This window comes from Vulpes vulpes, chromosome 13 (genome assembly GCF_048418805.1).
Source record: "Vulpes vulpes isolate BD-2025 chromosome 13, VulVul3, whole genome shotgun sequence".
Taxonomy (NCBI): Eukaryota; Metazoa; Chordata; class Mammalia; order Carnivora; family Canidae; genus Vulpes; species Vulpes vulpes.
The window spans coordinates 22,581,194-22,653,282 of record NC_132792.1 but is presented as its reverse complement, the minus strand read 5'-3'; the positions used below and the strand labels follow the sequence as shown (position 1 = coordinate 22,653,282).

General features: G+C 34.6%; 2 pseudogenes; both read left to right on the top strand.

Moving 5' to 3' along the window:
- Positions 1 to 21,399: 21,399 nt before the first annotated feature.
- Positions 21,400 to 22,822, top strand: LOC112916011 (elongation factor 1-alpha 1 pseudogene; annotated as a pseudogene).
- Positions 22,823 to 37,411: 14,589 nt separating this feature from the next.
- LOC112916012 (peptidyl-prolyl cis-trans isomerase A pseudogene) lies at positions 37,412 to 37,904 on the top strand (annotated as a pseudogene).
- The last annotated feature ends 34,185 nt before the right edge of the window (positions 37,905 to 72,089 follow it).

The following is a 72,089-nucleotide window of genomic DNA, read 5'->3' as shown; positions in this document are numbered from 1 at the left end:
TTCATCCCCTCACCTGAAAGATTTCAGAGTCCCAAGTCCTTGGTGGGGGAGCATGATAGAGTAGGCAGTTAGACACAACTTGGAGGCAAGGATGGTGATAAATAGGTTATATTTTAGAAGCCCTAGGGCACAACATACTGACCTTGTGGTTTCTGAGATCCTGGGGCTAACAGACCAAGAGCCACAGGCACAGGGCATGGCCCTCCTCTCTACCTATAACTCATTATAATGCATTCACAGTGCAGTTACCGCCACCCTCCCCAACCCAGCAAAGAGAAAAGGCTCCCGTGACCAGCCTCGTACCAAGCTGGTCAAAACCTCCCCCTTTCAACCTACGGGAGGAGTCCCCTAAGTGATGGAGGCAGCCTTCATTAAAGACCAACCTACTGGACATGACAGCTCCTCCCAGCCTAGAAAGGCCTAATAAAAATCCAATTCCAAAATAACCTAGCAGCAGGTTCCACCTGGGGGAACCTGCCCACTCATCCCTGGAGAGTGTCCTGTTGCCTTAAGCGTACTATCTTCTATTTTCACTTGGGGCACTGATCTCTAATTCTTTATTGCATCACTGACAAGAGCTGGGGCACAATGCTTCTCGCTGTGACATCCACATCTTCATTTTGTTTCAAGTTTTTACAGAGAACATCTGTTTTTACAACAATAAATTACAGCAATAAATGCTATTTAAACATCTGATATTTTTAGTTTTGTGATCTAAAATGGTAACATTCTGGAGCACCTGATAAAGTCTCTTCTAATTACTTTTTTTTCTCTTCTAATTTCTTATTTTAAAAAATTCATAAATGTTTATAATTATAGGAACTTTTTCATCATTGGAAGCAAAATATATCCTTTAAAAAAAAGGAATTTTCCTACAAGTGCATGTCTAATAAAATCAACCAAAGTAGAATATGATGATCTGTTAACACTTCATTTGCTGAAACAGAATACATGACCAACTTGAGCATATTATGTTGACTTTAAAAACACAAAAGTGCCAGCTATTTTACTAGAAAAATGATTTTATTCAGGAAGAGCGGAGAATTATAATTCTGGAAAAGTGAACTACAGTGAACCATAGGCGATTCTGGAGGACAGAGCAGATAGACTTGTTTTAATACAGCTGAGATGGAAGCTGGAGGGGCTGGATCATGAGCTGAAGCTAAGGCAGATGCTGAACCGATTAAGCCACCTAGGCGCTCCTCTAGCTCCATTTAATGAAGTTTCCTTTATTTTCACAGTTAGAGTTGCTATTACTAAATATCATGAGTGGCTTAAACAATACCCACAGCTCTGCAAGGAAGAAGTCCAAGGTCAAGGTATTAGTGGATTGGCACCTGAGAAGCTATGAGGGAGAATCTGTTCCATGACTAATTTTTTGGTTGTTTTGGCAATCTTTGGCATTTCATGGCGAAGGGTGCATCATTCTGGTCTACCTTCAACTTCATATGATATTCTCCTTGTCCAAATTTTCCCTTTCTATAAGTGATGAGGGAGAGCTGGGTTTTGTGTGTGTGTGTGTGTGTGTGTGTGTGTGTGTGTTTAAGATTTTATTTATTTATTCATGATAGTCAGAAAGAGAGAGAGAGAGAGAGCCATAGCCAGAGGGAGAAGCAAGCTCCCCACAAGGAACCCGATGGAGGACTTGATGCCAGACCCTGGGATCGCACCTTGAGCCACCCAGGTGTCCCGAGAGCTAGGTTCTTGTCTCATGGAGTTGAAGAATGAATCCCTGGACAAAGGAAAGTGAGCAAAGTGCTAGAAGTTCATTAAGCAAGGATATAAAAAAAGTACTCAGAAGTGAGAGGGGTCCCGACAGGGTTACCACGGGGGTTTTGTAGTGGCGGTCTTTTATTGAGAACTGATTGGGAAGTTTGTGGCCTTGAGATTCTTGTGCAGTCTTGGATGAATGACTACTTCTCTCTTGGTCTGGTGAGTTTCTGTAATTACATTGTAGCCATCAAAGAAAGATACTCCCTAATACACAAGACGAGTTGGTCTGGTCTCATTTCTTATCTCGGATTTTTATATCACAGCACCGTTGGGATTTCCGTGAGCCTGATTCCATAGCCCCTAACCTATCTCTCCCTGCCTAGCCCTGCCTGTCCCACACTCATAAGGACATATCTGTACTGGATTAGGGCTGCCCTAACAACCTCAGCTGAACTTGGTCAACTGTAAATACCATGTTTCCAATAAAGTGACATTTACAGGAACTGATGGTTAGAATTCAGCATTTTTTTGAGACACAAAATTCAACCCATAATGGGAAGTAAGTCAGAAAGAAATGGCCCACTACTCTGCATCTACATTGGATATATAAAGCCATTCAAATTAGAATCCTGAGCAGCTACTACCACCATTATTCTCCAGTTGCATTAAGTCCTGCTTCCTGAAGAGATGTGCTTTTGTTTTCCTGTTCTTCCAACTCCTGTCACCAATTATAATCATTGAGGACCAGGGCATACCAAGAGCAAAAGGGGAATAGACAGTAGAACTTTGCTCAGAATAAATACGTAATCCCTTTGAGAAGCAAGCCCATTTGAGAGACTGGGGAATTTCCACAGGAGTTCCCAGAGCAGGGAAGATTGACACCAAATTTCAGTAGGTAAAACAGATAAATGAGAGGTAAGAGAGTGTAGGCTATAACATGTGTAGGCTACCATATCAGAAATCTCACCAATAAAAGAATGTGTAATATGGAGGAAGCTGTTAATTTGGTTAGTTTTAAGTAGAAGGGAATTCAGTTGAAGGCAAGGATATAATATAATAAGAGAAATGGAAAAAAATATTTTTTAAAAGAAGAAAATACATGATAGAAGGTCTAGGTAGAATGGGATTTATAAAGTAGAACTATTAGTTTGTGGACATAGGCTAAAAGTCTTTGCCCCATATTATAAAGAGGGCTCCCAGGATTGCAAATGACAGAAAATAAACAAGTTTTTCATTACAGAATTATTATTGCATATTTTTTGTATTATTATACTTTGTACACTTTTTATATCAAGTGCCATTTATCTCACATCTTTGTAATCCCTACAGTAGCAAAATAACATGTGAAAATCCGATCAAAAATGGAAAATCAAGGGCTAAAAAGAATAGTTCTGTTAACTCTGGATTTAGTTGTGATGATGACTCACAGCTCTAAACATTTTAGTAAATAAATGATAATAAATGAAAAAGACCTTAGTGGCCTTATTCAGAAACAAAGAGAGCGACCCTTATTGTTAAACTGTGCTTCTGAAGTTCCATATTCTAAGTGAAATTAATTTGAAGTTACTTTCTAGTATGTGTTGTATCGATCATAAATTATAGAAAACAGGGCTAGTAGACATTTTTTCACATTTATCCAGTTTTATCTCTATCTTTAAATTGCATTTATTTTTTATGAACTTCCTTCTCTACCACAGTACATTTCCCTATGAATTACAATACAAAAATTAGAATGCCCACGCAGCCATTGATTGGAAGGTAATTTGTAGAACACCTATAATTGCTATAGTCTGGTCTCTTAGTCAACGTTGTCATTTAAAGAGTATTTCTGGTTATACTTAAGAGTCAGCTCTGTTCTCCCTGATGACTGACAGTGCAACAGTGCTTGTTTAAATACAGCATTTTGAATTTCACCTCAGGTTTTGAATAATTACTTTATTTAATAGTTGACTAATCAGAACCCAAAAGAGAATTTCTGCAAATGAACTCACTATGAGGCTCCCTAGCTAGCTCTTCCAAAGTGCCTCTGTAAATGTAGCAAGCTTGACATTCATTGGAAAGTTGCTATTATTATAGGTAGCATTAGCCATGAGCCAGAAAATGTGAATTCCATTACTAGAAGAACATATAATACCCTTGCTACTAGAACTCCCCCAGAGGAGTATGAGATAATTCAACATTTTTCTGGCAGCAAGCTATTTTCAATATTAAAATGTAAGATTTTTTTTTGAAATATATTAATCACATTAGTGTTTATCTTAGGGCTTTTTTTTTTCCTGTAAGATAGCCAATATACTCGTTTTATTAATATTTTTCTCTCTATATTGCCTTTGATAATAATTTAACTTTAGTTACTGATTTTTCCTACTTTCATATTTATAAGAAACAAAGAGTCTTGCATATAGTTATTTAGAAATTAACTAACTATAATTAATTAGCTGTCACTTAGTCTGTCACTAGCTTCACAATGTGAAAATAATCCTTGGAGAAAATGTAAAGAAATTAATGTTTTAAAAGATTTTTGTCAAAAATATTTGAAAAAAGTGAAAATAGTCTTTTCAGGAAAACATAAATAACTGCAAATAAATGTTTTAAAGATCTACAGCCAACCAAAATTGAGTTACGCTTGCCACCATTACTGAAAAGAGAACTATTCTTCATTTGCGCCATAAATTCTATAAATGATAGTCTTGATCAAAGGTGAAATTTGAAACTATACATTTTCAAGAACTCTCTAGCAATATTTGAAGTTATCTATACTCTGCACATTTTAAGTGCAACCAAAAGGATTAATTTAGAATGAATAAACCTAAATTTAAAAATGTATTGTTTACTAAATATATAATGTAAACATATATTTCTATTTGTATATTCTTTTATATGTGCATTTATATATAAATATGTACATTATATATATTATATATACGTATTGTGTATATGCATTTTATATTTTATGTAAATATGTATTTGTATACAAATATATATGTAAATAATGTATATAGGATGATTATGTGTATAAGTATACACAATTAATATTATAATATAAATATTTATATATTTAAACTTGATCTGTTGTGCCAGTTAGTTTCTTTTCTTTTTTTTTTAAAGATCTTATTTATTTAGGAGAGAGAGTGAGTGGAAAGGGGCAGAGGAAGAGGAGGAGAAAGAATCTGAAGTCCACTTGCACTGAGCATGGAGCCCTACACTTGATCCTATAACGTCATGATTAGGTAGGACCTGTGCTGAAGTCTAATGCTCAACCCACTGAGCCACCCCGGAGCCCTGTGGCAGTCGCTGCTAAGATGGCTCCCAATGACCCTCACCTTCTAGTATTTTAATATTATACATCATGCATACTCCTTAGTGTGGGCTGAACCTAGTAACTTATTTCTAACGGATAGAATATAGTGAAAAGCCCAAAGATTAGGCAACAGGAAGACCTTGGCTTCTTCCTTGTTCACCTTCTGTTGCTTTCTCACTTGCTTTGATGGAAGCCAGCTTTCATAATGTGAAGTACTCTGTAGAGACACTCACCTGGCAAGTAGCTGAGCCAGGCCTCTGGCCAACAGCCAATGAGTAACTGAGTCCCTCACTTCAACTAACCCTAAGGAAATAAATCCTGTTAATGTTAATGACTGAGCTGGGAAGCAGTCATCCCTGCCTCCAAGCCATCCGGCCTGTTGAGCCTTCAATTAAGATCACGTTCTTGACCATTACTTTGATTGCAGTCTTGCAAAAGACTGGGAACCAGAGAACCTAGCCAAGATGTGGCTGAATTCTTGAGCAACAGAAACTGTGAGATACTAGATTGTTGTTTTAAGCCACTGCATTTGGGGATGATTTGTTATACAACAAAAGCTAATTAATGTATCTATGTATTTATCTACAAATGCACATAAAATGATATAAATATTGTTTATATGAGTATTTACTACTGATGCTACGACTTCAAAGGTAGTGATAACAATCTTGAGTTGTCATAAAACTACTCTGGTTATTTTGATTCCTATTAATTATTGCACAGAAATTTAAATTCTAGATATTAAGAAATGTATGTTTTTCAAATGTGAACTATGGAAAATATTGTCACTAAAGCCTATGGATACCTTGTGGTGACTTCTCTCTGCTGTATCAATAGTAACATAAATATTTTTAACTTTCACTGACTTTGAAGGCTGAGTGCTCTTTCAACATGTCTTTTTTTTCTTAAAATAGGTTTAACTTGTTTCCTCCTGTTTCCCACTATGAAATGACATTCCTACTTCTTTTTTCATACTCTGCTTCTGATGTAGCAGCATGATGCTTTCTTTTTAATTATATCATGTGTTCTTATTTGTGTCTATGCTGACTTTTGAAAATTAATTCCTGGAGTTCATAGCTATATGCTTCAAAGATAACCTTCTCAGAAATTAAATAAAAAAGGAAATGCTGAAATTCATTTCTCAATTCACATAATGATTCAGAGTTTTAAGGAAACTCATTTTATGAACACTTACAAATTTAACTATTTTGCTTTAATTTTGGTTAGTAATAGTCCTAATGGTAAAAGTAATATTTATGAGCTTTGAATAATATTTATGGCTTTCATATATTTTATATTCTCCTAATTACAAATCCCATAGTGGCTAGCAGTGTTGTCATTTTTCATATGAAGAGACTAATGCTCATAAATATTAATTAACTTACATAAGGTCACAAAGATGGTAAACAATTATGTTAGAAGTTGAATTGGCATACTTTGAATTCAAAATTCTGTTTTTTATAGCAATTAAGAATATTTAACCTAAACAACTAATATCCATAATGAAGTTACTATTGGTTCAAAATTACATAACTATGTTTTTTTTCTTCATGTTTTTTTGGTATGCTTAATAATAGAATAATGGATTAGACTAGATAATTTCTAGTGAATAAAAACTCTAATATACCATGATTCTATTCAGGTGACCATTCACACTTAATGACAAAACCTATCGCAGTGTGTTGAAATAGCAACCTAAATATGCTTACTCCACCTTTCACTTGTCAGAATAGCTAAACTAAAGAAAAAGTAACAAGTGTTAAAACAGATGGGGAAAAAATAGAACCTACATACATTATTGGTGGGAATGTAAATTGGTATAGCCAGAGTGGAAAACAATAAAGAGATTCCTCAAAAAATTAAAAATAGAAATAACATATGCCCCAGTACATTCACTGCTGCCTATTTACCCAAAGAAAACAAAATAAAAAAGATACATGTACCCTTATACTTATTGCAGTATTATTTACAACAGCAAGGATATGAGAGAAACCTGTGTCCACTGATAGATGAATGGGTAAGGAAAATGGGATATATATAATGAATGTGATATAATGAAATATTATACAACCATAAAAAGGATGAGGTTGTGCCATTTGTGACAATACAGATGAATCTAGAGGGTATTATGCTAAGTTAAATAAATCAGACTGAGTAAGACAAATATCATGATTTCACTCATATGTGGAATCTAAAAAAACAAAACAAATGAATAAATAAAAAGCAGAAAACAGGGAACAAACTGATGGCTGCCAGAGGGACAGGGTGGGAGGATGGGCAAAGTGGGTGAAGGAGGGTGGGAGATATGGGCTTTCAGTTATGGAGTGAATAAGTCATGGGAGTAAAAGGCATAAAGAATGTAGTAAATGATAGTGTAATAGCATTGCCTGTGACAGATGGATGGTAGCTACACCAGTGGTGAGCAGAGCATAATGTATACAGAAGTCATAGGCTGCCTTTTAGTTTTGTTGATTGTTTCCTTTGCTGTGCAGAAGCTTTTTATCTTGATGAAATCCCAATATCATTTTTCTTGTTTCCGTTGCCTGTGTGACATGTCTGTAAGAAGTTGCTACAGCCAAGGTCAAAGAGGTTTCTGCCTATGTTCTGGCTCTAGGATTTTGATGGTTTCCTGTATCACCTTAAGGTCTTTCATCCATCTCGAATTTATTTTTGTGTATGGTGTTAAGAAAGTTGTCTAATTTCAGTCTTCTGCACTTTGCTGTCCAGTTTTCCCAACACCATTTGTTGAAGAGACTGTCCTTTTTCCATTGGCTATTATTTCCTGCTTTGTCAAAGATTAGTTGACCATATAGCCATAGGTCCATTTCTGGATTATCTATTCTGTCCATTGCGCTATGTGTCTGTTTTTGTGCCAGTACCATACCAGTCTGATGATTATAGCTTTGTAATATAGCTTGAAATCCGGAATCATGATGCCTCAAGTTTTGTTTTTCTTTTTCAAAATTGCTTTGGCTATTTGGGTCTTTTGTGTTTCCTTACAAATTTTAATATTATTTGTTCTAGCTCAGTGAAAAACTTTGGTGGTATTTTGATAGGAATTACATTAAATGTGTAGATTGCTTTGTGTAGTATGGGCATTTAAACAATGTTTGTTCTTTCGATCCATGAGCATGGAATGCTTTCCCATTTCTTTAATTTCTTTCAAAAGTGTTTATAGTTTTCAGAATATAGATCCTTTACTTATTTAGTTAGATTTATTCCTAGGTATTTCTTTCAAAAGTGTTTATAGTTTTCAGAATATAGATCTTTTATTTCTTTAGTCAGATTTATTCCTAGGTATCTTATTGGCAAATGAGATTGATTCCTTAATTTTTAAAAGGATTTTATTTATTTATTTGAGAGAGAACAGGAGAATACAAACAGGGGGAGCAGCAGAGGGAGAGAGAGAGAAGCAGACTCCTTGCTGAGCATTGAGCCCAACATGGGGCTGGATCCCAGGACCCCAGGACCGAACAGAAGGCAGACAACCAACTGAGCCATCCAGGTGCCAAATTCCTTGATTTCTTTTTCTGCCACTTTGTTATTGGTGTATAGAAATGCAACAGACTTCTGCACATTGCTTTTATATCCTATGACTTTGCTGAATCCCTGTATGAGTTCTAGCATTTTTTTAGTGGTACATTTCAAATCACTGCATTGTACACCTACACCTAAATAACATGGTGTGTCAACTATACTCAAATAAATAAGTAAACAAGCCAAATAGTATTACAACAGAAAGAATATTTACTTTATAAAATAGATTCTATTAGAAGGTGAAAGAATATTTTCCAAACTGTAGTTACTAAAGTTTGAATATGCTAAATACCTTACATTTCATATTTTAGCAAGAAATCTACTCATCTCTTTTTTTTAAAAGATTCATGTTATAAATTATGAAATAAAATAATCTAAATGCAATAGAAGATTGACTTTCAGGAAACGAAATCATTGGAGATGTTTTAAAGTTACATACTGAAAAAATAAAAAGAAATAAAAGAGATTTGAGGTTGATTTGCTGGTTATTATGTTGTCTCTTAGCCACATACTCCCTCTTCTGTGCTTCTCTCTTACAAATATTTCATTCTTCATTTGCAAATTGTGATTTTAAATCTTATTGTTGAAGTTTTTTGTTTTATTTTAATGGCAATTTGCTTTGTCTCCACACAAATATTCAAATACCTTGATTGTTCTATAAAACATAATAATAATACAAATAAATAAATAAATAAATAAATAAATCATAATAATAACTTGCATTCATTTTCTTCCTCTGGTGATTCCAATATATGATCCTTTTGAGGATATGACTTTGTTGTCATTTGTTGGGTTTTAACCTTTTAATCATTTGGCTTTCAAGCAATTTGTTTTTTTTCTTGGGTTCAATGAATTTTGGTTTTTTTTGGTTGCCAATTTTCCATGGATTTTTTTTTTCTGTATAAAATTAAGATCTGGAATATAAATGATTCCTTCAGAGAGAATTTTGCTTTTGTTTCAGTGAAGTTCTTTGCTTTACCACCAGACAGGAGCCACCTTAGACAAAAATGTTTTGTTCTTAAAAAAACAAAACAAAACAAAACTTGTCTTTTTTTTCATTAAACCATGCAAGTCTTATGAATTTTGCCTTCAAATAGGCTTGATAATGTATGTATGTATGTATGCATTAATTTATTTTGTATTCATGACAGACTCAGATAGAAAGGCAGAGACATAGGCAGAGGGAGGAGCAGGCTCCCTCTGGAGACCCAGGATCATGCCCTGAGCCTATGGCAGACACTCAACCACTGAGCCACCCAGGCATCTCAAGGCTTGATAATTTACAAATCCTCAGGGGAGTTTTTTTTTCTCCCTTGTGCTCAGCAATAGTGAAGGAGAAATGAATAGAGGTGTGTGCTGGTGTAGTGATGAGTGATGGGTTTATTATTAGCTCATTTTTGCTTTTGTTATGATGCTATAAAGCTTATCCTGATATAGACCCATCCATTAGCCTCCCCTCCATGAGCTGATCTTTCCTTTATCATTGGTTTCCCAAGCTCCACAAGACCATGAACAGTGCTACTTAAATTTATCAAGTTTGATAAATGGCCTCAAGACAACTGGTCTCAATGCTGATTCTAGTCTATTTGTATTCTCTTCTCCATAAAAGCCCAGCACTGACTATCATGTGATCAAATTATGTTACTTACTAATACATCACATTTGTGTTCATTCACCAATTTTCAGGCCATTCTCTTTTACTTCTAAACTCATTTAGTGCCTGGCTCTTTATAATTATCTCCAACATCATTCATATTTTAATGACTGGTTATTTCAATATAGATGAGAGGATTCTGAAATTCTAGCTCTCAGTTACTTAACTTCTCTTTAATGATTCAATCTCAACCATTCACTTTCAAATGCCATGTCCTCCTGGAACTTGTCAGTACCAGGAATGTCAACTCCTCATTTTTTTCCTTTCCCATTTTTTAAAAAGCAGCAAAAACACCTTTATTTTTTGGCTTGCTTCCTCAATTTGTTAGTCCATCTCTGACAAATCCCTAGGACCCTTTAGGATCTTACTCCAGTATACTTTCACTTTTCAATGAGCCTTGCCCCCTTGATGTCTTTCTTCCCTATTTATCCAGCCCAACAATCAATCATTATAGTTTCCTTGAATACATTCTTAACTCGCTTGTTCTTTCTTTCTTTTTTTTTTTTACTTTATTTATTTGAAAGAGAGAATGTGAACATGAGACAGAGAACATGAGCAGGGGTGAGAGACAGAGGGAGAAGTAGACTCCCCACTGAGTAGGGAGCAGATGGAGGACTCTACCCCAGGACCCTGGGATCATGACCTGAACCAAAGGCAGATGCTTAACCATCAGAGCCCCCCAGGTGGCCTCTCTTGTTCTTTCTATGCTTCCTTGAACTCAAATAGAAGAAACAGAATTCCAGTTCCCTGCCTAGGATTGCCTTCCTATCTAGCAGGATAACTTGCACTTACACCTTTAAAATATATTCAGAATCCAATTACTTTTCAACACCTTCACTGCCATCACCCTGTTCAGAGGCACCATCTTTTCTCACCCAGATTACTACAGAAGACTTCAAATTTGTCTCCTTGTTCTCACCCTGGTTTTTCTACCATCTGGGCTCAACACAGTAACAATGGTCACCCCTCTAAAAAATAATTCAGATCATGTCACTCACCTGTGCATGTGCACACACACACACATACACACACAAAAAGGAATATCTCCCCACTTCACTCAAAGTAACATGAAATGTATTAAAATTATGTACAATTATGGTAAACATATGTCTTAAGTTTGCCCAAGAAAATTTCTTTCTTAAAAGGGTCTTAATTTATGCAATTAACTATATTATTATTGCCTATCGTTAAGCCCTTATAAAATTTACCTTTCATTATTTCACCTCTGACTGCAACTCCTACATTCTGCTTGTTTGATTACTTACCTTTGATTTCTCTCTTAATCATTATCCATCCATGCTTACTCTTCTGAACAATGTAGCACGTTGCTATATGGGATCTTTGTGGTGACTGTCCCTTTCCCCTGGAAAACTACACCCACAAAATCAAAGAACTATTTCCTTCATTTAGTTTCATCTCTTTTTTTTTTTTCAAATTTCTCCTTCCCAGGAGAGCCCATCCTAACCAGCCTATTTAAAATTGAAAATTGCCTCTGTAACCTGAGACTTCCAATTTTCCTTTTGCCGTCCTATTTTTTCCTTCATCATTGATCATCTTTTAACATTCTTAAAATAAATCTATTTCCATTAGAATATAAACTACTTAGGGCACAGATTTTCTGTTTTTATTCTCTCTTGTGCTCCAAGTATCCACCCTGCAACAAAGTAGTTTCTTAAACTATGTAATGAAATAAATAATACAAATAAGTTACCATAACCAAAAATCATTATTTTCAAATTGAAAGGATCAACCCATCAATAATCATCCTAGTATGTTAAAAAACCCTCATACCAAGAACAAAATACTCAAAATATTGTGTATAAAGAAACAATTTTACAGCTTACACAGAAGGAAAGAGAGACAATTAGAACCAAAGTTCACAAATAAGGGGTGGCTGGGTGGCACAGTGGTTGTCTGCCTTCAGCTCAGGCCATGATCCTGGAGTCCTGGGATCAAGTACCACATCAGGCTCCCAGTGGGGAGCCTGCTTCTCCCTCTACCTATGTGTCTACTTCTCTCTGTGCATATCTCATGAATAAATAAATAAAATCCTTTTTAAAAAGTTCATAAATGATAGAACAATCTTTTGTAGACACCCCTGAAGTAGAAGAAAATGGAGAAAAACCTTAAATATTTTTGGGTAAATGTCCAATCTAATATTCTATCCCAAGACAAATCTTCCACCAAGCTTTCATATAGAATAAGGACATTGGGAGATATCTAAGGTCTCAAAAATTCATCTTTTATTCATCTTTTCTTCCTTTCTTTAGAAGCAAGTACAGAATGTATGTTACTAAAATAGTAAACCAAGGAAGAAGAACCAAGCAATAGAAGGCCCACAATAGATAAATGAATAGATATCTCATGAGAATAGAGGATGAAAATGCAAAGACAGCAAATTTGAAACAGAGTGGGAGGACAACCAGACCAGGCTGGAGCATCAGGTCTGAGGTTTTGATTGTTATTCAAGAAGAGTTGAGGCAGTAAGCCACATATTTAGAAGGAGCTAGAGTTGGTCTTCCTGAAGAAAATGAGGAGTTTTGAGAGGTTATGCCATCATGAAAAAAGAGCTAGTAAAATTCAATCCACAAACCTGATAGAGAGAGAAAGAGAGAGAGGAAACTTAACAACATATCAAGATAATCGCTCAAAAATAATTAACTGATGAGAAACTGAAACCACGGACCTCAGGTACGTGTAGTGGGGTGCTAATTCTTACAACTGTATGTGAATCTTCAAATGAGGAATTACTATCAAACTGTTCCATAGCCTTAAGGCTTTTATCTGTAGAAACCATGAAAGGAATAGAAATCCGTCTCAAAAATGGAATAGACTGTGACAAAAGGTGGTAACTAAAATAAAATGTTAAGTCAAGGAAGGAGTATGAATACAGAATTGACTTCAACCTATATAAAGACAGAGAAATTGTGTTAAAAATGGGGAACAGCTAAGTAGGTGAGTTAGGATGCAATAATGAGGTGATAGTCCTCTCTGAGTGGAAGGAGAGGGAACCAGAAAACAAGAAAGCAATCTTCCTTTGTGAGAGAAGAGGCAAGAGTATCAATGAATATAATGAGCAATAACATATTTGTGCTACTGAATTATATTTAAAGATATTTAGTCACTCAGACATTGTCATGGAAGGTACTTAGTATAAGACTAATGTCCTTGCAGATTTATTTTACAAAAAGTTCTTAAAATTATCTTTTAAAAAAGAGATTAAACTTTTTCTACTAAAATTAAAGTCAACTGTAAAGAAAAGAAACTACCATATGCAAGATCATATTATTTAATCAGTATTTACAAAGGACCCTACTGTATGCCAGGTATTCAATAAAATGTTAATTGAATAAAGATAAAATGGCTGATAATTTGATTTCTATCTTTTTTTATGCTCTTGTGCTAGTTTTTCTTGAATAATATTTAATTCACTGAGGTGGGGAAATTGTGCAGAGACTTTCTAAGAAAATATATTTAGTTTGAGGATAAGATCAAGACACTTTATTTGGGAAAAATATCAAACTATGTTAATGGAGAATGGCAGTTCGCACTTCTATAATGATATCATTTTAAGCTATATAATCTGAAATTGTAGAAATTACATTCAAATATGTTGACATTTATTTTTTGAAATAAGGTAAAACTCAGTCCTATTTTTCATTTTGTTATTGTTTATTGCAGAAATCAGCCATTGTATAAACAACTGTTTTTTAATATGTTTTCTGATACATTACATGATTATACTGTCACCAATCTCCCTTTAGTAATTATTCTCCCCACAAACATAAGAGAAATCTTACTTATGCACTTTGTGAAAAGCTAACAGCATATTATTAAGAGAAAATACACCCTACAACTTTCTTTAATCTTACAAAAGATACTTCACTTAAATTGTACAAGATACTTTCTTAAGAAAAGGATTATTTCAACAAATCATATTTCAGATAGATTGTGTATATAACTCATGATTACATTTCAAAATACGGTGTTTTAATTCCAAGCCCTTACTGGGTTTGAAGTCATTATTGTACTGTAAAGAACCAAGATTTAAAATAATAATAATAATAACTACACTTATGATGAAAAAATTAAATGGAAAAAACAAAAAATATATGAAAAATAAAAAAGAAACTATCAAATGAATTTTTTAAGATGTTATTTATTCATTTGATGGGAGAGAGAGAGAGCATAAGCAGGGGGACTGGCAGGCAGGGGGAGAGGGGGAAGCAGACTCCCCACAGAGCAAAGAGCTCCACCTGGGGCTTTATCTCAGACCCCAGGATCATGACCTGAGCCCAAGGCAGACACTTAACTTACTGAGCCACCCAGGTGTCCCTCAAATGAAATTTTCAAAGTACTGCATCTGGAAGATGATTATTTATGTGTATTTCAAAGCTGCATTTCAAAGATATCCTTAGTATGAAAGTAAAAACCCAATAGAACCTCCTGTTGAACCACAAAAGACTTAGAAAAATCAAAGCAATGATCTGCACAATATTTATTAGAATTTTGTGTACCATATTTGAGACACTATGGTAGATAGGTACGATAGGAATAGAGATGTCTGTAAAGTATTATCACTTCCCTCACAGAAATTTACTCCTTCATGGTTGCAGAGGCCAGAAGTCCAATGTCTTGGACTGGGCCACACTCTTTCTGAAGGCCCTAAGGAAGCATCCTTTCTTGCCTCTTCCAACTTCTGGTGGTTCCAGGTGTTCTTGGCTTGTGGCTGTGAAAATGTAATCTCTGCCTTTGTCCTTGTGTGGCCTTCTCTATAGCTACCTCCTCTTCTTCTGGCTTTTATAAGGACATTGCCACTGGTTATAGCATCCACCCAGAATAATTTTAAATCAATATTCTTCACTTAAATACATCATTTACAAAGATCCTGCAATGTCACATTCATTGATTTCACAGGGTGGGACATGAATTTTGTTTTCTGGCCATTATTTAACTGGCTAGTCAGAAATTGGTGATGATTCTTGGGGGGATAATGTAAACTGATTTAAAATGAATAACTGATCAATGTAGAAAAGTAATGTAACATATAAATATGTGGAAAGGCAACTGAGACCAGGTCAGAGAAGACTGAATATAAAACCAGGAATATCAGAAGTTATCTGGTAGACAATGAAGAAGTATTGAGATACATTTTGGAAAGAGATCATATGCTTAGAGTTTCACTTTTAAGAAAACTATCAGGTATGAGGAGGAAAGGTTAATGAGACGTAAGAATGAAGACTGAATGCTCCAGCCAGTCAGCCCTAAGAAAGAAGAAAATCCTGTCATTTGCAAGAACATGGAAAGAACTTGAAGGCATTATGCTGAGTGAGACAAATCAGATGGACAAATACTGCATGCTCTCTCTTATGTGTGGCATCTAAAAAAGCCAAACCCATGGAAATAGAATCAAGTTGTACATATCAGGGGCTGAGGGGTGGGGCAATTGGAGAACTTTTGATCAAAGGATTCAAACTTGCAGTCATAAGGTGAAGGAGTTCTAGAGATCTAATGCACAGCATAATGATTGTAATCAACAATACTATATTATATATTTCAAAGTTGCTATGAGACTAAATCTTAAATGTTCTTACCATGAAAAAGAAATGATAATTATATGACTTGATACAGAAGCTAGCTAATGCTAGGTAGTAATCATATTGCAATTTATAAATATATTCAAATTGATATGCTCTAATTTTAATCTTACACAATGTTACATGTCAATTATATCTCAATTTTTTATCTCAACAGAAATTTAAACAAGTAGGAGTAATATTGGAGCTGGCCTTTTCATAGCCATGATATTTCAGCCCATGGATGACTTTCACTAATGACAGTTGAGAGGGAGAAGGGATCTCTTGCCTTCTGTGACACCTTCAACTTCACAGTCCTTTTCTTCAACATCTCTCTAAAGAAACGCCCTCTGGGCAGCACCCACAGTTACCTCTGCTTTCGATAACACCACTACACAGTATAAAAGCAATGAGAACTACACATATCTTTTTAAATTTCCCAACAGCCACATAAGAAATGGAATACACAAAATTAATTTTAATAGTATTTTAAACCAGTATACCTAAAATAGCATTGCAATATGTAATCAATATAAAAAATTATGAATAAAATCTTGCTACAGATTGAACATTTGTGTTCTCCAAAAATTTATATACTGAAACCTATGTAATGATATTTGGAGGTAGGACCTTTGGGACGTGATTGAGTCATAAAGATGAAGCACTCATGAATAGAATTAGGGCCTCTATAACGGAGACCCTAAAACTTTCCCTCACCCCTGCTGCAGTGTGAGGACAGAGCAAGAAGACAGTCTATGAACAGGATTGAGGCTCTCACCAAACACTCTATCAGTGCCTTATCTTCAATTTCCCAGCCTCCAGAATTGTGAGAAAGTAATTTCTGTTGTTTAGAAGTCACCCAAGTCTATAGTATTCTAACAGCCCAACAGACAAGGGCAGACTCTTTACTTTGTTTTCAAAGCTTTGAATTTGGTGTGTATTTCATACTTACACCACATTTCAATTCAGATTAGCCATAGTTCAAGTGTAAAGTGGACATAAGGAGTTAATAGCTATCCTGTTGATCATCACAGTTCTGTAAAGTGTCCTCATCTATGTGTTTGTCTCAATAAGATCATTTGAAATCTGGCAGTCACATCTCCTCATAGAATTAGAGGGTATAGCGTAACAAATAACTTGGTTTTTATGCATGCCAGTATTTCTTTCCTCTGTATATTTTCTTCTCTTTCTCTTTTCTTTCTTTTTTAAGCAGAGAATTGCATCCATCTTGCTTTAGGACTGTTCTTCCTTATTTATGTGTCTGCACCCCTCCATGTAGTATTTTCCATAGTAGTCCCCATGCTCCACCCACAAATGACAACTTGTTTGAGCATGCCTATTTAATGTTGCAGTACAGCAATAATTACGATTTATTTTGTTCACATCATGCTCCAAAAATGCTGAAGAGTTGGCATTAACACTTACATTCTCCAGAGATTCCCAAAGGCAACTGTACTTTGCAATTGGTTGTGCAGTGCAGGTGTTAGAAATAAAAGTGGCCCTGAAAGCAAGAACTGTTGGGCACCACTGTTACTTTGTATCCTTCTTCTGGCTTGAAATGTGCCACTTTGATGGAACTACTATGTTTTAGCCTGAAAAATCTCCCTCTGGGCACATTTAATTGATGAAAAGGCTAAGGCAAGAGTAAAGATTAATTAGCTCATCTGAGGTCACTTAATAATAGAGCGGCAGAGACAATAGAAATATGTACCCAGAAACATGAATTTGTAGGAATTTACACAAAGTACTTGGCAACTTTTCTTTGATGAGAACCATAACTACAGTATGAAGAACAGTAACTTCTGGATACCAACCACTCTAAATGAATTTAGATTCAGTCACATTAATGTCATGTAAATGTGTTTGTATTAATTTCATATTTGTTGTCAATCTTTCTTGCATGAAAACTAATCTGTCCCTTATATTGAGCTACCTAAGGGTTACTATTTGTTATGCAATCTGATAAAAACAGGTCTGTTGCTTAATTTCCCTAAAGGGGCTTACATTTCTACTTCACACAAAATATTTATCTTCAAATCTTTATAAGAAGTTACATCAGGGATGCCTGGGTGGCTCAGAAGTTGAGCATCTGTCTTGGGCTCAGGGAATGATCCCTGGTTCAGGGATTGAGTCTCTCATTGTGCTCCCTGTGAGGAGCCTACTTCTCCCTCTGTCTATGTCTCTTATGAATTAATAAATACAATTTTTTAAAAAAGAATTACATCAAAGAGTTCATAAAGATTTATCCATTAGTTATCAGTTACATACAGATTTTTAAAATTGCATATTTGAAGCCAGAAAGATGGCAGTTTTATCATATAAATGTGATGATAGAGCAGATGATGTATATTACAAATGCGTATTGCATGAGAAAAAATAAACTTAGTTCCCAAATTATAATACTAAAATTCCTAAAGTTTGAAGTGTGAGGGATGGAAGAAAGTAACTGAGCTAGTGATGATGGTGACACAGTACATGAAAATATAAGTTGTATCAGCACAGTCTTGATTTATTGATTTGTTTATTTATATTCCAAGATGGCCTTAATGTTCTCCTCAGCTTGACTAAATTCTGGACAGATTTCTTCCTGATTATAGGCCTCACCTTCTCTTTTCTTAGAACATTTGCTTTAGAAAGCTTGCAATCATAAATTCTTTCTCTTTCTTTTTGAGATATAAATAGTTATATATCATTTTTATATATAATATTATATATACAGTTTTAAATATATATAGTTTTGTCACCAGTTAGACCCCAAAAGCCTGACCTCTACTGCCCACCTGCTTATAGTCACTGACCTTTGTTCCATATTTTTTAAAAGATTTTATTTATTTATTCATGAGAGACACAGAGAGAGAGAGAGAGAGAGAGAAAGAGGCAGAGACACAGGCAAAGGGAGAAGCAGGCTCCATGCAGGGAGCCCAAAGTGGGACTCAATCCTGGGACTCCAGGACCACATACTGGGCTGAAGGCAGCACTAAACTGTTGAGCCACCTGGGCTGCCCTGTCCCACATTTTTCCTTAAGCTCTTCTTTTCAGCTTATCTCTTAATTCAGACAAGTGGGAACAGAAACCACCCCTTAGTGGTAGCAACTGCCCTAACAAGACCCTCCACTGGCCCAGACCACCTATACCACTTTGAGGATTCCCCTAATTCACGACCTTGCAGATGGACCCTGAAGTGACCTCTAGAATGACTGACAACTACCTTTACCTCATTATAATACTAAAATTTTTGCCAAGGAGGAGTACAAGCCTCATCTACAAAACATGCAATGTATGAACAGGCATGTTTTCTTAAGGTGTGTGTGTATGTGTAGCCTTATGCCCACCTACATACACAATGACAAGGCTTCCCTATCTAAATATTCATCCTAATTCTAAATAAAAGGAACCCATTTACCTTTGCTCAGGGAGTCATGGCTTTGGAAGTTATTTCCAGTGATATTCTTATTTGCTGCAAATAAAGTTTACTTTGTGTGACAACTCACCTAGTGTATCTGTGACTCACCAAGGCGTGAAGTCACATTGGTTCAGTTACAATTGTAGGTGTATATAATTGTTGAAATGCATATGATCTTAAGTTTATATCTAATTTAAGTAATATATAGTTTAATTATGTGTACTTTAGAAATGCATTCAAAAGCAATAATCATAGATTTATGAGTAAGGATACTTAAAAAAAGTATTATTTAGAATAATAAAATATTTATAGTAATTAAAAGTTTCAATAATAAGGATTCACAATATGGAATATTGTAAAACCTTAAATTCATGACTTGAGACTCACTGCTTTTAATGTGCAAATGCTCATGTTGTATTTGTTTGTTGTATTTGTATTTGAGACTATAGTACATATATCATTATCCCATTTTTAATTTGACTGCATTTATATAGAATATAATTTTGAATAAGTTTGTATATAGTGAGATCCAAACTTTTAAATAGTAATTGGTGGACTTGAGCAACTTTACTTTTCTTCTTACAAAAATATTGTATCGCTTAACTTGTCTGAAATTAACAAATATGATAGAAGCAAAAACTTCTTATGATATTTTCCTTAAGTTAATAAAAAATATTCAAACCTCCTTGTGTGAATTTATGATTTTTTTATAAACCCAGGTCAACATTCACTGAGTAGAAGATGGTGGGAAAATTGACTTGTGCATGTTTCATTATTCACACAGCTGTCTTAATTACTAGTAAATTTGAAACAGTGAAGTTTTTTTTTTGTCATACACCCTTCAGCTATTTCTTAACTTCTTTATCTTTTATGCCTTAATGATCAACTGAAATTAAAAGAAAGTAGTTTTCATTTAATACAAAAGTTAATTGTTCAGCACATTCTGACTGTTAGTCTGTTTTAGGTCTGCAAATTCTTTGCCTGAAGCAATACAATTGCAGTTACTCAAAATACATATCACTCAGAGGATGTATATATTTTAAGACTCACTTTGCACAGGCTGGCCACAGAGTTACCTTCTGTTACCAGTATGTAATGAGATCATTGAGCTAAGTATTATTTTTAGCAAAGTTAGTCTTCTATAGCCTGTAGCAAAGAAGATAGGGAAAAAAATGACAAAAACACTAGCCTTTCATTCTGTGACATGTGTTACTATCAGGCACTGTACTATATAGACTATACCACCTGGAGAGCACAGGAAGAAATGGGGAGAGAGTAAATTATTTTCCTTGTGCATGTTCTGGGAATGTATTTCTTAAGGTGGTGGGGTGGGGGGTGAGGGAAAAAGATACTCCATCAATAGTATTGTATCCAGTATACAGAACAATTGCCAGGCCATCCTTTCAGAATTAAAGTATCAAAGTTCAGAGGATTGAGGGGTGGGGGGTGGGGGATAAAAATCAATTTGAGACATTTTTCTTCTCTATTTATCTGAGCCAAACTGCATTCCTTTCATAGATTCAGAGTAGCTCTGATTAATACTTCTGATTTTTCTATTCTTCTGATCTCAAATTTTTTTTTTTTTTTTTTGGTGTGGCCTACCAATCCTGAAGATTTTTCAACATTTTTAAGTGCAAAATTTAATTTTAACAGAGAATATGTCCATGCTAGATCACTAATCTTTTCTTTTAATAGCCTATTTCCTAAAAGCTCTTCTTATGATGATTTATCTATTTATTTGAGAGAGAGAGAGAGAGAGAGAGAGAGAGAATGAGAGAGTGCCTGTGTGAATAGAGGGAGAGGCAGAGGGAGAGAATCTTCAAGCCAACTCCTGGCTGAGTGTGGGGCTTGACGCAGGTCTCCATCCCATCACCTGTGAGATCATGACCTGAGCCAAAACCAAGAGTTGGATGCTTAACTGACTGAGCCACCCCGACACCCCTAAAAGCTCTTCTTAGGATTTCTTCTGGTCTTCAACCAATCTCTGTGAAAGATATTAAAAATAAAGTGACATACATAAATAAACATGCTTTTCTTTTTAGGGAAAGAAAAATCTGGTTTAAATTTCATAAATGTGAACAGAATGTAATTGTTATATATGCATGTTTCACAGGGATCTATTTAAATTTTTTAAAATAATAAAATGAGTTTTTTCACAACAGGTTTGTTGCTAAAACCCAGGTATCATGAAAACCACCACTAAACATTAACCAAAATGGGAAAAGAAAAGACTCATATCAACAGTTTTGTCATCGACACATAGATTCAGGCAAGTCTATCACTACTGATCATCTGATCTACAAATGAGGAGGGATCAACATAGGAACTATCAACAAATTTGAGAAGGAGGCTGCTCAGATGAGCAAGGGCTCCTTCAAGGATGCCTGGGTCTTGGATAAACTGAAAGCTGAATGTGAATGTGGTGTCACCACTGATATCTCCCTGTGGAAATTTGAAGCCAGCAAGTATTATGTGACCCATGGACACAGAGACTGATGCCCCAGGACACAGAGACTTTATCAAAAATATGATTACAGGCACATCTCAGGCTGGCCGTGTTGTCCTGATTGTTACTTGCTGGTGTTGATGAATTTGAAGCAGGTATTTTCAAGAATAGGCAGACCAATGAGCATGTCTGCCTGTCTTGCACTCTGGGTATGAAACAACTGATTGTCAGTGTTAACAGAATGGATTCCACCGAGCCACTCTACAGACACAAGAGATATGAGGAAATTGTTAAGGAAGAGTCAGCACCTACATTAAAAAAAAATTGGCTACAACTCTATCACAGTAGCATTTGTGCCAATTTCTGATTGGAATGGTGACAACATAGTGGAGCCAAGTGCAAACATGACTTGGTTCAAGGTAACTACTTAGAAAGATGGCAGTGCCAGTGGAGCCACACTGCTTGAAGGTCTGGATTGCATTATGCCACTACTGCATGCAACTGACAAGCCCTTGTGTTTGCCCCTCCATGGCATCTACAAAATTTGTGGTACTGGTACTGTTCCTATGGGCCCAGTAAAGACTAGGGTTCTCAAACTTGGCATGATGGTTACCTTTGTTCCAGTCAATGTTACAACTGAAGAAAAATCTCTCAAAATGCACCATGAAGCTATGAATGAAGTTCTTCCTGTAGGCGATTTGAGCTTCAATGTCAAGAACATAGCTGTCAAAGATATTTGTCATGACAATGTGGCTGGTGACAGCAAAAATGACCCAACAATGGAAGTAGCTGGCTTGATGGCTAGCTCAGGTGATTATCCTGAACCATCCAAATCAGTGCTGAATATGCACCTGTGCTTGACTGTCACACAGCTCACATTGCTTGCAAGTTTGCTGAGTTGAAGGAAAAGATTGATTGTCATTCTGGGAAAAGGCTGGAAGATGGCCCTAAGTCCTTAAAATCTGGTGATGCTGCTGGCATTGTTGATACAGGTCCTGGCAAGCCTATGTGTGTTGAGAGCTTCTCTCCTCTGGGCCATTTTGCTGTTCATGACATGAGACAGGCATTTGCTGTGATTGTCATCAGAGCAATAGACAAAAAGGCAGATGGAGCTGGCAAGGTCACTAAGTCTGCTCAGAAAGCTCAAGGGCTAAATAAATATTATCCCCAATTCCTGCCATCCCAGTCTTAGTCAGTGTTGAGAGAGTGGTCTCAGGACTGTTTGTGTCAACTGGCCTTTTAAATTTAAGAATAAAAGACTGATTAACTATAATGATGCATCACAAAACCTCAGAAGGAAAGGAGGAGGTTTTGTGGACGGTTGTTTTTTGTGGGTGTGTGTGGTAGTTTTGAGTTATTAGTTTTTTAAATCAGTACTTTTTCATAGAAACAATTTGACAAAAATATGTTACAGAATTTTGAGACCCATTAAAACAAAAGATTAATGAGAAAAAATGAAATTTTTTTTTTGTTAAATGCTGTTTTAGGTAATAACAGCTTAATACCTCATGCTAGTTAGTATCTTGTTTGCTTCCTATATTTTTTCTAGAACATTTAATGCTCTCAGGTTCCCCCACATAGATACATAGCAAATGGAGCTTTCATGACTTGTTCCTAACACTCTTTTGTCGCTAAATAGGCTGTCTAGTCAGAACTCCTAAATAAAATATCACCATGGTTCAGAAGCAGAAGCTCAGAGGAATTTCCAGGGAAGATTCCTTTCACATGTGCTTCTCCAACCGAATTTCACGCCCAACTCAGTTCTTACCTCCTCTTTAGGTTTGCTGCAAGATAACAACTTTGTTTTGGAAACCAAAGATGTAGGTATTAGAAGCCAACTCCTATCAGAGTCAGGAGGCAGCCTTGCTAGGACTCAAGTCACAACATTTCTTCTGAGCTATAAGAAATTCATTCAGTGTGAGTTTCAACTCAACACAAGTGAAGAAAAGAGAGTGTGATATTATTTGGCTAACATACAACACTTACTCCAAGACGGTTTAGGTAGTCACATTAAATATATTAAAACTGTAAAGGTCATGATTTCACCAAATGTGCTTTGGAGAATCTGATGTGTATGCTCTAGGCACCACTCTAGGTGATATGTGAACAGATCTGTATGGTCCTTATGTTCATGAAGCTCATGGGTTGCTGGGGATTACAGGCATCAAATGATAACACAGCGGGATAAGCTGTTCATGGAAGAAAAATTCCTAAGCTAAATTTTGAGTTGTCAGGAAAGGCTGCCAGTATGAAGTACACAGGCTGAATGACCTTCATGTTGAATGGAGCAGGTCAGCTGAATTATGGTCCAATGAACAATACAAAGCAGCATGGCAGTATCTCAGGATATGAGAGGAAGTAAACTGAAGTAATTTTGTCCAACAATGGCTGGAGAGCAACAGAAGACAAAGACTGGAGAGATAAGTGAGACATGATTATGAAGCTCCTCACAAACCATGTGAAAAAAGAGCTTGTACTTTTTTTGGACAATAGGAGCTAATGAGAAGCAGGTGAAGGATAGGTTAAGATTTACAATTTAGGAGACCACTTTAGTGAGAATAGGACCGGAGAGCTAAAGAGGACCGGAGAAGGAAAATAGGTAAGGAATGAAAGAGATTCTCTCTATATAAAAAAGAAAAGAAAAGAAAAGTAAAGAAATATACTATCTCAATTTAAACTAATATGTACCACGACTAGCTAGAATATGCCAGTTGCTCTTCCATCACAGATGTACTTAGCTCCTGGTAATAATCTTTTATGTGCTGCCTTTGAAATTCAAAAGTGCTTCTAAAACATATGCAATATAACTTATTGCAAACATCTCTAAATTAGGTTTTATTATCCTTCTTTTATAGGTAAGATAAATGAATCTCCATAAGGTTACACAGTCTGACTAGCATAACATAGGCCGTGTGTGAATTAAGCCAGGACTAAACTAAATATTTCACTCAAGTCCAGTGATTTTCTTTTTCTGTCTCATAAAGTTTTACTTTTTACCAATGAATCCAGTTGCAAGGTGGATGGCCGACTTTAGGAATGTCACTTATAGAAATGAAATCACAAGTCCCAAAGGTATCAAACTAAAAACTTTGGCAAGATAGTTATTAAATCAAATCAAATTTATGTAATCAATGAAAGGTGTATTTGTCAATTTAACTTGCTTTATATAATATGTACTTTTTTAATTATATATGTACACACACATACCAGGACTCATTGCTGGTTAACAATAAGTCTTTCACAAAGATACACATATACACGTACACACACACACACGAACACATGTATATCAACATTCAATATATGTCAGTTTTAATACTGGTTAACAATAATAATTCTCATTTATTTAGAACGTACATAGACTCTATGTGCAATTTACCAAGATTTATTAGCTTGTTTCAATTTACCAGTAGTTAAACGGCAGAGCTAGAATTCAAGCCCTATACTTCTGGATCTACATAGTTCTTTTTACATCATAAATAATGCCATTATAATATTGGGAGAAAAAAATAAAAGAAAAATTCAGATTTTGTTTGGAAAATTTTAGATGTTTAATTTTGTTTTGTAAAATGCTCCAATAGATGAAAGTTTGCTGGCTTCACACTGCATTAGGAGACTTGTATTAGTTCACACTCTAAAAACTAAACAATTCCTTTTGCTCTTCTTTTAGAGATTGCAAAATAAAAAAAAATGTTTTTTGCTTCATAAATATTAAAGTATCAGAATAAATGCAAGCATTTATATGCAACTCAACCGGATCAACTAGCATATGGTCATTGTATATTTTGAACATTGCATTAGAAGATTGATCACCAACTGTCACCCACATGAACTGATTTGATGATCAAGATGGTCATATGTAAAATGCTTGGTTATAAAATTTAGAAAACGGAAGTGTTTTAGCAATGAGTAAATCAGACATATTGTTTCATAGATCACACAGATAAGTATTAATTCTAGTAAGCTATCTCATTATTCTAAGAGCAAATACATCTAATTCTTTTTTTTTTTAAGATTTTATTTATTTATTCCTGAGAGACACAGAGAGAGAGGCAGAGACAGGCAGAGTGAGGAGAAGCAGGCTCCATATAGTGAGCCGGATGTGGGACTCCATCCCTGTACTCCAGAATCAGGCCCTGAGCCGAAGGCAGATGCTCAACCACTGAGCCACCCAGGCATTCCCCATCCTCTTATTTCTTTATCCTGTATTGTGATGCTTGTATGCTCTCTCTTGCTCTCTCTCTTCTCTCTCTATTGACCTATCTACCTATCTATATGTTACTTAGAATATGGATCAGAGCCAATAAAGAAAATTCACTTCATTTGAATAATAAAGGGACTTTATTGGCTCACAAGCTGAAAAGTCTAGAGCAGAGTACTCTGCCTAATTCACAGATTGATATCTTTAAGGGTGCATATCCATTTGTTTGTAATTCTTTCAATTCTGTCTTCCTTGTCATGTTGCTTTATCCTCAGCTTGTTTTTCCTCAGGGTTGTCAGATGGCTATCTATTTGGGCTACATGCATGCATTTATTTATGTATTTACATTTAAAATGAGAGCATCATATCAAGTTTATAATTATTTAAGAGAAGATATGGGCTTCCCTCCAATTGAACTAACTTAGGTCTCCCAAACCGATCACTAAGGCCAGAGGAACACCATGTGTTGGTTTATCTTAGTTTTAAACCTGGCCAATTCTAGAATAATCACCCTGATAAATACCAAAAGCAACAGCAATAATAGAATTACTATGATTAGCTTAAGCCAACCAAGAGTATCCCATGGAATTTAGGATGGGATGACATCTCAATAGCTTTCTGAAACATAGTATGACTTAGTTCTCCAAAGTAAAACCTAGGAGTTGTTGTAATAAGAAAGTGTGGGATATGGATATGTATCAACAAATGTCCATCATTAATTGTAAATCCATTCATTTATTCACTCAATCATCATTCCAATTCTATGTATCTGTTAATAATCTATCTTTTCCTCTATCTACGTATGTAGCATGCTTTACATGTATGTAGTTATATGCACAGAAAAAAAGGAGTATTTAGAAGATGCTAAGCAAAACTAAAGGCTCAAAACAAGCTCACTAACTACTTAGTACTAAATCTTAATTCAAATGAAGAAATGAAATTTGAAATAAGCATGACTTAAATATGCTTGAATTTATTTATTCACATATTTACTACTTATTTTTCCTTAATACATGAGAAATAAAAATTAAAACATTCCATTATGTTTAATAAGTTACTCTTGGAATACTAGAATGATGATATTTATATTATAAGCTCTATTAACTTTTACCATTACATGAACTAACATAGAAGTGCAGGAATTATGGGCATATACTGAGGTATTCATATTTATATTAAATATTCTTACTGGAGAAAAAAGCTGTCAATAGAGGATCACTACTGAAACATAAAGGAGACGCCAAGTCAGTTTTCCAATTCTTATATTTTTGAGGATTCTTTAAAGTCTTAAAAATAATATATATGATTTACAATTATATAATTATTTTCATGATATGAAATTTTACATGTGGAGGATAAGAAGAAACTTAGTGTCATGCTCTAACATTTAAGGAGGTTAAAGATTGAAGTAAAGCCACTTAATTATCAATAAATTTGATGATTTGGCTAGTAGGCTAAAAAAATAGAAAAAAATTACTTAGTTGTTGAGAGAAGAACCAAATAAATACATGGATATTTCAGATTGGAGGAGATTCACATATATCTTGTTTTCACAATATATTAGATGAAAGAAAAGTTTAGTTTTGAAGGATGCACAGTTTGAGAGAGCTTGGTTTGTTTGTTATTTAAGTGGAGAAGTGTGTGTATGTTTGTAGATCAAAGAATAGAAAGGATAACATTAAAGATAGAAAATAAAGTGATTGATGACAGGACGTAGTAGAGGAAGAATTGTTTCGTCAATTGACCTGGTGGAGAAGTAAGCTTTCAAAGCAAAAAGATGTGTCTTTGAAACAGGAGTTGAAAGAGAAAGCTTGGACATAGTAAGCAATTTCAGGTTCAGAAATGAAGAGGGAAAAAATGAAGAAATTCATTGAAATAGCCACAGAATTTCAGAAAGTAAAATGCAAAATTTCCTGCTAATTGTCATAATACTAGAGACTGAAAGTTCCATACAGAGAAGTATTAGAAAGAGTGTTTTGGGTAATAAGGGATCAATTAACGATAAAACTGATAACCATCAGACCCAAATTAAAGGAGGAGTCAATAGGACAGGAGGTTGTTGATAAACTGAAGCAGTTGGAAAAGATGCAAATAGCTTATGGAGGCACTCACAGGAGTAATTTTCTTGTAAAGAGAACAAGAGAAGAGAGAAAAAAAAAAGTAAAGGAAAAATAAAAGATAAAAGAATACATTACACCTCAAAGGGAGTTAAGCCTCTTATAAATTACATAATGAAAACATCATAATTTTCCCATTTGAATCAAATATCTATTTTCAGATATTTATATGTTCTGATAGCCCAAATAATCAATAAATTATTGACTTGTGCAAGTTTTTCTTTTCTATTAAATGGATTCAATGCCATGAGAATAATACAGCTATTTCTACTCCTAACCTGTTTTTCTTCCTTCCTCCAACCTTCCTCCCTTCTTTTTTCCATCTTTCCATGCACAAATATTTTGAGTGCCAAATATATGGCAATTATCAAAGTACATAGTACAGATTTATAATCATCTCCAGGCTAATAGGAAAGAAACAGACACAGATGTTTTGATTACAGACTCAGGGGGTATGATAGTGGTAAGCAGACGGTGTTTTGGTAGAGCATTAAATCTTGAAGGATGATATGACAGACTGTAATATTGTTTACAAATGGCCTTTGTCTCCTCAACTGGCCCTTTCCTGAGACCCCCTCCTTTTACCCATTAGCCTTGGCTATGTGACTTGTTTCTGCAATAACATGTAGATGAAAGTGACAAGCAGAAGTTTTATAAGCCACTACAATCTCGCCTTTCTTTTTTTTTTTTTCTATCACAAGCCCCACAGTGTCCTAGAGAAAAGCCACTTCTCAAGCCTAAATTCCAAAACATAGAGTACATGAAATGACCTCAGCCTACCCACGATGGACATGCCCGTGAGAGAAAAATAAACATTGTTAGGCTACTAAGACCAGCCACTAAGAAGACATGGTTTACTTTAGATCTGAAAGTTCAATGCAAATGTGTGCAAATGGTGAGAAATGGAAGAGGAGGTGAAGATAAGGTGTTTTTGGGTGGGTGGGGGGAACAGAAGGGGGTTGGCAGGGAACTGATTAACTTGTGCCTCAGGTCAAAGAGGCTTTTATTCTAAAAGCTGTAAGTTACTGGGGGCACCTGGTGGCTCAGTCAATTAAGCACCTGACTCTTGATTTCCACTCAGGTCATGATCTCAGGGTCCTGAGATGGAGCCCACTTAGGGCTCCCAGTGCAGCAGAGTCTGCTTGTCCTTCTCTCTCTGCTCCTCCCCCCATTCTCTCTCACATAAATGAACGAACGAATGAATGAATGAATGAATAAATAAATAAATGATAAATGAATAAATAAATAAGTTATAGTATAGTCATTGAAAGAAGGAGTCACATACGGTCAGGTTAGATTTTTATTTTTTATTTTTTTAAAGATTTTGTTTGTTTAGTCTGGAGAGACACACACAGAGAGAAGCAGAGACCTAGGCAGAGGGAGAAGCAGGCTCCCTATGGGAAGCCTGATGTGGGACTCAATCCCGTGAACCCCGGGATCACAAGCAACATGAGCCAAAGGCAAATGCTCAACCCCTGAGACACCCAGGCATCCCTCAGGTTAGATTTTTAGATGTGAAACTCCTGTTGCAGTAAACAGATTGAAGGGGGAAATGAGACTGGAAACAGAAACTAAATAAAAGACTTTGTAACAATTTTATACTGTGAGGGTTTTCCAGGTTCTGGTCCCTTTGACAACCACTGCCCCCTTGCTCTGGACATTTCTTTGTTTATTTGTTAATCACTAATATTCTTCAATCTCCTTTAGGTGGCTAGGGTAACTCAGTCCTGAAATATGGATTCGGAGTTACTTCTGATCCTTAAAAGCTTTTTTCAGTAAATTAGGGAAATGACTGTCCTCCAACAAAACCTCCTGATAAAATACTTTCCTTTAGGTTTTTGCCAGATCAGTTGCCTGGGAATGTCTATGTGATAAAGTCCAGAGAGAGATATAAGAAACATTGTATCAGCATCTACAATGGGGGGCGGGGGGGGGGCAGGAGGTGCAAAGCCTGAGCTCCCAGAGGTCTGTCTCTGCTTCTGCAGCTGCCTTGGCATCACACCGCATGTGTCAGTTTTGCATTTCACTTTCAACAGGAGTCTGCAGTCTGCGCAGGGACCTCTACAAGCAGCTATCAGCATAGCGGAAATTCACACTTTGTTGTTGCCTAAGGGTGATCCAGGGGCTTGGAATCTGGGAACTGCTTATTCTGCTCTAGGATTTGGGCTTTTTAATCTCATTTTTGGTGGTAACCTGCTTGAAGGCAGAGAACACAGGATTCTGTTACCTTCCCGAGGAACTGGGCCTATTCGGGTATTTTCTTATAAACTCAGAAGAGCAGGCAACAAAAAAGATAATGAAATTAAGCCCACTTTGCCTCAAATTTCAAAGATCTTCTGGAACAGAATTTCTTAAACTGTTTGTGGAAAGAGACCAAGTTTATTTCCACCATCATCTATCTATCATGGAGCAATACTTTAGTAAAATTTAACAAAATGAATTGTAGAAAAAATAATAATGAAAAGGACATACAAAATACAAGTGTAGATTTTTTAGATTCTGTAAACATAAAATTACTCTGAAATTTCTATAATAGTTCCTAAGGATTTTTTTTCTAAGATTTTATTTTATTTATTCATGAGAGACACACAGAGAGAGAGGCAGAGACACAGGCAGAGAGAGAAGCAGGCCCCATGCAGGGGGCCCCACGCGGGACTCCAGGACCACGCCCTGGGCCTAAGGCGGCGCTAAACCTCTGAGCCATCCAGGGATCCCCAAGATTTTTTTTTTAATTCATGAGAGACACACACACACAGAGAGAGGCAGAAACACAGGCAGAGGGAGAAGCATCCTTCCTGCAAGGAGCCCGACGTGGGACTCAACTCTGAACCCCAGGATCATGCCCTCCGCCAAAGGCAGACACTCAACCGCTGAGCCACCCAGGTGTCAATACAATTTTGTAGAGACATTATTACAGACTAAAAAAAGATTTGCAAAGACTGCTTTAAAACCACCTTTTGATTAGAATAATAGAATTATATTATTTAACATATTTTATAACAGAAAATTCAGATTAAAATATCAAATAAAGAGGTAAATTATAAAACCAACCATCTAAACAGAGTTGTCCTGGCAGCATTGTTAATTGTCTCTTATTAAAATAAGCTTCCCATACTGAAGTCCCTACTGCCATATGGACATCTAATTTAGAATGACTCACTAGCCGTATTTTATCAAAATTATGTTTCAAAAACAATATTTCAATGTAATTTTCTTAATTTCTGAAAGTTTCATACTCATTCATGTGTATTTTGTTCAGGCTGAACAAATACAACAAAATGAAGAAACACTGAAGTGGTTACAAAAATCCAGTCTATGAAATAGGATCAGAAAACCAAACAACCAGTTTTTCTTTCTTCCCTTTCTCTTTCTTTCTCTTTCTTTCTTTCTTTTTTTCTTTCTTTCTTTCTTTCTTTCTTTCTTTCTTTCTTTCTCTTTTTCTTTCTTTTTTTTCTTTCTTTCTCTCTTTCTTTCTTTCTTCTTTCTCTTTCTTTTCCTTCCTTCCTTCCTTTCTTCTTTCTTTCTCTTTCTTTCTTTCTTTCTTTCTTTCTTTCTTTCTTTTTCTTTCTTTCTTTCTCTTTTTCTTTCTTTCTTTCTTCTTTCTTTCTCTTTTTCTTTCTCTTTTTTCTTTCTTTCTTCTTTCTTTCTTTCTCTTTCTTTCTTTCTTTTTCTTTCTTTCTCTCTCTCTTTCTTTCTTTCTTTCTTTCTTTCTTTCTTTCTTTCTTCTTTCTTTCTTTTTTTTCTTACTTCCTTTTTTTAAAATAAAAGTGCCTGAATTCCTTAAAGCAAAGAACTGAATAGCTAATTGCTCTTGATTAGACAAATAAAATTGCTAAGATTTAAGCTCCTCCCCAAATTCAAAAATTGCTTCTATTTGGATTGGCTACTGCACTTGGAGTATGATCCTGAATAATGAAAAATGTATTACATTGTGCTCCTACTTATTTTTAAAAAGAATCCATAAACCATAGTGATTAACAACATTTCAATTGGTGGCATATAATTGCAACATTAACCAATTGAAACATTAATGATAATAATTGAAACATTATGTTTATTTTTCTCTAGGATTCTGGCAACATCACTAGCAGCAGCAATTAAAGCATAGGAGGAAATATAAGTACATGTCTCCATTGAGAAACCTCCACAGAAATGCTAAGAATGTGTTTCAACATGTTATTTATCCTACGTAATAATTGCTCATGAAGTTGAAGGATAGCTGCCTTTAATAAATAGCATCTGATAACTATGCTTTTAAGATACAATAGAGTTAGGAAGCTGACTACTTGCAAAATGACTGGGGGATGTTAACGTATACTTCAATATTTCCATTTAAAAAGGATGCAATTTGTATGGTCATAGAATAAGAATGGGATGGGATAAGGATAAGCAGTGGTCCTCTGTGTTGTGTTAGGGAGAGATAATCTGCAAACTTTTATCTAGTAATAAACAATGTCATAGTGAGAGAGCATTTGATGTTTAGGGCTGCAGAAAGCTTTTCACTTCACTACAGGAGCTACTACTGAGCGAGGGGACGCTCAATTCTCTCAATTTTATCATAAGAAAATAAATTAAAAATAGATAAGAAAATAACAGCAACATGAACAAGAGAAAACCTGTGGAGTGAAAATTTGTTAACTCCCTAGGAGGAATTCAATAACGGGTAAGTTAGTCTTTTTGTAAAAAGGCTGTTTCACACTGAGCCTCCAGGGGCTGTTTGTTCATATGCCAGAGCACCTGCTATTAATTTCTTACATCCCATTTCAGGAAGAACAATTCCTCTCTATATCTTCCTCACCTCTTACATCATGTTCTAGTAGGAGCATCTAAAAATAAATCAAGACAGATCGCCAAGACACAGGGGTTTTTGAACAAAACCTCTGCATTAGTAACCTCTCAATTTTATATTTGAAAGGGCTCAAAGGTAACTTCGGTAAAATAAAAGTCTATTAATCTGATCAAGCCATAAAGCTAGTAGGTGATTGGGCTGGAAAACAAATTTCAGTCTGTCTGATTTCAAAGCACATTCATGTAACCAGCCCTCTATGACCATATAGAAAATCTGCTTAAAAAGAATCTTAACCAGGCTTCTTTAATTAAGCTATTTGCTAATAGCTGGTTACAACAGTAGACATAATTTTGTTCAGCCCTTCATTTTATCGGCTTTCTTTAGCCTTCGTTTGAAAAATTGTTACCTTGGAAAATGGGTTTGACACTTTATCTCAAACATTTGACAACATCTCGAACATTCATCTCTGGATGGCATTTTCTTCATACGAAAACATATCCTCTGTGAAATATTTTCTCAAAATGTTCATTTCTAATTCTTCTTGTTAGAGGAAAGGTTTCTGACCAGTGCATTTGTTTCCTATATGGAAACACATCAGAATTAATAGTGGGAAAGCGCATGGTTGAAGGGAAAAGCATTTCCCCTCAGGGACTGATTTTACTCGAGTCATTCCTTCCTATTATTACTTATGCCTTTGGCTATTTCATCTATTTACTCAACTTTGACAAAAGTTGAGAGGAAATGGAAGATTTTTTTTTTTCAATCAGATATATTAGAGGGCACCTGGATGGCTCAGTGGTTGGGCATCTGCCTTCAGATCACCCCCATGATCCTGGGTCCTGGGGTCAAGTCCTGCATTAGGCTCCCCACAGGGAGCCTGCTTCTCCCTCTGCCTATGTCTTTGCCTCCTCTCTCTGTGTCTCTCACAAATAAATAAATAAATTGAAAATCTTAAAAAAAAAAAGTCAGATATATTAATAAGAATCTCTTTATTGTCAGGAAATTACAGATAAACTATTTTGCTATAAAACATTTTCCTAACAAGTGGTCAAGTTTGATTTGCTATACTGTTTGATCCTAAGTTTGACTTGCTTTACTGTTTTTCAAAGTAATTTCAGGACAATACTCATAAGCAAGTTTTGCTACGTATTGTGCCCCCTTAAAATCTGAGTTGTAACAGTTTGCTTCTGAAAATTAAGAATGCAATTCTTTTTATTTTGAAAACAACAACAACAACATGTTTTTGGAATTTAACTTAGCTGGAAAATTGCAATTGTCAATTTTACTGTGATTTCTGCCTCCTAGAAAAGCCTAAAAGACTAATGTGCTGTGCGTATTTAACACCTTCAAAAGGTACAGCAACTTTATTATTGATTCCTTCTGATTCAGGGTTAAAGAAATCCTTTAACAAGTCTGCCTTGACCTAGAATTCAAACAGAAGACAAGATGCTACACAGGAGAGAACCAAATATCAGGTTGTGTATAATGTAGTATTCTAACTTGCCCTGGGAAGTTCCTTCCCCTAAAAAAAGGAGGTGGTGCTGGCAGCATGTTGTAGCCATAAGAGAGTAATATCAGAAAAAAATAGTTAACTTCCCATTAGTTTCCCCCATGATAATATATTAAAATGCTTATCTGAATTTATAGCGCCTGCATCCTTTTTATCCATTTTTGCACTTACTTTAGCATCATATGCACTTATCTGTATGATTGTGTATATATTTGTCTGGAAATATATATAAATATTTATATATATAAATATATAAATATAAATAAATATAAATATATAAATTTATATATATGTTTTTAAGGCATCAGGGGATCCTGGGGTTCATTAGCCTAGAGGAAATAGACAACTTTTTATAGTCATAAAAATTAATTTTATTTATCACCACTGCTCATAAATGGAAGTATATCAAATTTATAAAATACAGAAAAAAATAAATATAAGATTAATTATATATGTAGTTAATGCCCATGGCACTATAACTGTCTATAAGAACAGTTTTTTACGTCTTCTATGAGAGTTGCCATTAAATAATATAGAAATTCTTTATAAAACACAGATGACCTATGAATAAATATTCTCTCATCTGATTTAGAGAAAATGGCAATTTTCTATGTCAATAAGAAATACAGGTCTGTCTTGTGCCTTGAGAAACTAGATATTATTTCAAGTCAAATTTTCTTATTAAATTCTGTGCATGATTTTCTTTTCATTATAGAACGTAGCTATGCTAGGATATTATGAAACATGAGAGATTTTGAATTTCTGTGTTGGGACTTGTCCTCAGACAAAATCAGTTGATTGTCTCAAAGGTACAGTCTCCACAGTGGCACAGTGACTACCAGGAAAATCTACTATGTCCCTCCCGCTCTCTCCTCTTTCCCAGACATATGCAGCTATCCACCCATGATGTTCTTCTGTGAGGAAAGACACACCAGAGAGGTACTGGCCTTCTCCATCCCTTACAGGTAGGGAGCTCCTGCTCCATGCTTTGTAAAATGTCTTCTTACTGCATCTGCAACATCCCTGTAGTTCTGAGTCTTCAATACCGTAGTATTTTGAGAACACCAGTACACACTGCCTCTTCCCTGTTACTATGACCCTTACCTACTTCCCTCCAGCCACCCATGCAGAACTCCTCATCCCTCATCGCTTTAGAGAGTGGTCCCTGTTTGTACTCATTTCCTTTCCTTTCCATTGATCTAAAGGGACCACTTGTTTATTGTGTGATGTTCTAGTTCCCCTGCCCCCCATACACTCTGGGGGCAGATTACTCAGGAGTTTAGAGCTGTGACTCACAAACTGGTTTTTTGTTATTTGAACAATCCTAGTACCACATACAGTTGAGTTAATTCCTGCCCTCCCTTCCTTTAAAATACTTAAATACTCATTTTCTGAAAAGCAGGTGGAGGATTCCTTCTAGGCTGTTTATTTATGTATCTACTGCTCGAAGAAGCTACTATCTATGCAGCTTAAAGCATCCAGTGTCTAAAATTAAATACTGATGTATTCGGAGTATACAAGTATATTATTTATCCCCTTTTTAGATGTATTGGGAAATCCATGTGGTCTATGTAATTTTTAATAAAACTAACAGAATTACTGTTTTCCAGAGGTCTCAATTGTGGATGGGTCTTGGATCGTAGCCTCAAATTTGATGTCAACTCTCTCTATGACCCTTAGGTGAGTAGCCTAATCTTCTTAAGAATCATTTCTTTATCTATCATATGAGGGTTTTAGGATTCATATTCCTATGGTTTAAAATTTCATGATGCTATGGTCCCCTGGGAACTACAAGGACTGGAGTGTTGTGTGAGGGCAGGGAGAAGCATCCTGCCACTCACTTCAGTTTGTGTAGGCAAAGAAGAAATTCTCCAATCCTACATTAGTAAACAGATGGGCTTGTAGAAGCTGCTCTAATACATATTTTAACAAGATGTTTGTGGTAGTATGAAGATTTTAAAATAAGGTTCCTGCCATGATGTTGTCTGGCAATGCTGCTACTGTTGTGTTTGTATCTAACATCTGAGGAAGGGAGCATTTTCAGTGACTTCTCAAAGTCCTTGATGTAGCTCAATTATATGTATATAATTCTAGCCACAAAATCTAGCATTCAATGGTGTATATTACACAGTTCTAACAGTTCTTAATTTACATGTATGTGTTGTTCTAAACATTTTTGATTGCTATTTTGGTGAGTAATTCCATGCCCCTAGAGTTCCAATAAAATTTTGGTTTCCTCTTTTTGATACTCAGTTTTTTTCTAAGATAAGTAGTTTTAACATTACTTATACAATTACAGAATATTTTAGACAATAATCTGTTGTAGTCTTATAACAAGGACCACATTCATTAATTTGTGATTACTTAAAATATATCAACGCTGGTACAAAGATGCTTTCAATTTGCATGATTTCTAGAGGATACTATTTTTTTATTTGCACAAACTTTTGCAGACTTTATAAGTACCCAAAATAAGCTTATTAAAATGTTTTGTTTACAGAACCTATGTTTTAGAAAGATGGGAGGAATTTGGCTTGCTTGTCACCTGATTTGTTGGCTCTTGTGTATATCTTTAAGAGGAAAGTAACACATACAGTTTAACCAGAAGGGCTGCCTCTCAGCACATTCTCATGTTGTACTACCACGTCCAACGTGTGGGGAGTCAGGTGCAGCATTCTACATTCACTCTTTGCAATGCACTTCATTGTTTCACATTTTCCTGTCTCACACATGATTGTTTCTTCTGTCTTTGATGCCTTTTACATGAAGGCCATCTAGAAAACTACTACCTTGAAGGTTAATCTTAAATCTAATTTTCATAGTCAAATACTGAAAGCCATCTAAGTAGTTTGGCATATTACGATAAAACATTATGGAATTGTAAAGAATTAGAGGCAGGAACGTATATAAGTAATGATAAGGGAGATAAGCAGATTATGTCATAAAAAGCAAATTATGGGGGCAGCCCAGGTGGCTCATCGGTTTAGTGCCTGCCTTCAGCCCAGGGCGTGATCCTGGAGTCCCAGGATCGAGTCCCACATTGGGCTCCCTGCATGGAGCCTGCTTCTCCCTCTGCCTGTGTCTCTACCTCTCTCTCTCTCTCTTTCTGTGTCTCGCTTGAATAATAAATGAAATCTTTTTTTTTTTTAAAAAAAAAGCAAATTATGGCTTGCAGATACCTGCCCAGCCATGGTCACTCCCCCACCATGTTCCTCCACATCCTGATAGATGGAGAGCCCTTGAGCTGCATCTCCTTTGAGCTATTTGCAGACAATGTTCCCCAGACAACAGAAAATGTTTGGGGTTTGTGCACTGGGGAGAAGGGATTGGTTACAAAGGCTCCTGCTTTCACAGGATTATTCCAGGATTTATGTGCCAGAGTGGTGACTTCACAAGCCATAATGGCACTGCAGCAAGTCCATCTGTGGAGAGAAATTTGATGATGAGAATTTCATCCTGAAGCATATGGGTCCTGGCATATTGTCCATGGCAAATCCTGGACCTAACACAAATGGTTCCCATTTTTTCATCTGCACCGCCAAGCCTGAGTGGTTGGGTGGCAAACATGTGGTCTTTGGCAAGGTGAGGAAAGAGCATATGAATATTGTGGAAGCCATGGAGCACTTTGGGTCCAAAAATGGCAATACCAGCAAGTAGATCACCATTGCTGACTGTGGAAAAATCTAATAAATTTGACTTGTGTTTTATCTTAACTACCAGACCATTCCTTCTGTAGCTCAGGAGAGCACCCCTCCACCTCCATCTGCTGAAAATAGCCTGTAATCTTATGCTCTGGCTGCAGTTCTATGATTTCCATATTTTCCTTGCTCTCCTCCAAGTTTAACTGGATTGCAGAGTTGTTTATGATTATGAAACAAAAAACTGAACAAAAAAATGTAAATTATGCTAATATTTATTTAATCGTTTAATTTGAGAGAAAGAGAGCAGAAGCAAGAGCGGAGGAGGAACAGAGGGAAAGGGAGAAGCAGACCCCCCCCCCCGACCAGTGGAGCAAGAAGCAAGCCTCAATCCCAGGCCACTGAGACCATGACCTGAGCTGAAGGCAGATATTTAATTCATTGAACCTCTCAGGTGCCCCATGTAAATTTTTTTTTAAGTACGTATCTACATTTTTTTAATGTAGAATACTAAAGAAAGCATTAATAGTACTTGAGGTAAGATGGAAACATTTCATATATTATTTTACTGTATTCATATATTACTTTTCAATTAATAATGATTAAAAATATCCTTCGCACAGTTGTTTTCTTTTCCCACTTAAGCAAAATTAATCATGACTTGCTTGTATCCTAAATTATTAGTCTTCAAATCCTTTGTGTCTAGTACTTTAATGAGAATTTCAAGGAACTTTATACCACTTGACATATTTTTAGAGAAACATATAAAATCTCTCATTGAAAATGGAAAAAGTTACACAGATTTTGTGAATTGCTTCTTTCTTTTGGTTGCAAAATTCTCCTTCTGTCTTTGGCTTTAGATAATTTGACTGTATGTCTTGGTGTGAATTTCTTTGAGCATTCCTGCTTGGAGTTTTTTAGCTTCATGAATATGCAGACTAATATTTTTCATCAAATCTAGCAAACTTTGGCCATCATGTCTTCAAATATTGCTCCTGTTTCTCTCCCTTCTCTTCTTCTTCCTCTTTCTCCCCTCTCATCCCCCTCTTCTCCCTCCTCCTCATTCTCCCTCCTCCTCCTCCTCCTCCTCCTCTTCCTCCTCCTCCTCCTCTTCTTCTTCTTCTTCTTCTTCTTCTTCTTCTTCTTCTTCTTCTTCTTCTTCTTTCTTCTTCCTGTATACATATTTTTATGCTTGATAGTGTCCTGCAAGTCTGTAAGTCTTCATGTATATATCCTTTTTTTCTTCTTTTGGATCCTCGGTTGAAGACCATCTCAATTGACCTATGTTCAAGTTTTAAATAATATATATTGGCAGCTCTGGAAACCAGAGTCCTTCCCACCCATCAGGATTTGTTGTTGCTGCTGTTTGTTGGCTTGTTAGTGACTTTCCTGAACTAATTCTGCAAAGCCTAAATTCTCTGTCCTATGTGGGCACTGGATTCCATGCTTGATTATCTTGGTCATCGAATAAGTTCACTGATATATTCTTATATTCTTTGAACTCATAAGTCTCCCAACCTTTGCTGAAGGGCACAGAGTGTTTGTTCATTTAAATTTTAACATTCTACAGGCTGCCTTAGGCGTCATCTTCTGCTTGTACAGAGCCTCAAAATCAGCCAGAGGTAAGAGTTAGGGACTTTTTAAATCTTTCATGGATATGTTCATGTCCTTCTAGGTTTCCAGATATATGTAAGAGTTTTCAAAGGTCTCTATGACCATTTGATTCCTCAATTTGTCTCCTCTTGGAATTTCTTTTTTTAGCCTTTGAAACTCCAGTTGATAATGCCACCTCAGGTAGCTGGGATCTTAAACAGTTGTTATTGATTATTTTTTACAAATGCTCTGTAGGTAAGGCTATTTATACAGAGAAAGTTCTCAATCAGGCTTAATAGAAACAAACCCGAACAATTGAGGTTCCAGGAAATTTTCAGACAATTCAAATAGTGATAATTCTCTGGGACAATGCTTTCGGTGACCCCGAAATATATCTGTCCTGCCTCCTCCAATGGCTACCAGGTTCCTGGTTTTCCTAGTTTCTGTGGTTGTGGAGAATGTTGGCTTTCAAGGTTACCACAGAGCTGGGGGTAGGGGAAGATATGGCCAGGGCAAGGTAAAAGACTTGTTCTTGCAGAGATTTTGCTTTTTCTTTCTTTTTAAAAATAAATACTCATTGCATTTCTTGAAGCTTTCCATTAATTTTAAGATTTAAGAAAAAAGTAAATTTGATGATATGTGCAAGGTTGATTATTTTATAGGGAGCAGATTTTGAGACATCCTTACTCCACCATTCTAGAAGTTGCATCTCTGAATATACTTCAATCAAATTTGTGCTTACATTGGAAATGGTATATAAAGATATTAACCATGAGGCTGATGTAATACTTGTCCTTTAGACTGACTTTCTTGCTCATATCCATGCTGTTTGTGCCTTTTCAACTAGGTTCATGATTTCTTTGAAGTAATGGACCATGCTTTATTTATTTATTACTGCCACAATACAAAACATAGTAACTGTCCTGCAGATATTAAATGAATGATTAAATAAATACACAAAAATTTCACATTCCCTTTATTTTGCCATTCTGTATTTATAAAACCCCCTAAAAGTCTTCTCCAACATCATCCTGCATAATCTCTATCCAAGCTACACTGGTTGTCTCTCATGTTTTTAAATGTACCTCTCCTCTCCAGATCTTTTTTTTTTCTTTTTAAAAAGATTTTATTTATTTATTCATGAGAGACACAGAGAGAAGGCAGAGACATTGGCAGAGGGAGAAGCAGACTCCCCGCAGGAGCCTGATGAGGGACTCAATCCCGGAACTCCAGGATCACGCCCTGAACCAAAGGCAGATGCTCAACCACTGAGCCACCCAAACATTCCTCTCAAGATCTCTACAAATACTCTTTTTTTCCTTCCTTAAATATTTTTACCTTGATTAAGTTCTCTTCACAGTTCAAATTATAATTCATATCCCACTTCTTCAGAAACACTTATACTGTCCCACTCTTCTAACATTAATAAGATTCTCCTTGACATGTGCCCTATGTAAGATATATATATATATATATATATATATATATATATATATATATATATAATCACAAAGTTTTGGGAACAACAAAAAAACTAACAAAGTTTTTGTTTCTAAAGCATTTAAGTACATATGTGTATATATGTATATGTGCTAATTTAAAAGTTTAATATTCACTTCATATCCTATATCCTTCAGTTACATGGATAATAGCCACATACTATTGATTCTTATTTAGCATTTAATGTACATTAACATTTTATAAATAGTAATGTCTCATTACAATTTCGAGTAGCTTGCCATTTATCCACTAATTTGAACCACTGAGGAAAAGAGAATTTATGTGTCAAGGTTATAAGATGCTAAAAGACAGCATTTAATTATCCTATATTTGAATATGGAAGTTGAGAAAGAGCATGATATGAGGCTAATGGACCAGCAAAAATGCAAAGTACCATTCAGCACTAAAGTAATTGGGCAGAACAGTGGAAAAGACTACGATAAAAGATTACTTCATTAATTTTAAAATTAAAGGGCAAGATAAGGTGGTCACTATCATAGGGTTATTAAGGTAAAACAAGCTAATCAGCACACTTCAAATGTAAAGTTGTCAGCTAATCATCTAATGATTACCAATTTCTGAAGAGTACAAAAGAAATCAATTTATTCTCATTTTATCAATCAAATCATGCAATCAAATGTTTTACTGAAGGAAAAAAAAAACCTTCTTAATTTATTTTTATCTTTCCTTAATATAATTTAACTACTATGCATTGGTAGGCAAACTATAAGAAGATGGTAATTTTTATTTCATCTGCATAAGCATCAGAAAAAAATGACTTTCTTATCAAAATAATGTTAAATGTCAAAGCTTTCAAGCTTGACTACACTAACATAGTGATTGTTAATATGAACTGCAGACTCAATTATATCCTCAAATCTCTCTTACAAAAAAGATTTACCAGTAGAAATATTATAAGCATATTATATCATAAACACTTTATTAACAAAAAGTCAGCATGCAGAGTGCTAAATCAAAAAAAATGAGAGGGAAACCATAACGGAGAGCAACTAGCTTTTAAAAAGCACAAAAACAAAACTAAAAACATTCTTAAAATAAATACCTTAAATTAAGTAGCAAAGAAAAAAGCTCAGATAAGGAAAACGTCAGATGATTATACTGAGGATCTATATTTCTTCAGTTTACCTAGCAGAAGGAAAAGAAGAGAGAGAATGTTTAATGAATTCTGATGAACATGTAAGAGAAATAATTGTGTATAAAATTGATAAATATCAGATGATGATGATGATAGATAATGGATGGATAATAGATGCATAGATAGATAAATGGAATTTTGATCCTGGACATGATGATGTATCAGGGAGTAGAAGTCCCCTGTAGCAGAAACAAGCAAACAAACAAAAAACAAAAACAAAAACAAAAAAGGAAGCAAATAAGATGAACTATTCATTTGCTCTAGCTTTCTCTCTGTATTCAGTTTCTGGGCTGTGTAAGCAGAAAGGGGAGAACCAAATAAGGCATAATAATTTTAATGAATCAAGTAACTGAGGCATCTGGGAATTGCATGGTGGGATATGAAAAAGATGGAGTATGCAATAAAAAGTCTCAGGAGTCCTTTCAAGTCTTTGCTGAATACATAAAAGTATATGCATAGGGAGAAAACCACACTCGGAGCAGGAGTGATGGAGAACTGGGAACTAAATGATTTCCGGAGCAACCACAGTTCTGGGAACTGTTTAAATTTCAATCAACCAGAGAGTACAGTTGTCAAAGATCCCTTGGGACTCTTAGAGACCATAGCAACCAAAGGCCTTACCTTAGTGTTTAGGCTAACTCCTCCTACAGTGAAGGCTACTCTACACATAATATCATATAGCTCAAAAACCAGCCTCCAAGAGATAAAATTAAACCAAAGTAACTTAGCTGCTGCCAACACAAACTCCAGTTCTCTTTTAAGAAAGATAACAAAATCCAGACACACAAAAATATAAAATTCAAAATTTCCAAGATCAAAGAAGCAAGAAAATGTAACGAACACCACGGAGAAAAGTTAGTCAACACACACACACACAGAGGACAGAAATAATAGCTAAAGATTAAAGTAACTCTTAAAACAATGGGCTGCTGTTTAAGGAAAAAATACACATGAACAAAATATGCAGAGCATGGAATTATAAATTAACCCTAAAAGAACTTCTAGAGATGAGAAATACAATATCTAGGGCAGCCCCGATGGCCCAGCGGTTTGGCACTGCCTTCAGCCTGGGATATGATCCTGGAGACCCGGGATCGAGTCCCACGTTGGGCTCTCTGCATGGAGCTGCTTCTCCCTCTGCCTGTGTCTCTGCCTCTCTCTTTCTTTCTGTGTCTGTCATGAATAAATAAATAAAATATTAAACAAAAAGAAAAGAAAAATACAATATCTAAAAGGTAAAACTGACTGTATGGAATTATAGGAGTCCAATCACTGTAGGATAATAATCAATGAGCATTTTGGTAGAAACTAATTGAAAAGAAACAGAAAAAAACGCTGAAAAAAATTGAGTCACAGTGACTTACAAATAGTATCTAGTGGTTTAAAGTACATGTATCTGGAGTCCAGAAAGCAGTAGGCGAGGAGGGAGAAGAAGACAAAAACATTTCTGGGTGAGGAAAAAAAAAAGTAGTTGATCCACTGTGGAAAATAATATATCAGTTCCTCAAAACATTAAAAATAGAATTGTGTTATGATACAGCATCCCCTTAATGGGGATATATTCAAAGGAATATATATATATATCTATATATATATTCAAAGGAAATGAAAGCAGAATCTTGAAGAGATACTTGTACTTCTGTGTTTATTTCAGCATTGTTCACAGTAGCCAAGTTATAGGAATAACTCCAGTGCCCATCAGCAGATGAGTGGATAAATCAAATGTGACATATACATACAATGGAATGTATTCAGCCTTAAATATAAGGAAATTGTGCCATGTGTGACAATGTCGATGAACCTGGAGGAGATTGTGCTAAGTGAAATCAGTCAGATGCAGAAAGACAGATATGGCATGATCTCACCTATATTGAAGCAGAGAGTATAACGGCTGCCACCAGCTGAAAGGAAGGGGAAATGAGGGTATGTGGGTCAAAGGGAAACAAGATTTCTGTTATGCAAGATGAGTAAGTTCCAGAGACTTAATATGCAACAATGTGACCTTGGTTAATACTACTTCATTGTGTATCTGAAATTTGCTAGGAAGGTAGATCTTAAGTGTTTTCATCCCTTACTACACACACACACACAAAAAAAAAAAAGCAAAGAGAAGGGAGGGAAGAAGAGGGGAAGGGAAGACAAGGGAGGGGAGGGGAGGGGAGGGGAGGGAAAGAGAGGGAAGGGAAGATGGCAACTATCTGAGGTGAGAGGTATGTTAATTAGGTTGATTGTAGTGACTATTTCACAAAGTGTATCTACATCACATCACCAAATTACACAATTTAAATATATACAATTTTTAAGACTTTACTTTTTCTAGCAGTTGTAGATTCACTGCAAAATTGAAGGGAAGTTCCTGAAAGTTTTCATATCCTCCCTGCCCCCACACATGCATAGACTCCTCCAACAGTCACATTTTTCAGTAGAGTAGTACTCAATTTGTTAAAATTGAGTAACCTACACTGACACATTAAATTCATCCAAAAACCATACTTTGCATTATAGTTCACTCCTGTTGGTGTGCATTCCCTGGGCCTGGTCAAATGCATAATGCCATGTATCATCATTAGAGTATCATACAGAGTATTTCAACTACCCTAAGAATCCCTTCTCCCTGCCCCAACCCCTGGCAACCACTGAAAAAAGATTATATGTATATATATATATATATATATATATATATATATATATATACATATATATATATTTAGTTTAAATACAATTGACACACAATATTTTTGTTTTGTTTTGTTTTTGACACACAATATTAAATTAGTTTCAAGTGGACAACATAGTGATTGGACAAGTTTATACATTATGCTAGGCTCACCACATGTGTGCACCTTCTATCCTGATACATTGTTATTATAATATCATTGACTATATTTCTTATGTTGTGCCTTTTATTGCCTGACTTATTCCTTTTATAACTGGAAGCCTATATTTCCCACTTTTCTTTACCCATTTTGCCCAACCATTAATCTTTTTGCTTTCTCCACACCTTTGCCTTTTCCAGAACGTCATATAGTTGGAATCATACAATATGTAGTATTTTAGTCTTTCCAGGGTGGCTACTTTCACTTAGTAATATGTATTTAAGGTTCCTCCAAGTCTTTTTATGGTTTTATAGCTCATTTCTTTTTAGTGTAGAAGAGTATTCCATTATTTGGACACAGCACAGTTTATTTATCCATTCACCTACTGAAAGAATTCTTGGTTGCTTCCAAGTTTTGGCAATTATAAATGAAGCTGCTATAAACATTCATGGGCTGGTTTCTGTGTGGTCATATTTTTAACTCTTTTGAGAAAATGCCAAGGAGCTTGACTGATATGGTAAGAATATGTTGAATTTTGTAAGAAACCACCAAACCGTCTTCCAAAGTGGCTGTAGCAGTTTGCATTTCCATCAGCAGTGAATGCGAGTTCCTCTTGTTCCACATCCTCAATATTTTGTTTTATTAGGGTTCCAGGTTTTGGGCATTCCAGTAGGTATATAATGGTATCTCATTGTTATTTTAAGTTGCATTTCCCTGAAGACATATGATGTAAAGCATGTCTTCACATGTGCTCATTTGTCGTTTGTATTTCTTCTTTGGTGAAATTTGGATTGCATGTTTTCTTATTGTTGAGTTTAAGAGTTTGTTGTATATTTTGGATAACAGTCTTTTATCAGAGCTGCTTTTTGGAAGTATTATCTCCCAGTCAGTGGCTTGTCTTCTCATTCTCTTGACATGGTATTTCACAGAGCAGGAGTTCTTACTTGTAATGAATCTAACCTTATCAATTCCCTCCTTCATGCATCCTGCCTTTGATGTTATACTAAATGTAACTGCCGTACCCAAGGTCATCTAGATTTCCTCCTATGATATCTTCTAGGAATTTTATGGCTTTACATCTTATATTAGGTCTGCGATCCATTTTGTGTTAATTTTTGTTAAAGATGTAAGGTCTGTGTCTTTTGCCTTTGGATGTCTAGTTCTTCTAGCATCATTTTTTAAAAAGATCATCTTTTGTTCCATTTTGCATTGCCTTTGCTCCTTTGTCAAAGATAAATTGACTATATTTCTGTGGGTCTATATCTAAGCTGTCTGTTCAATTTATCTATTGTCTGTTCTTTCAATAATACCACACTGTTTTGATTACTGTACTTTCCGCCATCTAATTGAATGTAATTTTAATTCTTCCTGATTATTTTTTGTCCATTTGCATTACGATCTTAAACTGCTGATCCTCTTTTCATAACATCTCCAAATGCTTATTCGAGGATGTTTAATTCCCTTTTGGATGTTGTGTGACACTGTTTTGACACTTGGTTGTTTTCTTCATGAGGTGGTTTCACCAGCTGAAATGCTTTAATCTGAATTTTTTAAAAATAGATTTGTATAAGTTGGGTTTTTTTTCTATTTCTAGAAGTTCGTTAACACTGGTTCTAGTTCAAGTACACATTCTTCAGTCAGTACAGTGAAGAGTAATTTTGTGGATTGGTTGAGTGGTGAGGGGTATGTTGTTTCTTTCATTCCTGTAAGAATTTTAATTTTCCCCTCTTACTTTATTCACTGTCACTGCACATGGGGTACCACCACTTCTCTATGTGACTGACCTTCCCTGTGGCAGTGCTTCTCTGAGGTTCCCACCTTTTTCCCCGTATACCTTCAAGCTTCTTATTTATAGTGAATGTTGTGAAGCATCAATTCCCAGAATTAAGGTCTGAAGAACAGTAAATGTTGGGTTGGGCTTTCTTTCTTTTTACCTGTGTTTCATCTATGTTCTCCACATTCCTTTTCTCTTTTCTCATATTCTCCTAAGTCGCCTCTCCCCTGACATGTAGGCATCTGGGGAAGAGTTCTGTTGGAGTTTGGTGTTTGTAATAATATCTGCCTCTAGCTATTTGTTTAAGACAGATTATTTATTTATTTATTTATTTATTTATTTATTTATTTATGAGAGAAAGAGAGAGAGAGAGAAATAAAGGAGGGGCAGAGGGAGAGAGAGAGAGAATTTCAAGCAGTCTCCATCCACGCTCAGATGCATAGCCCAACTCTGATCTTATCTCATGATTCTGAGATCATGACTTGAGTTGAAATCAGGAGTCAGACATTTAACAAACTGAGCCACTAGGCACCCCTGCCTCTAGTTATTTTTAAAAGGTAGGCCATGTGAGTTTGTCTCCTGGATTACACTCCCTTTCTCTCAGTCTCCTTCTCTCTCTATTCTTTCCCTCTTTCTTTCAGAAGATACAAGGGTAGAGATTCTGGCTACCTTCATTATCTCCAGACTCAGAAACTGTAAAAATATATTCTTTATTAAAAAATCCAATTTTGGTATAAAGCTTATGATTTTATTTCTGACATATTTATTATTAATATAAAATAATTTAAAAGTCAGTATATACATTAAACATTTACAATTGCATATAGACATATTTTTCAAAGTTTCTCATAATTTAATTTATTGAATTGTCACAAAATCATATTTTATTAATAAGAAAACCATAATTAGTGACTTGACTAAAGCTCAATGATAGCAGAGATAGACTTAAAGCAAGCCATTTGAACATAAATTTCTCTTCCCACTGTACAGTAGCTTTCTGGGTGCAGACATCTAATTGAACAAATTATTTTTTTCAGTGAATATTAATCTTTAGATAACAAATTCTAACCTCATTAATGGGGCATTCACCCTAGTTCACCTTGGTTATGAAACTGTTTTTACTTCACCAGATGTCTGAGCATCGCTCTTAAATTCTTTATGTGTGTAAACATAAATAACAGAAATTTCTTTTTATTAAGGTTTACTGGAAAAAATGCAAGTGGCCTCAAGGTCCTCTACAAATAAAATTTTATTGGATTTTAGTCAGTAGCTATGATATTATGAAACATAAAATACCTACCATAACTTCACAAACCAAGAGTTATAATGATTTGTTTACTTGAAAAAAAAAAACATTTAATTTGTCTCAAGTTCAAACTAACATGCCGGCCTGACTGTAATTTTTATTGATTCATTCCAAATATAACATTGAAAAGTAGCATCTCTTGTCACTTATTAGCCTTTGGGTCTCTGCTTTTATGTTTAATTTAATATCGACTTGTGACTTCTTTTCCTTTTACAGCTGATAATGAATTAAAATAAATAAAGATTTGCTTTTACCACTAGACAAGATGCTAGATGTCCTATTTGCCAAATTTATAGTTTATAAATAAAAGCATGCCTTTAATAAAAATTTTAATGAAAATACAAAATAAAAACTAAAGTGTCAAAATGCTTACCTTTTACCATAAAATATTAGTTCTTACCACATCAAATCAAAGAACACATCCCTGATATCTACATCATTCAAACAAATATTTTGACAAGCAGTAAATCCATGAAGGAAACATTGTATGTTTTAAAAATGAAACATTCAGTAGAACAGAAAAAAAGTTTCTTGTCCAAATAATGTTCATCATACAGTTGTCCAAAGCAGTCTGATAGCTACTGCTCACTGTTTTATCCATACTGCATTTATTTTTTTATCTATACTGCATTTAGTAAAAAACAAAACAAAAACACTAATTTGATAGTGCTCAATGTGTACTAAAATTGTTTTCAATTAGGTATAAAATCCATATATCCATATATACATATACATATACATATACATATATATATATACACATATATGTGTTTTAATTGGCATAACCTGATGGAAAAGGAAAGAGAAATTACTCTTTTGTCATTTTAGGGCATTGGGTAAATGCCAGAAATAACATGGTCCAGTCGTTATTTTAATCTGAACAACTATTTGAACCATTGGCAAATTGAATATGTAAAAAGAATATTATTTCACACAAGGAACTATAAATGTCATATAGCATGCTTAACAATTTTGATTGGTGGACCTAAGCTCCTAGGATTTCTGACTTATGCTAGAAATCCGTGTTTATTGTTTTCTCTCCCTTTTATTTGTTAGTGTGGCATAAATACAATATCTAAGAATTAATCTTTTGAGAGTTGAATACACTATAAAGTGACCCATGTACATTTGCAAATCTAAAAATTTGCAAGGTTGAAAGATTTTGAATGGAAAACATATATTTTTGTTCCTACATATGCAGGTCTTATCATAGCTATTAGAAATGTACCTTAATTTTTATTGATAGTAGTTATTACCAAAATAAATATTATAAGTTTATTTGTTTAGCATCCACCTCCAAAAATTAGAGTGTTGCTTTATGAGAACATGACCTTTGTGTGTTCACTATAATTATAGTCCTAAAAACAAGGATGGTGCCTGGCACATGATGGAAACTCAACAAATATTTGTTGTATTGGAAAAAATACATGAAAGTCAATACTTCGTTTTTCAATGAAATAACTGATTTAAATTATAGCACATGACTATATCATAAACATCTCATTTATTCAGAATGTTGACATTGCCTTGTGTTATAAAATAGCTTTTCAAACACAGGAAAGTTTTAAAAAGAATTTATTTGGGCATATACTTGACAAATGGCAATCAGAATTGATGGATTTTAGAACAACAGATTGAAATAAATTAGTACCAATCTAAATAACTTTGTACAGATTAACAACTAGAGTATAAAAGGGGTGGTTTTTTGAGCCTGGAGTCCAGTAAGTAAAGATAACCTTCTAGGACATGATGATTTCAGAAAACCTTTAAAACAAAGACTCATAGTAAACTTGTAAGGAGAAAGGCATTTTTGGCTGTTGAAATAGCTATCAAAATACCAGAGTATTAAGTGGGAGAAGTAGAGGTGATCAACTTATCATGTGACCAAGTGTTGGAAATATATACAGAAAATCTAAAACAAATTGTGGTGGTTGTGCCTAATACAGAATTGACCATGAGTAATAGACAGTGTTATCTAAAAAAAAGAAAAAATAATAATAAAATAACTACCTAAGTAAATAAATACTAGAACTGTCTGAAATGAGAACCTAAAACAAGTCAAGGCAAGATTTAAAACCAAAATGTTAAAATAATGATAATAATAATTCTTTTGGCAATTAACCAAAACAGATACATAAATTTCATAATATGTAAAACTTTCATAGCTTTTTATAATTTGCCAAATGATTTCTCATTCAATATCTCATTTACATTTTATGAGCCTTCTGATATAGTAGGTGTACTGAGTGCCCACAAAAATACCAGACCTAATGATAAGATCTAGGGATCCACAGATGAACAAAAGAGTATTCCCTGACCTTCAAGAATTAAGTCTACGTGAAAACACTGTTTCAGAAATGAAATGGATTTTCGTTTATCCCACAACCAAATCTTCTTACTCTAAAGTCAATATTTTAAAAAAAAGTAAATGCTTAATGACATAAGATGGATTAAATAGGTGATAGATAGATGATAGATAATTTATTTTATTAACCCTATGGAAATAATAATGGATTGGTATTATTTATCACAGCAAAGTTTACAATAGCAATGAAAGTTGGGAGCAACCTGAATAATCAGCATTTGGAATAGGTACACAAAATATGATGGATTCTCACTGGGAGTAATAGCTCTTATGGTAGAAAAGCGTGATGGGCTGTGGAGTCAGAAAAGCCTGATATTATAGCCTTGAAGACAGCACACAATGACCCTTACCTAATGTTCATTAGAATCTCTAATCCACTCCCTGTGAACATTCTCTGGTCAGATTGATTTGCTTTTCGTGAATAGAAGTGATGGGATACCACTTCAAAGATTGGGTTACTGAAAGACAGTGGTATCTACTATAGGACCTTCTCATTTTCTCTTGGATCATTCATTCCAAGAGGAGACAGCTGTTGCAATGGTGAACTTGGGAGCAGATCTTCTGAAACCTGACAAATATCTAGTGTGTGAATTTGGAAGTAGAGTCTCATCCATATGAGCCTTGAGAATACTGCAGTCCTGACTGACACCTCGATTGAAGTTTCCTGGAATATTCTGAATGAGAATCATCCATCAAAGCTACTACTAGATTCCTGAGCCACAGAAACTGAAAAATAATAGAAGTCTGTACTTTCTAATCACTAAATTTTATAGTAATTTGTTATAGAGCAACAAGTAGCTACTGTGGACACCTGATTTTAAATCCTAGTTCCTCCTCTGACTGGCTGGATGTCCTTAGACATTCTTTCATCTTCTATTTTTTCCTCTATAGAATATGCATAAAATAGAATAATGTATAAATATATATAAATCTGCATAAAATATAATTACTTTGGTATTTTGTAAGATGATATGTTGAAAGCATTTACATAGAGTTTTACCATAATTTAAACATGCGATTATATATTTCAGTTTCAGAAGAATATTTACTGATACTTAAACTATTCAGAATACATTCAATGACAAAACAGAATTAAAGCATATGTACACAAAGCGAATGGCACAAAATATTAACAACATTTAAATCTGGGTAAAGGGGTGTCCCAGTATTTGTTATAGTGTTTTTATTCTTAACATTCTTGTGTAAGCTTGAAATATTTCAAATAAAGTGTTTTTAAAGTATTAACAGTGTAATCACTCCTTTAAAACAACACATTTTTATGGAAAAATATTTAAAAGCTATATGAAAAAATATTAGTAATGTTTATCTTTGAGTGTAGTGTTGAGATACATTTATTTAACTTTTTCATTTTTGTTTTCAAACTTTTGTACATTAATCATGTATGAATTAATAATATTAAAATGTTTTAAAATATATGTTTAAGCTAAGCTGTAATATATATTAGTTAATGAGGGAACAAAAATCTAGAAAGAAAACTAGAAAGTGGCATAGATATATAATAACTGAGTAGAAAGTACAATATAAGATTTAAACTAGAATGAAGAATTGGAAAGACAACTCATTTAAAAAGAAATGAGAGTTCTGTTTTAAATGTGCTTTTTAAATGTTTTTAAAGGCATTTTTATTTTATAGCTTTTAGAAATAATTTATGCTTTACTGTTGTTACGATTTATTCTAAAAAGTTTTATTTAGGAAAAAATTGGACAGAAAATTACCTTGCTTGATCTCAACATTATTTCCATATGTAGATAATGCACATGGAATGACACAGATTATAGTTTTCTGTTTGATGAGGTGTTATCCACTTTTATCTTTACAAGTAGGATGTTTTTGGTTCTTGGAATCAAAGATCAGTTTGATTTCGTTACTTCAATTTGAACTGCAAATTTCTGTTACTGAAACATATATTTATTTCTCCAGTGCTTCTGCTCGGTACTTACCTTCTGTCTGTATCTACAGTTCTCATGTGTTCTCTTATCTTCAGCTCAGGAAAAGCTTTAAGTATAATAACCAGGAAAAACACGTATTTTTCCTCTTTCCTTTTATTCGAATTTAAAAATGTCCTTCCCTGTAAATTCATGTCTGTTAAACTTAAATAGTGAATGTTACAGACAATGAAAAGACATTTTAATTCCTTGTAAATATTGCCTAATATTAGGATTTTGTTTATGAAAATTATTTAAACATGTTGCATTTCAGAAGTATGTTAGTAAGCACTGTAATAGAAAAACCTAAGCATTTGCTTAATTTGATTACTTGGAAGGTTATTGCGTGTATGTGTCAGTTAATATCAGTGAATGAATTTTCCTATAATTTCATTGGAAGAATATCTTACCCTACATATTAGCATTGCTAGAAAAAAATCTTCAGAGTAAGCCGAAAATCATGTGTGGCTTTACCAGATAAATAAGCACATTTTGCCCTTCGTTATCCTCACCACTTCATGGTGAGCCTAAATGTTTATTGTCAATTTGGGCTCCAAGTTTCATTTGCTCATGCTTTCTTTCTTCTGTCTCAAAGACCTAACCCTAAAGCAACAACATAGCCTGGTATTTAAGAGTTCAGAATTTGAAAGCAGATGACCAAGATTCAAATCTCAACTAGGTTACTTATCCTTTCCGGGTCTCACTTTGTTACATGTTAAATGGGAAGATAATAATGGTACTATGTCAGATTTATGAGATATAAATGACTTCACACATGTCATGTGGGCAGAATAGTGTCTTTTGTACATTAAGTATGAAATTATTAGCTATATTTATCATCATATGTTTAATTATGGAGATCAATCTCTTCTACATGATTTTGCCTTTTTTATTTCTAAGGGATTTATATTTGGTTCTGTTATCTATTGTTGCATAACAAAGTAGTAGCCTGGCTACTACATTCTTGTATCATCAATGTCATCAATATTTTTCTTGACTGGCTACTTATACATGTTCACATTTCTGCAATCAGTTTCAAGAAAAAAAAAAAGAAAAAGAAAAAAACATCCAAATCCCCTCCAGCTATTTCCCTATCTCTCCATGTTTCCCCTTTACAACCAAATTTCTTTAAAAAGTAACTGAAGAAAATCTGCCAACAGTATTCTAGAATATTTCAAAGCTACAGAGAACTCTGACGCCCCTAAAAGAGGAGCAGGGGCAGAACCTGGGGCACATGTTTCACTCTGAACTGAAAACCCATTACGTCATATTTATTACTTTACACCTTTTCCTCTGCCTCTCTCATTAAAGTTGCTTTATTTCACCATAAAATCTGTCCTTTCTTCCTCTCACTCTTCTATAAGCGGAACTCTCAAGGAAATCTTTATCTATTCCTTTGCCTCACCCAAAATCGATACTTCGATAACTTCCAAATCAAGAATCCATCTCATTTTCTCTCTGGGCTTCAAATCTCCCCAGCTATTCAAAACTTCCTCTCTATATAAAAGACCATTAAACATAAGATATTTTAAAATTATTCCACCTATTCAAGCACCCCATCACCATCACTGATTCTTTTCCTATATGATCTAGTTCATTGCCTGGAACACCATGAACATATTCTTTTTTCCTTTCTAATCATTGTAAAATAGTAGATATACAAAAAGCTATAAATAATAACATAAAATATATATTATGCCACACCTAATTCAAGCAATAAACATAAAATTACTAAAGTCCTCTGTATACGTGCTCTGTACTGTTTTAGCCTTCCTAAATAAAGAAGTAACCGTTATCCTGAAATTACAGATTTATCTTTCCTGATGATAAAATGTGTTTACAAACTCACTGATTCCTGATGTGTAGTTCAAATATAAACTAAGCTGTTTAATAACTAAGTTATTTTAGTAGGTCTACAATGAGTTTGGAGATACACTTAATATACTACAACTTGTATTTTATATATTTTATGGAGACTATCTCTGAAACCCAGAGGGAAAATAATTGCAGAATCACCTAAGCCTCATAAAGACAGTAGCAATATAAATAAATAAATAAATAAATAAATAAATAAATAAATAAATAATATGTCAGACTTGAGCAATATAGGCTGTTACAACACAGAAGAGAAGCAACATCTAAAGAGATGAGGTGCTGGGCCTTTCTTGTTAGCACAAGTTCTTTTCCTACGTCCTTATTATATTTTCTCTGTCCTTGGTCACATTACTCACTCATAAAAGCTGCATGATACAGAGAGTAATACTTTATGCAAACTGGATAAAGCACTTTACAAAATATTGGCCACCCACCAACTTCACAGGAATATCCTGAGGAATAATGAGATCATGTTTGCCAGGTTTTATGAGATCCATGGATGAAAGCTGTTATAAAAGTACAAAGTCCTGGAAGAAATTCTGCTGTGTTCTGAGTGACAGGTAGTGTCTATGCAAGAAGAATATATAGTTTTGTGTGCTAGTTGAACTAAAAGACATCGTGAGAAGTCAGATGTATAAAGCAGTGAAAGAATACCAAGGAAATGAAGTCAACTGGAGGGCAGCAGGACCTCCCCAAAAAGCTATTATAGATATTATTTAAATATTACTTTGTTTCCCTATTTTTCATTAAACCCTTATTTAAAAACTCAGGTGCATTATAATTGTTTGAAATTAGTATGCATTAATAAGGAAAGATAGTGTCCTACTTTTCTGAATCATCCTTTATAAGGGTCCTGACAAAATAACTATTTCTGGTGAAGAAGAGCTATTTTTCTCACAATATGATGGAGAACTAAAAATGGAATTTCAAAACTTGTATTGTTCATTCCAGTTTCCTGTTCATTGAGCACATCTTTCCAAGTACATCCAACAGGAAAAAGTTTCATGAAGTAAATCAAAATTTCTCAAGCTTTGTTCCATGAAGCATTATTAGATTGATATGCCCCATGAAAAACAGTGAGATGGTAAGACCTAAATAAACAAGTTTAATGTTATTATTACACTTATTCACCAAATGTTTTACTTACAAAATACTTAGTTAACATTTTACATATTAAAGTCTAAGAACTTGTGTTCTTCTAGGACACACATTCAAAATTAATCAAAATTTCATATAGGTATGATAGTAATTATGGGCATTTAAGGAGCAAGCTTTAAATGCCATGAAAATTTAGAAAAGTAGGCACAACAACTCAAGAACGGAAAAACAAAGAAGATCCAATTAGATAGAACAAAGTTACATTCAGAAAGAAATTTACAAATTTACAAATTTACAAATTCTATGTGTTGGAGTAGGAAGAAAGTGTACTTTTTTTTCTAAATAATTAATCTATACCTTGGTGTAGGAGATTTTGAAAATTTTGTCCTCAAAATTGCCTTTGACAATGGCAAAAATAACCTGGTCTCAGGTCTGAAAATAATGTAGAAATAATAGCTTTATCCTGAATAGCTTAAAATTTAACATAAAGAATAATAAATGTTGTTCTATGGGTCCACACAGACACATCCACCATCCAAAGATGAACACATGGACCTGATATATAGAGATTCATTTTCTTTCCTAACTATAGAATTAACAAGTTTTTTATTAATATGCACATAAGTTAACCATTCAGACTCTCAATAATATAAAATGTTAGAGTGCTTTGATTATGTTTGAGGTTTTTTTTTTTTTTTGTCAAAAATGTAACCAATGAAAAGATTAGCACTCAAGAGGTGCCTTGGTGGCTCAAGCTGGGCAACCCACTCTTAATTTCCACTCAGGTCATGACTCCGGGCTGGGGAATTGAGCCCTCAGTTAGGCTCTGCATTCAGTGCAAGAGTCTGTCTGAGATTCTCTCTCTCTTTCTCTCTGTCCTCTCCCACTTGCTCTCTCTCTCCCTCTCTCAAAAATGAATAAATATATCTTTTAAAAATGAGCACTCAAATAATTTTGAGCAAAGAGAAAAATAAATTTGAAAATATTTCATCAATCACTTCTCAAATTTTAAAAGCCAGGAAAAAATGAAATTCAATAGTACTTAGAGGGAAATGTATTTATTTGCAAATCAGGAGCATAATAAAAATAAAATTCCAAATAAATAAAACGATGCTGAGGATATATTAAAGGCAAAATGTTTAAGTTAGGAAATTAATTAATCATTTTACCATATAGAATACATCCTAACAGAGTATGATATTAATTAATTTGGTTCCCAGAATGCAAAAAGAGGAGGCAGAATTGGTCCAGTCATAAAAGTTCTATATTTGAAGGCTCAGCTCACTCAATTTGTACTACATCCTGGAGTCTGAAGTTTCTTGTTAGATACTGGAACTTTCTGTCTTATAATACCATGTGAGATTTAAAGGATCAAAAGCTCTAGTCTTAGTGTTAGAAGATCCAGGTGTTAGTTATACCTCTGGAAACTCAAAGCTTCATTTTATTTTTCTATAATGCAGAGATAAAAACACCTCTTCAAACAGCTATGAAAACTAAAAAGGAAACATGGGGATTGAATACTCTTAACTATAAAGATCAAATCCAAATGTATATTGCACTTCTCTTACTAACCCCAATTTTAAACAAAATCTTACATGAAATCTCGATATTAAAAACAGATCAAAGTGGAACTAGTTATAGCAGAGCTACATTCCTGCTTAAAATCCCTCCAGTCCTCAGGTTTCTTCATCAGGAAGTTTCATAAAACACTGAGATTCCTCCTCCACCCCAAAAAATAGCTTGAAAACAAGCTTTCCATACCAAGTATTGTTTATTTATTTTTATTCAAGTGTAATTAACACATAGCATATTAGTTTCAGGTGTACAATATAAAGATTCAGCAATTTTATACATTACTCAGTGCTCAACTGAATAAGTGTACTCTTAATCTCCTTTATTTATTTCACTCATCTCCCCACCTACCTCCTCTCTGGTAGCCATAAGTTGGTCCTCTGTTTTTAAGAGTCTGGGGTTATTTGTATGTGTTTGTCTCTTTTTTCCTTTGTGCATTTGTCTTCCCAGGTCTGGGCACATGCCACCATATCCATCCTTTCCACTATCATCAAGTTATGCTTGAGTTGGGAAGAAGTGGTACTTGAGGAATAAAAAATTAAGAACTGGAAGATTTCATTAAAAACTAAAATAGTTCATGTGATTGATAATGATTGGGATAAGCACAAAAAGCTTAATATACACACCTCTATTATGTTCATTTAAATAGTTTCCCTTGTTTTCATTTAAGAATTCAGTATCACTAATTGAATGATTGAGGTAAATATCACTAATTCATTGAGTTAAATATTACTCTTGAGTGTTAACATTGTCTTCCACCTGGTTTTGCCCGTCATGTCTCCCTCTGATTCATAGAGAGAAACATGACATCCTCAGTTGGCAGCAACTGAATGGTTTTCATTCAAAGACCATTGTTCTATTTTGAATCAATGGAGCTAACTTGATTATTTTGATCTTTAATCCTCAACCTAAGGCTATTACCTCTGAAGCCATGTTTGAGATGGCAGACTCCATTCCACCAGTAATCTTTGACACTCACACTTTCTCAAATCAACACTCCAATTTACAGCTTTGAGGCTGATGAATTATGCATGCTCCTTAATTAGATTTGTACAACTCACCTTCCTATTTTTCTTTTGATATTATATCTTTGCAGACAATTGCCAATCTCTTATATCATTTATTCCTTATATTAACAAATAAAATCTTCAATATCAGTCACTATCAAATTGACAGGGGTAAGGCCAAAAAGGCCAACAATTTTCTGTGGACTTTGCCCTAGCCCTGTATTTCATTCCTATTCCAGCCTAGCTTTCAGATTTCCATGTAAGATCTGATACATTCATTATGATAGGGCTGATGAATGACTTGTCTTAGATCATTCTTCTTTTCAAACATTTACTTTCCTAGCCTAATACTGACCTAGAGAAATAAAAAAGTGTTATATAAGAATTCTATGATTCTATAAATTCTATAAAAGATTGTATCTCAAATGAGATAACCTAGATGGAATTCACAAATTCCTTAAAATCCTCAAATTACCAAAACTGACTCAAGAAGAAATAAAAAACCTGAACAGACCTATAACAAACTAAGACACTGAATCAGTAACAAAAAATATCCTGGCAAAGAAAAGTTCAAGATAAGTTCACTGGTGAATTCTCCCAAACATGTAAAGAATTAGGAGGAATCCTTCACAAACTTGTCTCAAAAAGTACAAAGGAGGTAGCACATCTTAATTCATTTGGAGACCAGATTTACCCTGACACCAAAGCCAGACAAAGATAATACATGAGGGTGGCCCAGGTGGCTCAACAGTTTAGCACTGCCTTCAGCCCAGGGCCTGATCCTGGAGACCCAGATGGAGTCTCGCATCAGACTCCCTGCATGGAGCCGGCTTCTTCCTCTGCCTGTCTCTGTGCCACTGTGTGTGTGTGTGTGTGTGTGTGTGTCTCATTAATAAATAAATAAAATCTTAAAAAAAGATAACACATGAAAAGAAAATGACACATCGTATGCCTAATGTATATAAATGCAAAACGATTAACAATTTACTATCAAACTGAACCCTACAACATATTAAAAGAAAAATATTTAAAATAGGTAATGCATATAAAGTGATTAACTTATCTAGCAGAGTGTAAGCGTTCAATAATTTCCACTAGTTATTATTGTTATCAATGTTTCTATTGATGTCATTGTTACTATTTTTTATATTCATAGCACTGAGTCCACAGCCTAGCACATATTATGGTTTTCTGTTAATTTGGTATTACTTATTTAAAGACAATTTTATCTATTATTGTGTGTGCCCAATAATGAAACAAGATTTATGGAATGATGATTTTTTTACTAGACTATCTACTCCTATAATAGAAGAATATGTTTTTTAATTCTTTCAAACTAAAAAATTTCTTGTGCATAATTACTCCTAATGCGTGGTTGATGATACACAATACATGGTTATTTGAATAAATTAATGAACACACAGATTTTAAAAATCTGATTTTGCTAGAACATAGACTTTAAACTAAAAAAAAAAAAGCCTGGACACTGATAAATACTGATTTTTTTCTTCAAACCATCAATAGTTTAATTAGTTACATGTTAGAACACCAGGAAACCTCTTGAATGTGAATTTACAAAGTTCATTGGCCATTATCTCTTTTTTTCCCTTGCATTTTCACACATTGCCAATTACAGTCTGACGAGCACAGATGCTCAATAAGTGAGAATACAAGACTGGCAGTAATTCAGTAAGTCACTGACACAATACTATACAGGAAGAGCAGATATTTTTATACATTTATCTGATTTCTCTTTTTAAGCTCAAAGGGAATGTTATTAAGTTGCATTTTTAAAAAAACCTGACAAAACGATTGGATGAGAAACATAAATTTACATCAAGGCATCAAGAATTAATCATCTTATATTATGAAACATTAAACCAAACAGAATTTTTTATTAAGGCAGTGCCAAAGTTAACCAACTATTCTTTTTTTTTTTTAACCAACTATTCTTTACTTGCCTGTAGAAAATTATGCCTGAAACCAACCAAACAAACAAAAAACTTCAGTTTTCATTTAGCCTCTTTACAAAGATGAAAGACTTTAAAAATGTGATTATTATGTGAGGTAGAGAGTGTATTTGTATACTTCATAATAAATACTTTTATCATTTAGAGTTTTTTATAGCATATTGACTAGATGCTTTTAAATATATTTTATCCATTCTTTTTAAATATTTTTTAAGTTTTTATTTTAACTTGTTAGTTAACATATAGTGTTATATTACTTTCAGGTGTTCTTTACACATTCTTCCCATAAAAGAGAGGAACTATGGATATCACTTATTTTTAACTACTTCTTTGATACAGTGCATTTATAAAATGTAACTAAAATTTATGTGAAAAAGCTTTGGTCATGGATAAAATACAAACATGTACTATATTGTTTTTACTAATGCCAAAACTCCTTTCTAGTCGCACAGACTTTTTGAAAACTGTAATATATAAATAAAAAGTTCTTTTTTTTTCCAACTAGGGGAAATTTATGTACCCTATTTTGTCTTGCAGAATAATATGATAACGAATTAAAGAATGTCTCCAATTGAGCTCCATAATGGATGATCAGAAAATGGTTAACATAAGAAAAAATAAGGCATCCTCCTTTGTTGTTGATCTTTTCCCTAATTCAGAAATATTTCTTTTTTTTTTCAGAGATATTTCTTAAGAGAGGATCCTTCCATATTTCTTTGTAGAGTGATATGAATTAAATTCACTTGGCACGTTAGGAAATACTTCCTTCATATTTGTACAGTCTTTTTCATAGATATCTCTATGGACACAAGAGAGAAGTTACCGATATCTTCATCCTGTCTCTGCTGAAATAATACTTTAGTTTCATTGATAGTTTTAAAGACTATCAAAGAAATTTATCAAAGAAATTTAAGGGAAAAAAAGAAATTTAAGGAATTTCTTTAATGAGTGAATTTTTATGCAGGAATTCAACTTCCCATGCATTTTCAAAACAGTATTAATCACATAAATTTTTGAGACCCATTTATAACTTCCTCTAGAACATATCATAGAAACACATAGTTAAGTAGAACTCTATTAGATTTCACATTCTGAGACCAAGAATTATACCTCTAAAGAAGAATATATTCCTCTTTGGTAAGTATCATTGTGCTGTCTACCCTTCATCAGGTATATGTTCTCTTTTTATAGCATTTTTTGGTATCTGTTTGGATTTGAATAGTGTAATGTTAAACATATAAACTATTATCTATATCTTCTTAAATTTTAATAAAATATAATTGCTTATAAAACTTTACATTCCTGACTCCACTATCCTATACTTTAGATTTTATGTGAGGAAAGTACTTCTTTTCATTCATATCACATACTTTAATTGTAAGAATTTTAGGAAAAAGCAAAAAAAAAAAAAAAATTCCACAAACTCAGTTTGTAAAATTCTACTAACTCAGCTCTTTTATTTCATTTGGAATATGGCTAATCAGGAAGATAAATTGAACTATGCTGCACACAGAGCTCATCAAAATTCACACTGTTGGAAAATTACTTTTAATTTGGAGATCTTAACTTCAATTTTCAACAATTAGTTTGGCAATCTAGAGGTTAATGAGAAATTTGTTTGGAAAAATTCTACAAGTTAGAAATTAATTTACGAATTAATTCTGATAGGAAAACAAAATGCTAAATATTTGTTTGAGAATATTATGAGGCATTTGATCCTATCTCCTGTGTAATTTTTTTCTTTATTGAAATATAATTGACAAATGTAATTGTAAGATATTTAAAGTGTACAGTGTGATAATTTGATAGATGTCTACACTGTGAAAGGATTCCCCATATGGCATTATTCCCCATAACCTCTCATATTTGGCTTTGTGTGTATGAGAGAGAATATTTAAGTTCTACTCTCTCAGCAAATTTCAATTATATAATATAGTGTTATCAACTATAGTCACCAGGTTATACATTAACATATTCATCTTACAACTGAAAGTTTGTACTTTTTTTACTAACCTCTTCCTATTTTCCTTAATTTCAGCCTCTGGCAACCACTTTTCTACTCTCTGATCCCATGAACTCAACATTTTTTTTTTCTATTCCTCATATAAGTGATAACATGAGTATTTGTTCTCTGTCTGGCTTATTTCATTTAGCATAATGCCCTCCAGTATTATCAACGTAGTCACAAATGAAAGGATTTCCTTCTTTTTAAAGGCTAAATAATATTGCATTATATATATGTATAGATATAGATATATATCACATTTTCTTTATCCTTCATCTGTCAAAGGACACTTAAGTAGTTTCATTTCAGGAGTTAATTCATTAAGTGGTTATAACATTTGTAAATATTTATGCCCCCAACATAGAAGCACCTAAATACATCAAGCAAATATTAATGAATATGAGGGGACAAAGAGTCAGCAATACAATAATACCCAGGGACTTTGTTTGGTTTTATATTCCTCAGCTTTGTGATTTCTGTTTAGGACATTTGTTTATGTTCTGTCTCTTGTTGAAATTCTCACTTTGTTCATACATTGCTTTCCTGGCCTTGATGAGTATCTTTATGACCATTATTTTGAACCCTGTATAAAGTAGTCACTTATTTCTGTTTCATTAAGTTGTTTCTGGAATAAGTCAGTCAGAAAAAGACAAATACCATATGATTTAATTTATATGTGGAATTTAAGAAACAAAACAAATGAGCAATAGGAAAGAGAGAGAAAGAAGAAAACCAAGAAATAGACTCTTAACTGTAGAAAACGAACTGATGGTTAGGAGAAATAGGTGATGGGGATTAAGGACTGCACTTGTGATGAATCTCATCAATCAGCCTGTCCAGAGCCCTCAGCTGTCTCTCAAATCTTTGTGTTGCCCAAGCCACCTTTTTTGTATGTGGTGCCTTTCAGTAATTTAGGGTGTGTCTAGACTCATCAGTGTCCTCAAGAGAAGGATCACTGTCACATCCTAGATGAGAAAAGTAAGTTAGGAAAGTATATAGTTAAACCCTTTCCAAAGAAAGATGGGCTTTTTGTGTGTTCCCTCTGTGCTGGATCCAGGTGTATAGCTATGATGTGGTGGGGTGGGACCGGAGAGGGACATCTATGCCAATTTAGACTGTTTCTTTGTTTGCTTTGGTCCTGTGGGACTTGTGAATGCAAGCGCCTTTGGCTATTAGAGCCAGGAGATTTGGGTGCATGCTGTTCAGGTGGCAGTGCAAAAACTGGAACACCAGATATATGTACAAGCTTCCAGAGAAATAACTGGTGACTTGGTTTTATTACTGGAGGGACTGGGAGGAGAGGGCTAGAGAGATATCTGCTGGCTTCCTGGTCCTTGAGGAATATCACAGGCAGCTCCTAGTTCTGCTGAATTAGAAATCTGGCCCTCAGGCAGAAGCTTGTAAAACATGCAAATATACACTTCCAGGGAAAGACTAGGAGGTGGGTGGTTTTGCCTGCTGTCTCTGCAGTGAGCCCTAATGGGGATAGCTGTAGTGTACTAGCACACCCATGCTTTTGTTTGGTATGGTCTTCTGTGCCTCCTGGAAATAAGCCCCATTGGCTTTCAGAGCTTGATGTTTGTGAACGCGTCCCCTCAGGTGGGAGTCTTAAAAGTTGGGACTCAAGATGTGAGGTCCAAATCCTTCACTTTTTCAGGGAGAAGTTGGGAGTTCCCTCAGGATTCCATGTCACTATGCTGTGTGTGGGGGTTATGGTGAGACTTTGTCTCAGTCTTTCCTACCTGGTTCAAAGAGGGTATTTTTCTTATTCACTTCATGTTTCTGAGTGCTTCAGCTAGCTTCCTCTTTCAGAGGGAATTTCTCTACATGTAGCTATATGTTCGGCACATTGATGGAAGGAAGAGAGCTCAAGAGCTTCCTATGTCACCATTTTGGTTAATTCCTCTTCTGTGTAGTTTTTATAAATTTTCTTCCTTCTATTTTGGAAAGCTTCATTTTACTGAGGAAGAAGATATACAGATTAAGCAATATATTAACAGTCTTATCTAAAATTGCGTGCTTATTCTACAACTTTTAGTAATAACATTCCTTTAGGATAGAAAGAATTTAATAAATCATGGATGATATTATTATTACTTTTTAAAGATTTATTGATTTATTTTAGACAATGTATGTGAGTGAGTGAGGGAAGGAGTAGAGGGAGAGAGAGAATCCTAAAGCAGGCTCCCTGCTGAGTGAGCCTCCTGGAGGGCTCAATCCTAGGACCTCGAGATCCTGACCTGAACTGAAACTAAAGATCAGCTGCTTAACCAACTGTGCCACCCAGGTGCCCCATATTATTATTAACATTCTAACTATTATTGGAATGGTTACTGCCAAAGAGAAAATAGCTAGTAAATGATAGAACTGGAATTCAAGTCCAAACAATATAGATAAAATTAAGTGTCTGGAACTCCTGGGTGGCTCAGTGGTTGAGCATCTGCCTTAAGGTCAGGTTGTGATCCCGGAGTCCTGGGATCTAGCTCCCTGCAGAGAGCTTGTTTCTCCTTTTTTTTTTTTTTTAAGATTTATTTATTTATTCATGAGAGACAGAGACAGAGAGAGAGAGGCAGAGACATAGGCAGAGGGAGGAGCAGGCTCCCTGCAAGGAGCCCAATGTGGGACTCTATCCTGGATCCCAGGATCCCATCCTGAGCCAAAGGCAGACACTCAACCGCTGAGCCACCCAGGCATCCCTTATTTCTCCTTCTGCCTATGTCTTTGCCTTTCTCTGTGTCTCTCATGAATAAATAAATAAAATAAAATGAAGGCTCAAAATTGTAAGTGATGTCTCAGTAGCAATCATGTAGAATATTTTGGGCAAAAAAAAAAGGTTTCGAGTGGAACTTTTTTCTCTCAAAAAATATCTACATTGTGAGAAAATACATTGAAAACTGGTATAGATTTGGGTAATGAAGAATCCCTAACACTAAGCTAAGACTATGGGATTTGGAACTATTTTTTCTATGAGTAAAGGAACCATTAAAGATACTTTTAACAAAGGAATGGCTTATGTGCATTAGTATGTTTCATCTGAGATTGATGTTAAGGAGGAGAAGGAAATTTTTGAAAAATGAAACACAGAAGAACAATTAAAACTATATTGAAATAGGCCTGTAAGATTTGATGCATTCACTTTCCAGTATGGCTGAGCAAGTTCCTACTGGGCATAACCCTCTCACAGATAATTATAAAATCCGAGGAAATAAATGAAGCTTAAAGCAACTGGAACATGATCAAAAGCAGACAGATTCTAGAGAGGAGTCTAAATTTGGAAAAAGGGAATGACACTGAGAGAGCAACCATTTTTATGGCTGTTAGTCTGGGGACAAGACAAATCAGTATCAGTTGGGGAAACTAAAATAAAACTGAAGATTTTTCTGAACTGAAAAGCCAGAGAAACTTCAGAACCTCAGCCACCAGAAACTAATTCAAAGACAGCCAAAACCAAATGTGAGCAAGTAATAGAGCAACCGAAATCTCATACATAGTTTATAGAAATGTTAATCATACAACTACTGTGGGAAAAAAATTGGCAGCTTCTTACATTCTTAAATGTATATCTAACCTATAATGTATCAGGTCCATCACAAGGTATATATGCAGGAAAAATAAAAATATATGGCCATATATAAGGATTTTAGAGAATCTCATTCAAAGTAGCCCCAATATGGGAACATCCTGGGTGTCCATCAAGAGAAGAATGGATAAACAAACTGTCATTTTTCATAAAATGAATTATGGGTACAACTAACACCATGGATGAATCTCAAAAGGATTTTGCTAAGTGAAAGGCATCCTACACAATCATCCCAATGGCAAAACTGTGTGAAAAAAAAAAACTTAGAACAGTGGTGGCCACTGAAAGGTGAGAGTGAGAATAGACTGAGAAGAAGCATGAGGGCACTTTCTGGGATGAAGCTAATGTTCAATATCTTGATAGGATTTTGGATTACACAGAATTTGTTTTACTCAATATTTCTGTATATCTTTGTGTATGTATAATGAAAAGTAATGTATAACTTTTAACATATATAATATCTATCTATATATTAATATAGCATCTATAACTGTATATACACAATACATAGTATCTGTACTAGAACATATATGTGTGTGTGTGTGTGTGTGTGTGTGTGTGTGTATCCCATCAAAAGTAAAACTGGAAGTCAAGGGGCACCTGGGCAGCTCAGTCAGTTAAGCATTTGCCTTCAGCTCAGGTCATGGTCCTGGGGTCCTGGGGTCCTGGGATCCAGCCTTGCATTGGGTTCCCTGCTCGGTAAGGAGTTTGCTTTTCCCTCTCCCTGTGCCTCTCCCCCTGGCTTGTGTTCTCTCTCTCTCTCTCTCTCTCTCTCTCTCTCTCTCTCTCCCTTTCTCTCTCAAATAAATGAATAACAACTTTTAAAAAACCTGAAAGGCAAATCTGTATATATTATGTTACATCATTATATATAGCATTAGATAGATAGTACATTAAAAGTAAAACTAAAAAGCAAAATAAAACTCTAAATATGCATGCTGGCGTATAAAGAACAGATAGTGCACTGATATTTGCAGTTTACCTGGAAATAAGACAGATTGATGAATGGATCAAAAGATGAATATATAGGTGATAAGCAACTATAGTAAAATGTTAATGGCAGAAATTAGGTGTCAGGCATGTGGGTTTTCACTGTGAAATTATTTCAGTTTGCTGTATTTCTAGGTTTTTGTAATTAAAATATTCATGATAAAGAATTGAGCTGGTAAACTATGTTAACACTGCTAATAAATAAAATTAACCACAATGTATTGAAGATTGCTACTCTATAAATGCTGTTAACCACTCTCTTCCACTATTATCTCACTTAATCATTCCAACAATATGCAGCAATTATTATGATATCTATATTTTAGATGAGAAAACTGAATCTTAAAGCTGGGCACAGAGCTAGTAAAACCAAGTACTCTGATAGGGATGCATGCTGTAAAGCTTGCATCTTTACAAAAAAACCACTACAGTAGAATTAATGATTAAGAATTTGTGACAGACAGTGAGATGTAGTAAAATATATTATGTCTGCAATTTATAGTTCATGAACTTGTAAGTTTCAACTTCCCTTAATAATAATGTCAGTAAAAAAAAATAATGTCAGTAATAAAAATAGATACATAGGTTGTAAAAGCTTATGTGGATGGATACAAACAGGAGGAGAAAATTACAAAGTCAATTAAGAACGTAGTGAGTCATTGATTTAATTTTGGTATCCAAGCAAAGATGTCAATCAGCAATAAGAAGTTTTCAAAATGGAACTAAGAAACACACTAGGAGTTCAAAATATGTATTAAAAGTCATTTACATAGATGAAGCTGTTAGAAGACAAAACTAAATGGAAAGATATCCTGTGCTCATGGATTGGAAGAATTAATAGTGTTAAAATGTCCATGTTACCAAAGCAATCTACAGATTTAATACAATGCTTATCGAAACCCAACAGCATTTGTTGCAAAAATAATCCTGAAATTTCTATGGAATCACAGAAGATCCCAAAGAGTCAAAGCATCTTGAGAAAGAAGAACAAAGTAGAGGCATCATGTTCCTTGATTTCAAATTATATTAGAAAGTTATAGTAATCAAACAGTATGATATTAGCATAAAAACAGACATGGATAAATAAAACCAAATAGCGAGCCCAGAAATAAAACTCTGTATACATTGTCAATTAAATTATGACAAAGGAAATAAATAAAAATTTAAAAAAAATATTAAAAAAAAAAAGGGGATCCCTGGGTGGTGCAGCGGTTTGGCGCCTGCCTTTGGCCCAGGGCGCGATCCTGGAGACTCGGGATCGAATCCCACGTCAGGCTCCTGGTGCATGGAGCCTGCTTCTCCCTCTGCCTGTGTCTCTGCCTCTCTCTATCTCTCTGTGACTATCATAAATAAATAAAAATTAAAAAAAATATTAAAAAAATTATGACAAAGGAGGCAAGAATATACAGTGGGTAAAAGACATTCTCTTCAATAAATAGTATTAGGACAATGGGACAGCCACATACAAAAGAATGAAACTGGACCATATCTTATACCATACACAAAAATGAACTCAAGATGGATTGAAGATTTGAAAGTAAGACCTGAAATCATAAACTCTTAAAAGAAAACATACACACTAATCTCCTTGATAACAATCTTGATGTGATTTTTTTTGGGGGGGGGGTTGACTCCAAAGGCAAGGCAACAAAAATAAAAATAGATGGGATTATGTCAAACTAAAAAGCTTGTGTATAGAGAAGAAAATCATCAACAAAATGAAAAGGCAATCCACTGAATAGGAGAAGATATTTACAAATCATATATCCAATAAGGGGTTAACATCCAAAACATATGAAGAACTTATACAATTTAACACTCAACACCAAAAAACCAAACAATTAGATTAAAAAAATGGGCAAAGGACCTGAACAGATATTTTTCCAAAGAAGACATACAGATGGCAAACAGACACATAAAAATATGCTCAACATACCTAATCATCAGGAAAATGCAAATTAAAACCACCATGAACCATGAAACACAAAGCTGCCTTGGCCAGCTGTTGCTTCTCTTGTGGTGCTATTTAAACATAGATTCTGTTACCCACAAAGGGTCTGTGACTACTTTCCAGTTGTCTATGATGCCCAGACCCCTCTCATTCTTACCTGTCTACCTCCTTCTTGGGGGGGGGGGAAGGTTTGGTGTTCCTGAGAGACCTCAGAATAGACCGGTACACTCATCTCCCCGCATAGAGTAGGGAAGCTTTCCACCTCATTTCCCCCATCCTCCACCTATGTTATGGGCACTTGGAGATGGGGCACATGTCAATCTGAGAAACCAGGGAATGGCCAGGTCCACTGTAGAGTGTGCCATCCATCTGGCACACTATCCTAGTGTCATTTTTTGTTCATGTTTTCTGTTGGAGTTTCTTTTCCACATATCTTTGTTCTGAGGGAATAAAAACTTACCAGACCTGGAAAAAAAAATAAAACCACCATGAGATATTACCTTACACAAGTCAGAATGGCTAAAATAAGAATGATAAGAAATAGCAACTGCAGTGTTGGTGTGAATGTCATTTGGTGCATACATTATGGGAAACAGTATGGAGTTTCTTCAAAAAAATAAAAATAGAATTTATCATATGGTTTAGCAATTCCACCTCTGGGCATTTATTTGAAGAAAATGAAAACACTAATTCAAAAATATATATGTTCTCCTATGTTCATTGCAATATCATTTACAATATCCAAGATAGTAAAGCAGTCTAAATATCCTTTAATGGATGGATGGATAAAGAAAATATGGGATGTATATACAGTGAAATACTACTCACTCGTAAAAAGGAATGAGATCTTTTTATTTGCAACATGGATGGACCTTGAGGGTATAGTGCTAAGTAAAATAAACAGATTGGGAAAGACAAATATTGTATTATTTTACTTAAATGTGAAGTCTAAAAAACAAAAAAAAATGAACAAACAAAACAAAACAAAATTTAGATGCAGAGAACAGGTTGATCATTGCCAGAAGGAAATAGGGCAGAGGGATAGGAAAATATATGAAGAGGATCAAGAGGTACAAACTTCCAGTCATAAAATAAATGTCATGGGGATGTAATGTACAGCATAGTGACTATAGTCAGTGATATTGTATTATGTATTTTTAAGTTGTTAGAAGAGTGAATCTTAGAAGTTCTCATCACAAGAAAAAATTTTGTAATACCGTATGGTGACAATTGTGATGACTATTTCTCAATAGTCAAATATCAAATCAATATGTTATCTGCTTGAAATTAATATATGTCAATAATAGTTATATGTCAATAAAAAAGAAATAGCTGTTGAATATTTAAAGCCAGTGAGATTATCAGAGGAAACTACTTCAATGTGAAAAAGAAAGGAAGAGAAGAAAAAGAAAGAAGAAAAAACAGGAAAAAAAATCAGAGGAAAAGAAGCCATGTATGGGTCAGTACTCCCTTTACAAGAAACATAACTCTATGTTGGAGCACAGTGAAGTGATGAATTTGTATCATGCAGAACATAACCCTTCCAAGATGTTCTGAAGTGTTACACCAGTGGATATAATCACAGAAATTATAGCAAAATCAATCACCTCAAGAATAAATTATGTCCATTTTATAAGGTACTATCTTAGAAACTGAGAACACAAAGATGAATACCAATGGATTCCTGAACTAGAATATATTATACTCAAGGAGGGATGAGGAATAAGGAATTAAATACCAGTAATATGTTGGATCATGTACCAAGAAAAAGTTATGGGAGTTAGTAGGCTCATTTCCTTTTTGAAAGCAAAATCACATCCTTTCCTGTGTAATCTCTAGCACAGACTTTCTGCATGTGGTTCTTCACCACACAGTTGTTAAATTTAATCAGAGTCATGTAATTTAGAGCACAGTGGTATCAATAAAATAATTTTGAAATTCAAAATCGTAGTTTTCATGTCTGACTAAACTCTAGAAATGGAGGTAAAATTCAGTCTGTTTCGTTCATTCTGAAATTTGAGGTCCTATTGTTGACATGATATCTACTGCTTAGCAATAAAGTTACTGGGTTGGCCAATACTCCTTGCTTTCTGTATACTATTTTGCAGAATTCAGCCCCAGAAATAGCATTCTATAACCACTTTCAATTCTACTTCATCAATGAAATTTTTTGAGTCTCAAGGCAAAGCTTTATACTGTACAGTCTAACAAATGACCTCAATTTTCTTCAAGTTTATTGCCAACTTGTAACCACTGACTCAGCATAACTATTCATCATCCTTTCTTATGATGAGTGAGTTTTCTGAATGCAGTTATCAGCATATGGCAGATTCTATATGACTGCTTCAAGGACTTTTGTGGAGGCTTGCATATGATTGAGAATTCATGAGCTGCTCCACACTTGTGTCTCCTCTCTGGATGTGCACATTTAGCAAATGATGCAGTGAGCTTTCAAAGGCTGGGTTGGAATTACTTATTGCTCCACAGTTTTCATTTTACCAGAAGCTTAAATGTCAAAAGAAATGTTCTCTACCATGTAATCAAGTGGCATCAAGGTGAAACACTATTCTGATAATGAGTATATTTAATTTTTCTAGGGAAAGAGAGAGTCTTCCCTATTAGAACTAATAGGAGAATTTACATCTGTTATTCCTTTAGCAACTGAAAGCTGTCTTTCTGGGGACATTATACTCTTGGATTTAAGTTTACAGCCAATTTCCCAGATTTCCTTTCTCATTTTGTCATTTTACAGTTCCTAAGAGCACAGAAGGTAATAAAATATTTTAGGTATCACTAAAAGCAACTAACAAAAGAATGCTTACCTTAGTAGATAAGTAGTATATTAATAATGTCAATTGAGACAGGTATTTAGAACTTTTTAGAAATACCTGTGCATTCAGTAAGTAGTTGTTATATAACTTCAGAATAATTACTATTTTCTTTTGTGGTATTTCATGTCTTCTGTGAGCTCTGATACTGTCATCACACTATAATCCAATTTTCATCATATATGCATATATGTAAAATATATGTACTGTAAATGCATTTTCCTTTATGATTTTCTTAACATTTTCTTTTCTCTAAGTTATTGTAAGAACACAGCATATAATATACATACCATACTAAATGTGTGTTAACCATCTGTTTGTTATTGGTGAGGCTTTAGGTCAACAGTAAGCTATTAGTAATTAAGTTTGGGGGGAGTTTGGGAGTGAAAAATTATCTGCTGACTTTCTACTGTGTAGGGAATTGGCACCTCTAACCCTCACATTGTTCAAGGGTCAACAGTACATATATTTATATTTGTATATATATGTACATACATATGTGTAGTTATATATATATATATAAGACAGAGAGAAAAAGAAAGGTAGAGAGACAACATTAGTTTCAGATATCTGTATTTGATCATCAAATTTTATTACAGGGAATAAATTTCTACTTTTTCGCAATATAAGGAGAATAGAAGAGTTAATTTAGAAAGAAATTTCAGTCTCAATAACAGGAAACTTTTGTATGCATGGGAAGAAGCTTTTTGCACTACGTGAGGGTTAGATCTATATTTCTTAGAGCTTGAAAGGAAATTGGTCCCTCAATGTATTGCTAGTTAAAATTTCAGGTTTTTTGTTGCAACCACCGCATAAACCTTTCAAATAACAGTAGGGTTTATAGCCCTTAGTGTGAAACTTTAACAGGTCTG